General features: G+C 44.0%; 1 long non-coding RNA gene across 1 annotated transcript; it reads left to right on the top strand.

Moving 5' to 3' along the window:
• Nucleotides 1-13229: 13229 nt before the first annotated feature.
• On the top strand, nt 13230-65448 carry LOC136643597 (uncharacterized). Its single transcript, XR_010794033.1, has 3 exons — nt 13230-13293; nt 64236-64304; nt 65334-65448. It is a non-coding gene; the product is annotated as an uncharacterized lncRNA (long non-coding RNA).
• The last annotated feature ends 3025 nt before the right edge of the window (nt 65449-68473 follow it).

Below are 68473 nucleotides of genomic sequence, written 5' to 3'. Positions count from 1 at the left end.
ACACGAAGCAGGGCACCTCTTCTTGAGCTGCACCCTGTCCTCTGAGGGTCCTGTAGATTGCTTCGCCTAAAACCTGCAGGAGCACATCCTTTGGGGACCCTTCTGGAACTATGTCCTACCAGGAAGAGAAATCCAAAATTCCATCTGACCTCTTGGACACGTGTGGCAAATTCATCCTCTTCTCTGCCTCCGAAGCTCAAAATGGAGGGGAGATGTACCACTGGGTAAAATGGAAGGTAGACCTTACCTCTGTGAGAGATTTGCAATCCAATCCTGAGCTTCCCGGTACCCACTGGAGCAGTGGCACCAAAAAGACTACAAAGCGGCACCAAAGCAGTATCCAGCGGGCGCTGGGAAGCAATCAGAGGTCTCCTGGGGAAGGGGACTTTCGTACCCCGGAGAAAGCCCCAAGCCCCGCAATGAGGATTCTCAAATTTGTACTGGCTATTTTGCCAGTGCAGACTTGAGAGTATCTGAACCTTCCGGTCTGACACAGAGTTCAGGATCCAGCAGGGCAGAGCTCTGCCAGTACCACCCCCTTCCACCCTGGTTCTTCCACCCACCCCACCCTACCCTGCTCTCATTCCACCCTCCCCCGCTCTCCAGAGGCCACACCACTGCACAGTGGTTTCACTCATCCCTGGCAGTGGTGTTTCCTCTTGCCAGCTCTGAGCCCGGCACCTAACTGGTGCGGGCCCAGCACCGGCACAGTCACCGGGTGCCGTAAACGTGCTTTACGACATGTTTATGGCACCCAGTGCCAGCGCTGGCTGAGCTCAGGGTGGGGCCCTTGGTCCTTATTGCACTTGCTTGTTACAAGAAATTCTTCCTTGATCATGCTGCTCAGCTCAGGAAGACCAAGGTTTTGTCTTGTTTAAAGAGACCTCCTAGCTTAGGAAAGTTTATGCTAGTACCCTGGCTAGGAGGTTGCATCGGTGTATTGAGTTACCTACTGTACAAGTCTTTGGGGAAACTCCCCTGGTTGGAATTACTGCTCATTCCCTGAGAAGTGTTGCTGCCTTGGCCACCTTTTGGGGCAGGTGTCCTTGGAGGAGATATGAGGAGCCACTTGGGCATCAGTGCACACCTTCACCTAACATTACAGAATTGACTCATATTCTTCCACAAAGGTGGACTTTGGTCGTGGAAGAGTACTGCAGAGAATGTTATAGGGGGAGTAAGAGCCTTTCCTCATCCCATCCTTCTTGCAGATAATCTCTCTCAGATCTGAGAGGTCAAGAATGCCCCGTCTTCTTACAGAGAAAACAGGGATTTTGTCTTACTATAAAGCTCCTGCTCTTTGAGAAAAAAGGGGAAATTCCACCCCCTGCACCTGCAGGTTTAGCTTGTTCTTCTGGAGGACAGGTGACGCCTGGAGTGGTAGATAAGGACAACTTCCTTGGAGGCCTTAATAGGCCATGCCTTCAGTGGAGTTATCTGGGCCTGACTGCATGCAGCACACTTATGCATGCAGCATAATTTATGTTCTCATAAATTATCCACTGAAGTGCAATAGCAGTAAGAGGGGTCATGCAGTTCCAGTCTGGGACATGGATGCCCCTCACCTGTGAAGAAACCAGCCTTCTTTTTTGTCTTGTCTCCCATGTCATGGGAGGAGTATTCCCCAGAAGTCAGGAATGTTCCTCTTCTAAGAACAGGAGATTTATGGGAAGACAGAATTCCATTTTTTCCTCCTCCAATGTTCCCTAAGGTCAGGGTTAGGGAAGGTTAGGATTTGGCATACATTAACTCCTCATCCTTCCCACGTTACACCCCAGTCACCTCCCTGTTTTGACCTCTCCACTGGAAGAGTTGTGCCAGGACCTGAATTACATCCAAGCTGCACCATTTTTCCAACTTTGCCCTAGCATCTGTGGCACATCTATTGGCAGGCAGACTTCTACCCATCAGGGCTGTCATTGCAGTAGCATATGTGAAGTTACACTGGTGTATCTGGAGTATAGGATTGGGTATAGACCACCAATCCAGAACATGTAATACATCCACAAGAGTGTGGTCACCACCAAACAAAAAATTGTGGGTGTTACCGTCATTCACATTTTCACTTTTAGGAAACAGCTATGGGTCCTATGTACTGGATGGGTGGGGGTAGTATCTGGAAAGATCTACCATAACATCTTATATGTCAATCAGCTTTAGGTTCTTTCACTACATGTGTCCAATTTTGCAGAGTTTTACAAGTGTCTGAACCCCTTGGAAGTATCTCTGGGTTATTTAGGAACTTGAGAAGCTGTCCTATACTGGATCACTCCATGCAAAGCATGTGCTTTGCCACTTTTAAGAACATCAGCCTTCTCCACAGTTCCAAAGGTACCGAAGGAGAAACCTATCAGCAGCCTATGCCTTGGCACATTAAGAACCCTCTTTGTGGACACACTGTACCACAGTTAAGACATAGTTAAGAAAATGGAATGCATTGAGGATGTTGCACAAACTGCCATTGAAGGTACCTGGCTTGCTTCTCAATTTATGGCTGATTGCAGAGCTCAAGACTATACCTGGAAATCATCATCAATTACACAGGCCTACAAAATTGAGGGTCAGAAGTTTTTCCCAAACTTTATGGTGGTTTAATACGAATTTGGGGTGCTGATTCAAAAAATGGCATCCGTTTTGCCCTGTCATGTCTAGTTTTGGAGATGTAGTATAACCTCATTAGTGAAGGGTTCAAGCAGCTTCCTCATGAGGAAGCCATGGTGTAGGCTTCCTCATGAGGAAGCTGCTTGAACCATTCACTAAAGAGGCTATGCCGTGTCTCCAAAACTAGACGTGATAAGGCAAAACGGATGCCATTTTTGGAATCGGCACCCCAAATATACCCAGGAATTGGTGTAAAGTTTAAGGAAGCAAAATGTGTGTTAGCCTGTGTTATAAGTATATCAGGACTGCTTACCATATTATGGTTGAAAGTTATAAATATGAATTATGAAGTAAGGATTAGGATCGTGCTTTTATATGCAATATTTCTACTTTAAGGCCCAGCCCAGCCATGAGGCTAACTGAAGCGAAAGGTTCAGGCATCAGATTGGTGAAGGTGCCCATCTCTGTCCCCACCTACTTGCTCCCACTGCTCCTCCTCCCATTCCCTGGTTTGAAAAAGGAGGGGGGACGACAAAGAGGAAGAGCAACTGTAAAAGGGAAGAGAGTTGTTGAGCTAGAACAATGAAAAGTGGGATGTGCTGGCACATCATTGAGTGCGGGGAGGGGGGGGGAGAAGCATTTGGCATGCCACCTCAGGCATCAGGAGGTTTTGGGCTGGTTCTGTTTTAGAATATGCTACTCAAAATTAATAATTTAGTGAAATGTTTTCACTTAAATGTTAAGGAAAACAAATATGGCACTTGTGTGTTATTACATTGTTTTAATTATTGTGTTTTGCTTAGTGGGACAGTATCAGAACATGTTCTGTCAAGCAGATGGGCTTGTTTTCCTGTTCTCATTCCTTAAATGTTGCATTTTATACATATACCGTACCACGCCTGTTTTAATTTTAATAATATAAACCAAGTGGGGATACATTTATAGATTTACGTATTGGGTAATCAGTAGACGGGTTTCAGAGAATACATGAAACACTTTGCAGAAATTTAAAAGCTTCCAGCCTGTATGTTCTGCCTATTTTTAAGTTTCAGCCGGAGCTAATAACTTTGATTAGATGATCAGAAGTTCATGTAAGTGTTTTTCCAAGTCATTTCCTTTTTGTTCATACCAAAATGTGTTTAGAATTGTATATCAGTGATTTGTGCCTGCATAATCCATCAGTCCAATGTGATCTCATTCATTCTTCATCCAAACAGGTCCCAGATGTTCATTTCGATGGATATGGTCACATCTACGACAGTATATCAAAAGTAAAGCCATGTAAAATGACTTGTTCTTTTACTGAACAATGGAAATGAAAACAGGAGGTGCCAAGTGATGCTTTCAGCTGTCACCTTATCCTGTCAGAATGTGGGATCCATACTGTACTCCATGTCTTTCACCACCTGACCAGTTCCCCTTGTAGTATGCGTGGATATGGTATCTCTTAATGTCTTGGTTTATTTCTCATATGATAATTATTATTGACAGATACATCCTTGCCTTGTTTTGCCACAGAATGGGTACAGTTCAGTGGTTCTCAAACTTTTAGCACAGGTTCTCCCACTTTTTAGAATGAAAATCTGTCAGAACCTACTGGAAGTTATGTCATGACCGGAAGTGACATCATCAAGCAGGAAAATTTTTTAACAATCCTAGGCTTCAATCCTATCCACATATACCTAGGTGTAAGCCCCATCGACTATCATTTTTAAAAGCATATACAGTACAGATGTGTAACATTTCCCCAAATGCAGTCTCATACCATGGTAGCATCAAGTCTAATATATTAAAAATAAAACATTGAAATGAATGGGACCCACCTGAAATTGGTTTGTGACCCACCCAGTGGGTCCTGACCCACAGTCTGAGAAACACTGGTATAGTTACTTGAATGATATTATTCCATTCTTTTGGAAGAGTTTTACCACTGTCCCCAGTACTCTTCTCTGAAATAAACATGTCTGAAAGTAGCTAGAAGAATGGGCTGGTTCTGTGAAATCAGTGGCCAATTTCTATTCATTGCACCAAGTTTGGGCTACAAGTTATTGAGAACTGTTCTGCCAACAGTGGCAGTAGTCATGCTCAGGGGTGACCTCATAAGTAGGACCTGGTGAGGTGAAGCACATGCTCTGGGCCCATGCCCACACAAGTGCCAGACAGCTGTGTCTAGGCAACCCCTCTGACGATGGCAATGAGGGTCCACTACTACCATGACTCTCCACCATCACCCAGGAAGCTAGCCAGGATCCAATGGCAGGGCAGCAGTGGCAATGAACATGAATCCTCCTTCATGCAACCAACCATAACTGTAGCAGCAGTGAAGATACACTGTTACAGATGGTTCCTGGCCAAGGAAGGTAATAGGGAAATGGACAATGGACAGGTGAAAGTCACTGCAGGCTCTGTTGCTGAGAGTGGTGGCATGAAGGAGGACTCACACTGGTGTGTCCCTGAAGTGGGTGCTATTCAGTACTGTGCTTACCTGGATGAGTGCAGTGTTCCAGAAGTTTGTGGGGATAACATAATGACATAATCACATTGTCCCAACCTTCTGCGCTATCACATTGCTTTTAATGTGAAAACCCCACCTCTGGACAGCCTCCATTCAGCAATCTTAGACCTGCTCTTGATCCAGTCGCTTTGTGTTCTTGCCAATGAGTGACAAAAAGATGCTCAGCAGTGAGCATGCAAGGCAGGTGGTCCTGGAGCAGCCAAAAATTGCCTAACGGAGGCTCTGACTTTTGGTGTCTCCCCCACTCCCGAGGATGACAGCTGGTGTGGCTGCATCCACTGCACCCCCCTTGAGACACCACTGGACTCCCATACTCCAGTGCCTGACACCCAGGCACCATGGGCTAGGGGTGAGTGACACAAGCAGCTGTAATGTATTCCTCACATGGTTTTTCTCCCCGGCCCCAATAAAACCACTGATTGGTATCAAAATTTCTAATAACAGATAGGAAATTAATTTGGTATGCGCGTAGCTGATGCTAGTCTGCTTACACGAAGCGCCTGAAACAGCACATTCATGTGCCTCTAGCTTGAAATGTACAACATGTAGTCTTGCTCTTGCTAGCAGCCAGCACTCCAGCAGCCAAGAAATGGGCAAGCCAAGCCACGTATTATTCAGGTGTGTGGGATTTCCCCCTTCCCACATTAACAGTCCTCAGATTAGGGAGAGGGGATTTCCAGTGACAGCCAGGAGTATACCTATGCATGTCGAATTTATGTACTGTATTTACTTGTATACAATAACCTTACCAGATTTAACCTTACCAAAGGACATCTGCAAGAGGGATCTGAAGGCCTTAGGAATGGACCTCAACAAGTGGGAAACCCTGGCCTCTGAGCGGCCTGCTTGGAGGCAGGCTGTGCAGCATGGCCTTTCCCAGTTTGAAGAGACACTTTGCCAACAGTCTGAGGCAAAGAGGCAAAGAAGGAAGGCCCATAGCCAGGGAGACAGACCAGGGACAGACTGCACTTGCTCCCAGTGTGGAAGGGATTGTCACTCCCGGATTGGCCTTTTCAGCCACACTAGACGCTGTGCCAGAACCACCTTTCAGAGCGCGATACCATAGTCTTTCATACCATAGACTGAAGGTTGCCAATACAATACCAGATTTTTTAAATTGCCCAATAATGTAGTTACTTTATATTCTCATGTCTGCATTGGGCTTGATAGTTGGAATGTCATCACAATGCAGACTGAATTTCTGTGACCTAGGGGGTTGATGGTGGTGGAGAAAATTTCTTCAGTATTTCACCATAGTCTGATCTGGTTGGAATGCAGACTCACCATTTTGTAGCAGGCTTGCCCCAGCAACTGTCTTTGCAATGTAAAACCTTGTAGCCAAGGAAGATGTTCTGCATTCTGTTGGCAGCCTTATATGAGACCAGTTTGGCAGAAATTTGAAAAACAAGTGAGCCATGCTGGAGGTATGTGATGAGTCCTTTGATAATCATGCTCTGCTTCTGAATATAATCACAAATTAGATAGTGCTCTTGGGTCTGGTATTCTTTCCCTTGACTGTACAGTTTCCATTTAAAGGTGACTGTTCCCTAATATAGTAGTTCAAAGTGGAGTTACTGTGTTGACCAATAATAGGCTTATTAATAATAGTTTCAGCACCATTTCTTAATGCGCAAAATGTGTTTGGATTAAGTGATTGGGGCCCTTTCCAGTGTGGTGATTTTCTTGAGCAGCTGCAGCTAAACAGCACCATGGAATGAAACACTCCCACTGTAGTTGTACTGTTGTTTACCAGTACTTGCATCCCTAATCTAAGTTTCTGGAAACATTAGCCCCAGCAAACACACCTCAGGTCATGTGTCATGTGGAAAATGGTGGTGTGAGGATAGGGGCTACAAAACAAAACATTTATTCTTGCACACCAAGGCTATCCTTTTGCTGTCAGTCTAGTTCTGTCCCCTTCCTTTATGTCACATGTTCCCAACCCACGGTTCATGAGACCCTGAAAAGCGGTCTGCCATGTCTCTCTGGTAGTCCATGGGAGAGCACGCACTAGGGAGACACTTCAACAACGGACCACCAGAGAGAGTGGAGAATGGACCGTCCGTAGCCACAGCTGGTAACAAAAGCAGCCACCCTCAAATCTTCTCTATAATGAATAAATCTCTAATTATTACAAATTTAATTTTTTTTTTTTTTGCTTGCAGGGAGGTGGAGGTTTCATGTGGTCCACAATGATGCCAATATTTGCCTCCGTGGTACACAAGCTCCTAAAGGTTGGGAGCCACTGCTTTATGTGATCACTAGCTCTGTTACCTTGTTGTTAGCCTTGTGGATAAGGTTTTTTGATCTGGAAGGGTCCTAACTTGACCTTGGCCTGCTTATTATATATATTTGCTGTTTGGACAGTTCTTGCATACTTGCATTGCGTATGTGTAGAATTGAGAAAGAGGCAAGGGTCCCCAGACTTAATTTTTTGTTTGGATCCTGGATTTGTTACTAAGTAGTAGGGCTGGTCCAGATGGTAAAACAATACCTTTGTTAAAAGGCTTTGAACTGTTGCCAATGGCTGTTCCTGTGGGTGGTATATGCTAGTGAAAGTTTTATATGAAGTCATCAGCACAAAGGAAGTATCAAGGGGGGGGGAAGGGATTCATTGTAAACATTTGATGGTACGGTTTCTTGGCTTCTATTGCTCCAGTAACTTTCAAATAACTTTTGGGAGCTCTGTGGGGTATAGCTTTACTGCTATAATCTCTCTAGTAATAAATCATGAATGGACTGTGTCCAAAGCTAGACAGCATCAATGAAAAGTGAGCTGTCACTTGACTTTGATCAGTTGCCTGTTAATAAAATTATGGAGAAAACCTCTAGGAAGGGAAGTTGTAACTTCAGAGTCTATCCACATAACCTAGCAAGACAACGTTTCTAGAAGAATGAGTTTATTTTTGAGAAATGGGTGATGAGCACAACCTGTTTAAAAACATAGATTCAACTGGTTTTAATGTTTTATTAGCTGTCAGTATGTGGTAGGTGTTTATGATCTGAGATGGGCATTCTCAAAATTTTGGGAGCATCTTTCTTTTAAAACACAGCAGTTCCATCAAGTATACTGCAAACATATCTACACTAAAAATGTATATTGGTTCTGTACAACTTTTAACTGCTACGACTTCCCCAGTGAATCCTGGGAGGTGTAGTTTAGTTAGGTTCTGTTAGAAGACCCTAGCACCCAATCTAAGGGATAGAATTATGTTTTCTTTTCCGAATCTAACAGTCCAGTATTAATGCGCCTGCCCATGCCCTGGAACAATGGCACCAATTGCCACTGCTATATCACATGGGGCCAGCAAGGCTGTCTGAGGTCTCCTTGAGGTAGTGGAACAGTTGTTCCCTTACCCCATGCTGAACCCCAGCAGCCTCAATGGGTCTACTTCGATCTGGACCAGCTCAATGGCTGGCACAGAATTGAGTAGCCCTATGTAGGACTTTCAGGCACAGGATGGGGGATAGGATGCGGCAGCCCACCCAGGCCTGAACTGGCCTCCTCTCCACCCAGTTTCAACCCCCTCTCCAATTGCCCCCTGCCTTCTCTTCACCCTAGAGCGCCTCCCAGCCATTTAGTGTGGAACTTACTGTTGAGAGCTCCTGGGGCTCCAAAGACTGGTGCGGAGACCCAGTGTCAGTCTGTCATTCTGGCCACTACAATGTGCCTTACAGCATGTTTGCCTCGGCCATCTCCCTGGCAGCGCGTGGGAGACTGATACTAGCCCAGGATAGGATTGGGCTGTAAGTCTACTTTACACTTTGAGACTTTGCTTGTCTACATTAGATAAGCTTGCTATGGTCTTTGAGAAGAAATTGAATTCGTTTCTCTCAGTTACATATAACACATAATCTATACTGTAAAAGTAGACTATATACAGAAAGTACGGGGAATGAATGCTATAGGCAAAAGAGACTACCAAATGATGGAATGGCTTACACCCCCAAAATATGGGATTTAAATCTTATAGTTGCATGGCTAAATTATAGCAATGGGCATGGTCTGCAGATTCATGCATATAAAGGTTTGGGCAAACATCTCCATGTTTGCTACCTGACGCTCCTGAAGCTTCAGGTTCAAGTTGAACCATAGCTGCGACTGGGGGTTACCCCAGAGCAAGGAAACTAATGTTCCCTTACCCAAAGGAGGCCTCCAATGGTCAAAAATCTCCTGCGGGATACAAGGGAAGCCACGCCAGCATCGCTGCATTACTATGTGGGAAATTAGTTAGGTTTGGGCTGTAAATCTTATGGATAGGTAGTGAACAAACTCTGGAAGTTAGTGGTAGATAGGGGGGCCTGACATGCTGTGGTCCATGGGGTCACAAAGAGTCGGACATGACTTAATGACTGAACAACAACAAAGTGAATAAAAAAGACCTGTTCACCATGTTATTGTGAATGAAATAAAGGATGCAAGTGTTTGCGCACTTGAGAAAACAGAAGTCCTGATTGATGGCTCTGGTGATACGATTGGGGTCTACATGAATCATGGATAGACTACAGAGAAGGTGCCCTATTCTCTTGATTTGGAGCCATTTGTTTACTACATTAGACACAAAATGCTTGTGATGGCATTTCCCCACCCTCAAACTTAAATTTAAAATAATATGAATTTCACACTGTTAAAAAAATATACACCTAATCATTACTTTGACAATCTTTGAAATAAAAACCCTAAGACTTGCTTCGATCAATAAGCTAACTTTAAATCAGGAATTCATCCCAGGCAAATTGTAAGGGGGGGGGGGCTCTATATAGTGCCTCTGTAATTTTTGTTTCTTTAAACCCAAATGTTTGGATGATTTGAAACAAAGTCATGTTACATTGTTTTGCTCTGACCATTGTTTTTGCCTGTGATATGTCTGACAGTTGCGTTGATGTTGAATGGGTGGAAATATGGATGGGTGGGTTGTCCACATCAGGTTGAGAATAGCAGGATCACTTTGACCTTCTATGGAGAATCTATTGATTCCCTTTATTAAAGTAATAGATGTTTCAGAAGTGCTTTGAAGTCCTTCCAGCATCTTCACAGCCCTGTGAAATCTGATACTTCAGCTTTTAAGCAGTATGTGAAAGTACAAACTGTATGTGAAAGTACAAACTGTAGTACAGGTGGAATTCATTCACTGCCTTCCAAACTGAAGTCTAGTGTGTGTGTGTGTGTGTGTGTGTGTGAGTGAGTGAGTGAGTGAAAAAGTGTGTGTGTGTGTGTGTGTGTGTGTGTGCGCGCGCGTGTGTGTGCATGTAAGAAAATTTAAAACATAAACTTTCCCCCTAAGAAACACGAGGTTAGGAGAAAGCATCTCCATTAAAATGTGGCATTTAATTATCAACTTTAGCACATTCTCGGTTATGTAAGACTGCAGTCTTCTTCAGATAAACTGCAGTTCCCCATATGAGTTCAAAACATTGAACTTTCCTTTGAAACTTCCAAACCATTTTGACCGTAATGTTAAATGGAGGCAGAACACCAACAGCATTCTTTTACAAGGCATTCCAAAGTTACAGCTTCTGTTGGATTGTAAATTGGTTCCCCCCATGTGAGTCTGTCTTCACATGCTTCTGTGTCAATGGCTTGTTACACAAGCACTTCTTATTGTCAGAAACGTTAACAAATTCACTTATTCATGCCAGTGGGTAGGCTGGCAAGCAGTGTTTGCCTAAACCCTCAGCCCTGTAATCAAGGGTTTGATTTTGGAAGGAAAGACTAGAGGATAATAAGATGTTTTCTTCTCCGTGAGATGAGAGCATTCCAATCATATTCAGTTTAGCAACGGTATAGGCATAAAGTGTCCTACTTTAAATGTTTAGGCCATGAATAGGTTCTCTTTCCATTACTTTGCATCTAGCGGTGCATTCTAGAAAAGTGTGGTATACAGTGTAGGATAATGGATGTCATTGTTTCAACAGACAGTCTAGGTCTTGAAATACGTAGAGGGGAGGGCATGATTGGAAGCATGAGGAATCCTTCCTCAGTCCATTATTTCTCCCCTAAACCATTCCCCTTAGTTTCTTTTTTCCTGCTGTGGGATATCCACCTATACGTTTGCCATTATGGGGAAAAATGTGGCTAGAAGAAGGGAATGCATGGAAGAAGTGGTGTTGGTGGTGGTTAATAAAGTGTCAGTATTCCACCATCTTCTTCTCCCCTGCCACTTTATAGATGCTCAATGAAGGCCAATAGCTTAGCTGGGCCAATTGGTGCTTGGGGCCAGGTGACATGATGAAGCAGCCTGTGTCATTGCGTCAACCCCCCCCCCACACACACACACCTGTACTGTCCCGTCCGACCCAGCACATGCATGGCCCTAGTCCTGGAAAAAGCTGTATTTGGAGCCATACAGAGAAGTAGGTGGGTGGGAGGAATGATTTCATGTCCTTAGGTGTCACCCCCCCCCCTCATCATAGATGGTGGAAAACCACACTTTGTTGGGGGGGAATGTACCCCCACGTCCCCAGCTTAAGCCATGCCACTGTTGAAGACTCTCTCTGCCAGATGCCTAGCTTGGCCCTTAGATATGGAGATCCAGATTCAGTTCCCTACTGAGCCAGTAATCTCACTGATGGTCTTGGGACAGTTATTGCTGTCATTCCATCCTTGTATATGAGGGGTTTTGAGGTTAAAATCAGAACGTTGATCATATTGCCCTGTTGAAGAAAGGATAAGATTAAAAATGTAGTAAATAATAAAATTATAATACTGTATTAAAAATATAAACATAAAAATATACAATAATATGCAAGTTTGTTATTGCTAAGCTAAGAATTAAGAATGGAACTTTAAAGCAGAATGGTGTTACCAGATTTGCTGGTGACCAAGGTACAAACTGTAATCAGATATACAAGCCAATGAAAGGAAATTTTATGGTCAGAGTCCAAAGACTACAAAGGAGTGTCCATCATAAGTCAACACAAAATGAAAAGGAAAACTAAAAATAAGTAGTTTAGTATGCATGCATTTATTTTCACTGAATTAAATACATTTACAGCACAAGCCTATCCACATCTACCCAGAAGTAAGTGCCCTGGTATTCAATAAGACTTACTCTCAGGTATGTTTGTATAGGATTGCAGCCTTAGGGCCCAGTCCAGAGCCTAGCACACCAGCTTACTGCCGGTGTGCAGTTTTGCAAGTGTGCCATAAGGCATGTTTGTGAGCCTTACTGTTTGCCCAGCACCGGAACTAGCCCAGAGTGAACCCATACTGGGCCAGCTCAGGCACTGGGCCTGGACAGTTAAGTGGCAGAGAGGTGAGTGGTGGCGTGGGGGATATGTGGGGGGAGGCGTGCCGGGGTAGGGTGAGGTGGGGGAGGGCAGGGAGAGGATGGGGAGGAGGCATGGTAGGGAGGGAGTGTGGTGGGAGGGAGGTGGGACTGGCGGAGCTCAGCTCTATCTGATCCTGAGCCCTGTGTCGGGCCCACAGCCCGACACAGGACTCCTTGATTCTACGCTGGCTCAAGAGCCACCGCAGAATCGAGTAGCCACATTGTGGGGCTATTTCCCTTACCCGGGGGAAGAGGACAAATGTCTTTGAACACCAGATACAAATATGAACTGAGGCTGCAATCCAATGTATCCTTCCTTTGTAGTAAATCTTATTGAACAATATGAGACTTCTGAATAGACACATGTTGGGCTTGTGCTGTGGGGTTCTCAACTCCACTGTTACAATTGGTGCTACAAGAACAAGACAACCTATTCATAAAAGCAAAAGGTCGAAGCCCATATCAGCAAGTAGGATTCCTGAAAACTCCTCATTCCTCACCCCAAGTTGTGCAGAGCACTCCGGCATCCATGGCCCCAAAGTATCTTTCTATCCTCTCTGCAATATGGGAAAGCCATCTATTGGCTTAATAGCCCTATCTTACTTTGCAGGTTGTTGTAATATCTCCCAAACAGAAGAATTGTGATAAACAGGCGGTTACAGAAAGGGGCCCCATTAGCTGTAACTCCTCAAATGCAGATAAGAGCCCTCCATACACTAATGAGTCAATGGGTAGCCCTGCCACTTTTCTTAGTGAACACTAAACACTCTACTTCACTTATTGACATTGTTGGGCAAAGATTCATGACTCATTCTTCCTTGCAGGCTCAGAGCCAGGGCACGTGACACAGAACAAATAGTCACAGAAGGAGATGCAGTTCTAGTGCCATTCTCCAGCTTGGAATAGGTGAGTAGTGTCCAAACGACCACAGTGTTTTCCAAAGGGAGCATGTGTGAATTGAGCAGTGCAGTTTCGGTGTCATCACTTTTTTGTTGATTAGTGCTTTAAATTCATGACAAAGTGAAAAGCACTCTTTAACCGCAGCTGTTGCTGGTTATTTATCTGAGATTCTTAAAATAACGTTGTCAGAATTTAAATAATTCTGGTATCTTGTTTTTAAGTTGTTGGGTCGGTATGTAAGTTGTTGCGACAATTGTAAAGTATGTCTTAATTGTGTTGTGTTGATATGCCAATAAAGGTTTCAGACAGACAAGTGAAAAGCAGTTCACAAAACAAAAGCAGTTTGCATAGTGAAAGAAGGAAAGAAATCCTATGATCTAGTACTGTTGTGAAACCATCAAAAAGTGCCTTGTGACAGCTTGAAGGCCAGGAGTGCTGGCAGGAAGGTCGGATTGTTCCCATTGGTGCCAGTGGCTACACGGACACCTACTGGAGGAGATAGATCCAGTTCAGGAGGGGGTGGAATGGGGTGGGGGGAGGGCCACATCAGGGATGGGGTATGGGTGGTTTGGGCCCTGAAGGGGTGTGCTATGTTTACTCACTGTGACTGCTAGAGCTTCCCCAGGGGCAAGAGGACAAACATCCTCTTAGCCTGAGGAAACCTCCAGCAGCCAAAATTCCCCTGTGGGATGTAGTCTGCATTGGCACCACTGCATCTCTGTGCAGGTATGTGGTTAGGATTGGACTGCCCATCTGCTGCATCTGCTGCAGAAGGGCACTTCTGCTTTTGTCAGTTGCAACCCCTCATTTCTTCTGACTTGCTCTAGTTGCACCGTCCTCCCCATGCTACATCAAGCACTCTTAGGAGTAGTTTTTCTGGCTGTAGAGCGATGCAAAAAGCAGAAATGTCATGTTCCTCAAGTGAAAGTTCACTTGTGATTCATAAAATGCATATAACAGAGGTCTACAGGCTTGAGGACCATATCATACCGCTATATATTTTACACATTTTCGTGGGCTGAAAACTATATAGGGTGGAGGTGAGCGACACACAGCACACACTATGTCTGCCCAATCCATTGCAGAAACCCAGATTGTTATTATTTACACATGTGCAAAAATGATGCTATTACCACACCACAATCGTTTTGCGGTGTTGTTGAAAAGTCAATATGTGGAAAGCTGATTTGTTTTATCAGCAGCGGCGAAGTTAACATTGAATAATTTGTATTGGCAACCTTCAGTCTCGAAAGACTATGGTATCGCGCTCTGAAAGGTGGTTCTGACACAGCGTCTAGTGTGGCTGAAAAGGCCAATCCGGGAGTGACAATCCCTTCCACACCGGGAGCAAGTGCAGTCTGTCCCTGGTCTGTCTCCCTGGCTATGGGCCTTCCTTCTTTGCCTCTTTGCCTCAGACTGTTGGCAAAGTGTCTCTTCAAACTGGGAAAGGCCATGCTGCACAGCCTGCCTCCAAGCGGGCCGCTCAGAGGCCAGAGTTTCCCACTTGTTGAGGTCCATCCCTAAGGCCTTCAGATCCCTCTTGCAGATGTCCTTGTATCGCAGCTGTGGTCTACCTGTAGGGCGTTTTCCTTGCATGAGTTCTCCATAGAGGAGATCCTTTGGGATCCGGCTATCATCCATTCTCACAACATGACCAAGCCAACGCAGGCGTCTCTGTTTCAGCAGTGAATACATGCTAGGGATTCCAGCACGTTCCAGGACTGTGTTGTTTGGAACTTTGTCCTGCCAGGTGATGCCGAGGATGCGTCGGAGGCAGCGCATGTGGAAAGCGCTCAGTTTCCTCTCCTGTTGTGAGCGAAGAGTCCATGACTCGCTGCAGTACAGAAGTGTACTCAGGACGCAAGCTCTGTAGACCTGGATCTTGGTATGTTCCGTCAGCTTCTTGTTGGACCAGACTCTCTTTGTGAGTCTGGAAAACGAATTGAATAATTATGGAAAATGAATTGAATAATTATGCTTTGAGGATCTTAAAGCATATGGCCCAGGTGACTGAAAATGAGGGTCAACCTGATACCACTCTGGCCATACGGAAAGGAATGCAGTGGACGGAACACACATGTTAATTATCTGATCCCATGGTTGGGAAAAAATTTAAGTTACTGTGGGCCAGATTAAATCTTGTGGCGGGCTGGATGTGGGCCCCAGGCCATAGTTTGGATACCCCCTTACTGTAACATTGCATTCGTTCAGTAAACCCTGATTCACTGGAATCCCATGCGGAAAGAGAAAGTACTGTACAGGGGGAAAAAGTCACCAAAACAACAACAGAACAACAGACTGGCTGTGAATGGACATGTCAAAAAGAGATTGTTTTTAGAGGTAGGGGCTTGGTAGAGGTAGGGGTTTGGAAGCATTTTGGATCTTCCAAAAAGGACAACTTTTTCACCAAATCAAAATAGGTGAAGATTCAATGCTGTTCACAGTATGTTATGTGAATTCAACAACTTGGTTGCTTTCCTGTAGCATAGAACAAAACAGAGCAACTGCTATCATGATGAGCAAAGTATTTCAGGGCCTAATCTTTTCATACTGGTGCTGAAATTGTTAGGCAGGAACCATGCATTCTGGGGTTGTATCTACCAATATTTAGAACCAAGAAACATTGAAACTGGACTAAAACATGGAATTGTAACTGTTACATAATGCACATGATATTAATTTTTTTCTGTAACTTAGCCCATGAAAAGGTTTTTTTCCTCCTTGACCTTTATCTATTAGAAACATCATGTGATACATAAGTTTCAGGTGCTCACTAGAAAGCAGACCAGAGCACAAAAGATAGATGCCTCATCAAAGATAGAATCTCAAAACACATAGACGAGCAGGCCTTGCCGAGGGAGAATCAGCATGGCTTCTGTAAGGGTAAGTCTTGCCTCATGAACTTTATAGAATTCTTTGAAAAGGTCAGCAGGCATGTGGATGCGGGAGAACCCATAGACATTATATATCTGGACTTTCAGAAGGCGTTCGACACGGTCCCTCACCAAAGGCTACTAAAAAAACTCCACAGTCAGGGAATTAGAGGACAGGTCCTCTCATGAACTGAGAACTGGTTAAAGACCAGAAAACAGAGAGTGGGTGTCAATGGGCAATTTTCACAATGGAGAGAAGTGAAAAGCGGTGTGCTTTTCAACCTGTTCATATATGACCTGGAGACAGGGTTGAGCAGTGAGGTGGCAAAGTTTGCGGACGACACCAAACTTTTCCAAGTGGTGAAGACCATAAGTGATTGTGAGGAGCTCCAGAAGGATCTCTCCAGACTGGCAGAATGGGCAGCAAAATGGCAGATGCGCTTCTATGTCAGTAAGTGTAAGGTCATGCACATTGGGGCAAAAAATCAAAACTTTACATATAGGCTAATCGGTTCTGAGCTGTGTGTGACAGATCAGGAGAGAGATCTTGGGGTGGTGGTAAACAGGCCGATGAAAGTGTTGACTCAATGTGCGGTGGCAGTAAAGAAGGCCAATTCTATGCTTGGGCTCATTAGAAAAGGTATTGAGAACAAAACAGCTAATATTATAATGCCGTTGTACAAATCGATGATAAGGCCACACCTGGAGTATTGTGTCCAGTTCTGGTCGCTGCATCTCAAAAAAGACATAGTGGAAATGGGAAAGGTGCAATAGAGAGCAACTAAGATGATTACGGGGCTGGGGCACCTTCCTTATGAGGAAAGGTTACGGTGTTTGGGCCTCTTCAGCCTAGAAAAGAGGCGCCTGAGGGGGGACATGATTGAGACATACAAAATTATGCAGGGGATGGACAGAGTGGATAGAGAGATGCTCTTTACACTCTCACACAACACCAGAACCAGGGGACATCCACGAAAATTGAGTGTTGGGAGAGTTAGAACAGACAAAAGAAAATATTTCTTTACTCAGCGTGTGGTTGGTCTGTGGAACTCCTTGCCACAGGATGTGGTGATGGCGTCTGGCCTGGATGCCTTTAAAAGGGGATTGGACAAGTTTCTGGAGGAAAAATCCATTATGGGTTACAAGCCATGATGTGCATGTGCAACCTCCTGATTTTAGAAATGGGCTATGTCAGAATGCCAGATGCAAGGGAGGGCACCAGGATGAGGTCTCTTGTTATCAGGTGTGCTCCCTGCGGCATTTGGTGGGCCGCTGTGAGATACAGGAAGCTGGACTAGATGGGCCTATGGCCTGATCCAGTGGGGCTGTTCTTATGTTCTTAAAATATCAAAACATGAATTATAACATGTCTTCAGATTACAGTTCCAAACACAGATGGGATGGTGGAGATTCAACTGAAGTTATCTGGTAATGAGGGAATAAAAGGGCAAGAGATGTGATCTGGAAGTTGAGCTATCGCCTTGCCTGAAAAGCTAAGCAGGGTTGGTTGCTTGGACGGGAGACCAAGAGAGAGGCTGCTGGTGTGTCTCTGCAGAAGAGTGGAGTGTGGAAGAGTCAGCTGGCACCCTTACCACCCCGGATAACATCTTTTGAGAAACCGGTTGGAAGCTTAATTTGCAGCTACCTGTGAGTAGTGCACGGGCCGGCAGCCAGGGTGACAACTGCACTATGAAAGGAAACCTTGAGAAATGGATGTGCAATGAGGTTGTCTCCTGAAATAATACTTGTAAAAATCTCTTTGACAAATGGATTTACGCCTACTGCCTTGAGTCTACTGATAAAAACAGTGTATAAAAATTGTAATAAATAAAATAAATTTTTGTTCCTGCACAATATGGCAGTCCAGGATAGTTATGAAAAGAAAAAAGGTATGCATATGTACAAAGAAGCTGCTAAGGCCAGTTAAAACAATAAATCGTCTCCTTTCTTTTTCCCCTTCAGCAATAGCAGCAGTGAGACATGCTGACCAGGGGGAATAAAAAAAACTTTAGTCGCTTCTGGTACCTTGCTCAGGCCTGGCCCTCCCATTATGCACATGAGAGAGCCTATCTGAGGACCCAATCCTAGCCAACTTTCCAGCACCGGTGCAGCCGCAATGCAGCCCAGAGCTAAAGGAACAAATGTTCCCATACCTTGAGGAGGCTTCTGAGACTGCCTCCCCAACACAGGGCACAGTGCCTACCCCATTGGCACAGCAGCACTGGCACTGGAAAATTGGATAGGATTGGGCCCTTAGGCAGCAAAACTTGAGAGTGCCATTCAAGGCAGCAAATACTTCTTCAGTTTCTTATATTTTTACCACTATGGTGATCACCATTTGAAGTTTTAGCTTCCAGCATTCAAATATCCTGTGCCATCTCCACTCCTTGCTCATTGAGAAGGGGAGAAATGGCAGATTGGAAAATTGCACTATTCCTTGGTTATCTTTGGGTGACCTAACAGCCCACTCTTCTTCTCAACAACCAACCAACCAACTAACCATCTAATCCTACCTATTTCTGACCGCTTCATGTTAGCATGTTGGGTTAGCCTCTGGTGCAACCCAAATATGGGAAAGTCTCAGAATATCTTTTTGTAATCAGGTGATAACATTTTAGACCAGAGGTTCCCAAACTTTTCAACTGGCTGCTCCTTTGACTGACTAGGTTCCCCATTCAGCCTACCATCCTATGCATACAGGTTTTTCACAAGGATTCCATAACTCCTCTGGCTGCTTTCTGCAGCTCCCTGGGGAGTCACGGCTCACAGTTTGAAACCACTGCTTTAGACATTTGCCATGAACTGGAAAACTAAGGGGAAAGTAATTTTATTCTTGGCATGCTGATTTCATCTCTGCTTTAAAAAAAATGGTGGCTTAGCAAAATATTTCCTTTACTTTCAAAGGAAGATTAGGCTTCTTTGTATATAAGCGATGGGTCTAGGTAAGAGATAAAAGAGAGCCTCACAATATGCTCTTCCAGAGGAACCCTCCAATGTTAATGAGCAGATGAATTCGTCTTGGGAAACAATTTGCTGCTAAAAATAGTTGCCAGCAGAACTGTAACTAAAATCATTGCAGAAGCAGAGCTAGTCAGACCCTTGATTTCTAATGCTCAAGGAAATGAACCTGTAACAAATAGGGCTTAAGACATATATATATTTGCAAGCTTCCATGAGACATGGTTACATGATTCCCTGGAGAATTTTCTCCAAGGTCTCCAAAGCCAATCAGTAGCCAGTTTATAGTAAGAGGCTGAAAGGAAAAACACTGCACATGTTCTATTTATAGGATGCTTAAGCCAAACAGTGATGAGGGCAAATGTAAGATTTCCAGGTGAGGTGTCATTGTTGGCTGTTCTGATATTTACCATGAAGTATTCCTGAAAACAAACAGCAACAAAAAGCAGCAATTGTTGAGCACGTTTTTATTTTCATTGGAAGAGATGGCTTGCCTTTGCTTCCTGATTAATAAAGACTGTATTCCAGTCTAGGGAGCCTATTTTGAAAGGGTTTTTTTGTTTGTTTTTTTGTTTGTTTGATAGCTCATGCTAAATTAAATTAGCATGGAGGCAGGAGGTCTGGTCTAGAGGGTAGAGCCTCCATTTGCCTGAAGATTAACATCCACAAGGTCGCCAGTTCGAGGCCACCGGCACCGTGCGACCTTGAAGCAGCTGGCAAGCTGCAGCTGAGCTGTTCCATCTGCTCGGAGCGTGGGAGGATGGAGGCCAGAATGTTAAACCAGATCGGAGTGTAACAGCTTGAATGTGGTGGTTCTTGAAAGAGAGAACCTTCTTTCAATTTGTAAAAATCCCTGCGTGGATTTAATAAGCCTGCCTGTGTAAACCGCCTTGAATAAAGTCTTGAATAAAGACCAAGAAAGGCGGTATATAAATACTGTATATTATTATATATTATATTATTATTAAATATATATTAAACAATATATTGAAAACAATAGCATTTCTTGACTGCATTTTCTTAGACAAGGGGCTCTTTTCAGAATCCCATAGTCCAGTTTATTTCGCATTGTGATAGGACATGCAATCAACCGGGTATATGAGCTATTGGGAAAAGTCATAGGGTCAAACTGCACGTTACTACTACGTTACTACTGTGAGGTTTTTCCTCTTTTTTTTCCTTTCAAACAGCATGCATGGGGCAAACGGAGGGTTAGCTCTTAGGTCTGGCCTGTTTCCTATCCTGATTGGGCCTCCCACGTGCTATTTACTTTTTTTAAAAAGCTTCTATTGGCTTAAATTGTGCACTTCCGCAGTGTGCTATTTAAATGAAAAAACAAACACAAGGGATCATATTCATGTGTTTGTCATAATTTGGCCCAAACGTCTGTTTGGCAAGTCCTTTAAGAAGGCTTGTTGATATTATTATAGCATGTTATAAAGAGGTTAAATATTCACCATTACATTAAAAAAATATCCAGTATATAGTCTTTCTTGTGATGCATATGGCACCTGTGCTCTTCTCAGTTTTGGGTTCTGTTACAGCATTACAAAGGGCATTGCCTTGTACTAAGTGAGACCATTGGTTCACCTAGCTCAGTATTTTCTCCAGACTCCTCCATACAGAGGTCTTTCTCAGTCCTACCTGGCAATGCCGGGGATAGAAATGGGGACTTTCTGCATGCAAAGCATAAACCGTACCACTAAGGAGTGTCAGCACCAGGTTGCTGGAGAGAAAAGCCCTGTACTGGGACCCCACACTTTTCACTTGATTGGGTACTATCACGGAAATAGTCACTGAAGGCTCAGAGCCAGTGTTCCTTCTAAGAAGATGCATGGCCAAGCAGCTGTGGACCTCCCAGCCAGGTTTTATGGCACTTTTGTGACTGTGTGCACCAGCAGAATATGTGTTCCACCAGTGCAGAAGAAGGTTTAGTTTTGGGTCACAAAACTCCTTCACAGAACCAGTAAGTGCATTCCCTTAGAGCAGGGACAAGGGGTTGGGTGGGGAAAAAGCTGGATGTATCTTCTTTTTTTAAATGAATGACAGGCATGACCGCTGCCTGAACGGCCCCTCCTGACCGAGGAGTTAAGTCAGATAGAGGTTAAAAGAGAAGATGTTTCAGACCTCATTGATAAATTAAAGATCAATAAGTCACCGGGCCCTGATGGCATCCACCCAAGGGTTATTAAGGAATTGAAGAATGAAGTTGCAGATCTCTTGACTAAGGTATGCAACTTGTCCCTCAAAACGGCCATGGTGCCAGAAGATTGGAGGATAGCAAATGTCACGCCTATTTTTAAAAAGGGAAAGAGGGGGGACCCGGGAAACTATAGGCCGGTCAGCCTAACATCCATACCGGGTAAGATGGTGGAATGCCTCATCAAAGATAGGATCTCAAAACACATAGACAAACAGGCCTTGCTGAGGGAGAGTCAGCATGGCTTCTGTAAGGGTAAGTCTTGCCTCACCAACCTTATAGAATTCTTTGAAAAGGTCAACAGGCATGTGGATGCGGGAGAACCCGTGGACATTATATATCTGGACTTTCAGAAGGCGTTTGACACGGTCCTTCACCAAAGGCTACTGAAAAAACTCCACAGTCAGGGAATTAGAGGACAGGTCCTCTCGTGGATTGAGAACTGGTTGGAGGCCAGGAAGCAGAGAGTGGGTGTCAATGGGCAATTTTCACAATGGAGAGAGGTGAAAAGTGGTGTGCCCCAAGGATCTGTCCTGGGACCAGTGCTTTTCAACCTCTTCATAAATGACCTGGAGACAGGGTTGAGCAGTGAAGTGGCTAAGTTTGCAGACGACACCAAACTCTTCCGAGTGGTGAAGACCAGAAGTGATTGTGAGGAGCTCCAGAAGGATCTCTCCAGACTGGCAGAATGGGCAGCAAAATGGCAGATGCGCTTCAATGTCAGTAAGTGTAAAATCATGCACATTGGGGCAAAAAATCAAAACTTTAGATATAGGCTGATGGGTTCTGAGCTGTCTGTGACAGATCAGGAGAGAGATCTTGGGGTGGTGGTGGACAGGTCGATGAAAGTGTCGACCCAATGTGCGGCGGCAGTGAAGAAGGCCAATTCTATGCTTGGGATCATTAGGAAGGGTATTGAGACAAAAACGGCTAGTATTATAATGCCGTTGTACAAATCTATGGTAAGGCCATACCTGGAGTACTGTGTCCAGTTCTGGTCGCCGCATCTCAAAAAAGACATACTGGAAATGGAAAAGGTGCAAAAGAGAGCGACTAAGATGATTACGGGGCTGGGGCACCTTCCTTATGAGGAAAGGCTACGGCGTTTGGGCCTCTTCAGCCTAGAAAAGAGACGCTTGAGGGGGGACATGATTGAGACATACAAAATTATGCAGGGAATGGACAGAGTGGATAGGGAGATGCTCTTTACACTCTCACATAATACCAGAACCAGGGGACATCCACGAAAATTGAGTGTTGGGCGGGTTAGGACAGACAAAAGAAAATATTTCTTTACTCAGCGTGTGGTTGGTCTGTGGAACTCCTTGCCACAGGATGTGGTGCTGGCGTCTAGCCTAGACGCCTTTAAAAGGGGATTGGACAAGTTTCTGGAGGAAAAATCCATTATGGGGTACAAGCCATGATGTGTATGCGCAACCTCCTGATTTTAGAAATGGGTTATGTCAGAATGCCAGATGTAGGGGAGGGCACCAGGATGAGGTCTCTTGTTATCTGGTGTGCTCCCTGGGGCATTTGGTGGGCCGCTGTGAGATACAGGAAGCTGGACTAGATGGGCCTATGGCCTGATCCAGTGGGGCTGTGCTTATGTTCTTATGTTCGTATGTTCATGGGTTTGGTGAGGGAATTAACAGGGTCCAGAAGAGGTCAGCAGCAAGAGCCCTATGTAAATGGTTGGAAAGGGAGTAGGAACTGTCTCTGTAGTGATTATGAAAGAAATATGGATGGCTTATTTTGTGACCAGAGAATTGGTAAAGATAATATGTACAACACTTTGTGTTCTGAATGAAAGAGGTTCTACTTCCTTCACTTTTTCTTCTAGGCGAGGCTGTTCGATAAAGTTCTACTTTGTCTGGGTATATGGTGTATCTAATTCTATATTTAGATTGCCTCAGTGCACATTCCTGAGCACACTGCAGAGCCTCAGTACATGCGCTGCCCACTGTTGTGGCCCTGGTGACAATTTTCTTTCTCATGTCCATCTATAGAAGACCTTAACTCCCACCATTAAGGTCCATGGTGGACCTTAAGGGATGGTCCTTTAAGAATAGACTGGGAAGGGACGCCACATTCCACACATGCATGAAATTGAGTTAAAGAACAATGTGTTAGGGTATCAACTCAGAGAACACATGGATCCAGCATGTTCCGTTCTAATGTGCACCTCTTGCCCTTTGAGATATGTACCTCAGGCAGTCATCTGAGCAAGTACCTTCATATAGAAATCAACTGAAATACAGCCCTTGCCATGATACTCATCCTTGGCTCCAAATAATTGCTAAACAAAATATTTGTTTTATAAAATGTTAGGGTTTGTTTTCTGTTAAAACCAAAACCATCAGTGGTTTGGGACGAGAGGACCCAAAGGACCGTCTTTTCCTATACATGCTCTCCTGAATGCTCATCTCATCATTGGAAGCCTATTTTGGCTGCCCAGTTTATCAGAAGTGTGATGGGCCCCCACAGGGAGCTGGGCCTTTGGGGAAGCAGCGCTAGCATTGTGCAACACTCTCTCCTTGGAAGCTAGGCAGGATCCCGCCTTGCAAGTCTTTCAACAGCTGGTTAAGCCCTGGCGGTTCAGGAAAGCTTTGCTCTTTTGTTCTCTGGGTTGGTAAATGCTCTGTTGCTGCTGCTGTTTAGGTATTGCTGCTGTGGATTATGTAGATTTTATAATTTGTTGGAATTTCTGGTGGTGATGGTTTATACACTATCTTGGGCCCTTTGCGTATAGAAGAGCCTTTTAAAAGGAATAAAAATTGCATTGCCTCAAGGATAGAACAATAAGGGTGATATTCTGAGAACTCCTTGCCTTTGGGTTCCTGTGAAGCCAAAAGTGGTCTGGTACGGACCACTGATTTATTATGGGAGAGAGTCTTTGTCCTCCTGTCCAATAGCTCCTCCCCTTTTTTGGCCTAAAAGCTCCATCTTCCATATGAAAGCGTGAATGCACAGTCCCCGAAAGAGTCAGAAAGACTACACTTGCCTCTGCATAGGTGTCTTCTCTAACAGCTGATTTGATCGACTAGTGCGTGCACAGCAATGTATTCTGAGACCGTGGAAGCACTTTGCATCATAGCTGCTGGTGAATGTACAAGACCTGGGGACTATTTATTTTCTTTGCAAAGCCAACCGTGAGCTTCTCTGGGAGGACCCTTGTCTTTGGCAGTTTGAATTTAATGAATGGCAGCTGTTTGAGAGCGTTTGTGGGCTGCTGGAATGTTAGAATATGGCCAACAGAAATGGAAGCAGACTTGTTAATGTCTAAAGCACCAGAGAGAGACTGTTTACTGCTGTTTCTACTTCTATTTAATGTGTTCAGGGTTCTGCAGGATGACCCAGAGAGCTAACCATGTTGTGGTATGTCTGCCGAGCACTGAACTGGAATATTGTTAGTGTCATGTAGTGCATGTACCATGTTCTTCAGGGCTGGTCTGCTCTCTGGCCATCTGTGCAGCTGATGGGGATTTCTACAGTTCTAATGCAAGGCACATAGGAAACCAGGACTGGCCCAAGACCCCCTTGATGCCTGCAGTGGCATTCCAATATGCTGTCCCCCTTACCAGATGATGTACTAGCTTCTGCTCCTCCCCTTCTCCAAAGTTTTCATTCAGCTCACTACTCCACATTTTAACTTCCTCTCTGTCCCTCTTTTCCTTTTCCAATTCAGTGGAGTGGAATGCAAAGGAAGACCAGTGGTGGCACGAAGTTAGATAGGGAAGAGCACCCCCCGCATTTTCTGTTTGATATGACAGCTTTAGTTGATCTCATGAATAGGAAGGCCCCGTCTATATGACTGCAGGTCTATTTTAGCTCAGTGCTGTCTACGTAGACTGCCAGCAACCCTCCAAGCCTCCAGATGGGGATCTTCCTCAGCCTATCTGTCCGTACCGTAAAAGAACAGTCAGCGGCGGACCTTCCCAGCCCTGTACCCTGGGGCATAGCTCTATGATGGTGCCCTCTGCAGGCTGTTGCTGTCCTCCTAAGCAGAAATCCACCCCCCCCCCACTCACCTAAGGCTCATGCAACCCAAGGCTGTGTCGGAAACCGGAAGTACAGTTTCCGACCCCATCAGGAGCCTCAGAGAGGCTTCCATGGGGTCCTACAGCCTCGCACCTGGGGCATTTGCCCCATAGAACCCAATGGGAGGTCTGCAACTGAGAACAGAGCTTTAACTGCCAGTTTCCTAGGGGGCTGAAGAAGCAAGTGGAGGTATCGGCAAGAAGGGTAAGGGGCTCCTGGATTGTTTTCTATTTTTGCAATTGTTATTGCAAACTGTCTTGGGGATTATCTTAATCAAAAACGAGTATAAATCTAAAAATAAACTCTACCTGGAGATTCAAGAGAACTTTCTATATGCTAAGCAAGTGCTGTACCACTAAGCTGTGGTCCTATATCTGGAACGTAATCTCTCTCTCTCATCTACTAACTGGGTGAATGTGGGTGCATAGAGCAGCCATTCCCAACCTTTATTTATTTATTTGCTTGCTTGCTACCACCCCTAGGAGCTCTTCTCAGGTTCCAGGGCTCCCTGTCAAAGAAGGATACAACACAAACAGATAAACACAAATTGAGTACTGAACACCAAGAAAACTTGAACATGAGGATGTACTGGGCTCCCCAGGGTGCCATGTGGCTACTATTGAGAATGGCTGATATACAGAGGATATTTATTCCCTATTTAGACAGACTGGTACAAGGCTCTCCAAGCCTTCAACTTCTCTTTCATTCAGTCTTCTATCCCTCTGCATTTTGCCTGGCAAAACACTTTCTACGTTGACTCACAGGAATTTGTCAGAGTGGAATCTTTTAGCGTTAACCCTTGTGGCCTCCAAACTTTTCTTGTCCCTGCCGTAATGTATGCATTATGTGTGCTTTCAGAACATAATACCACAACAAGATGTCTGGCCAATGGCCATGGGGTGCCTTCGTAGAAACCTAAATAGTCATTTTCATTATGTTGATTATGAGATATTCCTTTGCACAGTGCTGCTGAAATGAACATAATTCTCCATGACCTTAATTATGTTTGTGAGTGTAGCTATTTGTAGTCTTGGTTTCCTAACATGTGCCAAAATATAAATAGTCTCTATGTTGAGTTTCAGTGAGTGTGTATATATGCAGTATAGAGACTGTTTATTCCATTTAAGCGATGGATCTACTGCAGTATAAGCCTTGCTGCTTGTCATATATATTTTGGGTTGTGTAAACATCACTAATCCCATCTATGTTATCTTAATATGAATCGCTTGATGAATACAAGGTCAGAAATCCCCAGGAGCTGAATGGGGAAGTGAACATGCATTTTAGAACTGCAAATTATGTTGCAATGGGTTTCCCTCTTCCCTTTGCGCTTTAACGCTAATGCGAGTGTATTATTGTTACTGCAACATTCACACACACAAAAATGCTCATTAAACCCCCAAAGTAACTGTTTTCTCAGACTTGTTTTGTACAGGAACAGCCTGTGTGTTTGAACCTATCTACAGCTGCTGCTGTGCACAGACTATTGCTACTCTTGTTGACTGGGTGAAATTCTCAAATGAAACTAATAAACATTTGGTTCCCTTTTGGAATCTCTCAATATGTAGGATCTGGATGAATGTTTGTATGTGTGTCTGAAAGTGTGAGCGAGTAACGAGAGGCAGGAAGGGGACGGGTGGAACTCACAAAGTTGTGTCCAGTTCTGGTCGCCGCATCTCAAAAAAGACATAGTGGAAATGAAAAAGGTGCAAAAGAGAGCGACTAAGATGATTACGGGGCCGGGGCACCTTCCTTATGAGGAAAGGCTACGGCGTTTGGGCCTTTTCAGCCTAGAAAAGAGACGCTTGAGGGGGGACATGATTGAGACATACAAAATTATGCAGGGAATGGACAGAGTGGATAGGGAGATGCTCTTTACACTCTCACATAATACCAGAACCAGGGGACATCCACGAAAATTGAGTGTTGGGCGGGTTAGGACAGACAAAAGAAAATATTTCTTTACTCAGCGTGTGGTCGGTCTGTGGAACTCCTTGCCACAGGATGTGGCGCTGGCGTCTAGCCTAGACGCCTTTAAAAGGGGATTGGACAAGTTTCTGGAGGAAAAATCCATTATGGGGTACAAGCCATGATGTGTATGCGCAACCTCCTGATTTTAGAAATGGGTTATGTCAGAATGCCAGATGCAGGGGAGGGCACCAGGATGAGGTCTCTTGTTATCTGATGTGCTCCCTGGGGCATTTGGTGGGCCGCTGTGAGATACAGGAAGCTGAACTAGATGGGCCTATGGCCTGATCCAGTGGGGCTGTTCTTATGTTCTTATGTTCTTAAGTTAGAAACAAAGCTGATTTCTTTGCAGTGTTGCATATAGGCTGTTCTTCCCCGCCCCAAATAGTTATGAAAATAGGCTCTCTGAGTTGCATCATATTTGTTTATTGCGAAAAGGAGAACACAAAAAGATCTCTTGTGAAATTGAGATATTTTTATGTGGGACTTTTGGGTCAGATAATACAGCAGGTGCTAGGTATATATGCATCCCGGTTCAGCTTAGGGCTTCCATGCACGTATGCCTAGCTGCAGTGGACCTTTAGAGAAGGGGCCAGCACTCGGAAGGAGCACTTGCGGTGGCATAGCTGGAGGGGGGCGGAGCACGCAGGCTGGCAGGGAGCCTCAGCAAGATGGGCAAGCGGCCCCTCTTTGGAACCATTCCTGTCGGGGGGAGCAAAATGGAGCCATATGGCTCCATTTCGCTCCCCCCGCCGGGAATGGCTCAGAAGGGAGGGGCCGCTTGCCCGCCTTGCCGAGGCTCCCTGCCAGCCTGAGTGCTCTGCCCCCTCCAGCTACGCCACTGAGCACATGTGCTTTGTGTGCACAAAGTTCATGGTTCAGTCCCTTGTATCACTCTGCATAGGGCTTGGAAATACTCCTGTCTAAAACCCAACAGAACTACTGTTGGTTAGGGTAGGCAAAACTGAGCTAGATAAAGCATTGGTCAAATTCATCCAATCTAAGAAAAACTTAATCACTTGATTCTTTGACTGTGTAAGCTGTTCTGCTGCTGGGCAGCCAGTTATAGACAGACTGAACATCTACAACTGCCTCCAGTGGCATAGCTAGAGGGGATGTCAAGCACTAAGTTTTACAGAGAGACTCACCGCGGTATGCAAGGGACCCCTGCTCCTTCCCTTCAGAGCCATTCCAGTGTACGCCTCTGTTTTGTCCCCACCGACTGGAATGACTCAGAAGGTGCTATTGCATTCTGCAGAGATGCTCCCTGCAAAACTTAGTGTTTTGCACCCCCTTTGGCTACAACACTGGCTGCCTCAAACCAAGCGTCTTGCGGAAGATACAAGCCTGAGAGACTGAATGCCCAGTGCCATCAACACACAACTAGTAATCCATAGGAAATCTAGCATACCCAATTATTAGTCTTACCTATACACTATGTATATTATATTGAGTCCCTTGTGATTCCCCCCTTTCCATTAGAACCTGTTTCTGCCATACATTGCATATACGCAACAGGGATGAAATGTGTACACCTGTGGGTTGGGCAATAATGGGTTAAAGAAACAATGTTCTTTTAGCTTTGTGTAAATCAGGTGAAAGGATTAGAGAAGTGTAAAGGAGAACCTCCAGTTTGGAAGCAAGTATGATCTAATCCAGTGTTCCTCAACCAGTGGTAGGCATACAACCAGTGGTAGGTGTATGACCAGTGGAACCTGAGCAACCAGACAAGTTTTACCTGCTGAAATTCCCTCTTCTACACGTTAAAGGTCCAGGATCCCTAAAGTTGAAAGGTTGGTCACTCCTGCTCTAAGTAAAGGTGGTCTTTTCAAGAAGAACATTGTCCTGTTATATCTTTCCCCCTCTCTTAAATTTGACCTGTGTATGAAAGAGGAAGAAGAGTCTGCGCTGTAAAGGAACATTACAGATGATTGATGAAAGTACGCGATGGAAAACAAATTCTGCAACCAACAGTCTTGGGGTGCTAAAGGTAGGAGGGAGCTACTGAAAGAGACTTTGATCAGACTCTATAAAATGAAAAAAGCCCTTTTAAGGTAGACAGTGTAAACAATTACAAATGTATGTAGATAATATCGCTTTATAAGAGTTTATATATTAAATTTTGGCACAGGAAAATATTCCAATGGCACATCTCTACTCTATGGAGGCTCGTTTAGGCCCTGGGACACGAGCAAAGCAGTAGAAATAGTGCAGTCGCTACGTGAGTGTACACAAATGGGAAACTCTGTGTGGTCTGATGGATTGCTGTAAAAAAAAAGAAGGAAAAGGGGAAAAAAACCTTCTGTGAAATAACATGAGTGTCTCATTCAGCTTTTGTTTTGTTCCATTTAGCTGTTCTCAGCTCTATAATTGTTCTTTCGATTTGTAAATATTATGTCCAATCCCCAGCAAAGTTTAGATGAGGCCTGTGAAATGTAAACTTGCGTGTCTGTGCCAAAGAGTGTGGGTGAGCGTAGCTGTCTCTCATGAGATTTCCAGCCCCCCCCCCCCAAAAAAAGCTTACTGAGATTTGTATGATCCTTCTAATTCAGTCATATTCACTCAGCTTGATCTTCATTTCAAGACAGCCATAGGCTGAAGTGCTAGACACTGTTACCTGGAAGCAACTCCTCTTGAAGTGAATGGCACTTAAGAGGTGAGGCAGAGGATGAAACTGCTCTGGTGTGAGCTTCTTTGCCCTGGGATAGCTTGGTAATCTTTTTCATCCTGCCAAGTGATACGATTTCCACTAATTTGTTGAATTCACTGGCACAGGATGTGCTATTAGCCACTAACTTAGATTGCTTTAAAAGGATAGTAGACAGGTTCATTGTCTAATTGTGATTGTTAATCAAAACCTCCATGTTCAGCTGGAATATTCTCAGGGGCATCCTGAGCCTTCCTGATGCCTAAGATGGCATGCCAAAAGCTTCCCCCCTTACAGATGCGCTCCTCCCACTTTCCGCTGTTCTAGTTCAGCCGTCTCCTTCCCTCCATATTTCTTCTCTTTCTCTTTCTTTTCAAATCCAGGGAGTGGGAGGAGGCAGGAGGAGCAAACCAAGTAGGCACATAGAGATGGGCACTGTTACATATGCAAGTTATACAGAATCGAAATCCTGTATAACGGATTGGCCCAGACTTATGGCTGGCCAATTGGGTGATGGATCGAAATCCTACCGTCCAATTGGCCCTCTAGCTTGCCAATCAGGTGGTCTGAGACTGTTTCAACAGCACCAATCGTGGGGAATCTGGCCGGAGCTAAGGGGTATAAAGCCAGGGGTATTTGCCTTGTGTGTTCATTGCCAAGTTCTGCCCTGAAGATGGAATAAATATGTTGAGCTGTTATCTCTTGGCCTTCATTTATTTGCAGGGACCCACTATTTAACAGGCGCCACCCCCATCAATCTGCCACCTGAGGCAACTGCTTCAATTGACCTCATAGATGGCTCTGAATATTAAACTGAACACCCAAATGCAATAACAGAAGTTTCATTCTTGGAACGCCATTCATTTTGGAGGCTCCCATCATTTTCATTTGAGGTTCAGTTGGGCCTGTTTCTGTTTATCTTGGGACCTATTCAGAGTGTTTCCATTTGTTTCCCATTTCAGGCTTTTTTTCCCTATATTCCCCCCCCCCCCCACTATTTTCCTCAGTGGTGGACCTGGGGTGAGGGCAAAAGCCCCTGGCGCTATGTTTGCCATGCCCCGCCACCTCTGCTTCCACCACCATGCTGCATTGCTTGCCCATCGGAGCTGTTCCGTGGGCAGGTGAAGCCCTGTGTGGCACTTGGGAGCTCACGCAAAGCTTTCTGAGGCTACTTGCACCATCTTAAGCGATACTTCTGATTTGTCTGGTTCCGTTAAAACCGCACAAGAAGCCTCAGAAGGTTTTCAAATTGTGGTGAGCATCACATGAAGCTCCATGAGCTTTGGTAAGTATCGGGGGGGGGGGCAGCGTGATGCAGTGGGGGGGGTGGCATAGTGCATATCTGTGCCCCGGGGTGCAAGCGGGGCAGGTCCATTCCTGCTTTTCCTTCTTTTACCGGAAACATGTGGCTGGATGCAGTTGGATACAGAATGTTGTCCTAACGAGACCCATTGATCCAGCAAAGGAACCTGACATACTGTATGATTCAGGGCTAGCATCAGAATTGACACTGTTGGGAAACTGCCAAGGGTCCAGGAAAACCCCAACGTTTCCTGGGCCCACAGCCCATGATGTTGTGGTGGTGGTGGTTGGGCTAATCTCTCTTAGAATCCACCAAAATCGAAGGGGTCCCATGAAAGGTAGTTTGTGGAGGGCCTCAGGAGCTGACCTTGGTATGATTGTCACATGTGATGGGGGAGGTGGCTTGTACTTACTGGTAAGTGCTATCCATGTGGGAAATGATGTCTGGAGCAGCTCTCCCTTGAGAGCTCATTCATATGATTTTGTGAGTGTATAGCAGCTGCCACAAGTCTCTGTGTTGTGTTTTAAATTCCAATGGTGTGAACTTGCTACAGCCTGACATGGTTGTGGGATTGTTGCCTGCCATCCATGTTGCTGAGCATGGATTTGTCCTTGGCACATCCATTTGTCCACATCCCTTTTGTCCTTTGTCCACATCCCTTTTCAAGTGGATGTGACTGCACAGTTTATCTGGACTCAGCTGAGCGTGTGGCCTACCAAAAATCACTTGCCAACATAGTCCAAGGCACTGTGGGTGTAGCCAGTACAGGATGACTAGAACCAGCAGGCTGCCACAGGCTCAGTCAGTGATGTGAGTGAGCCCTGACTTGTTACTTTTGAAGAGTCCCCCTGGGTTTAAAAAGAAAATACGAGACTAGAGCTATTTGCGGCTGCATCCGTAGTAGCTGGCTCTTGGGATCAGCTAATGGTGCCTATTTGGGGGGCTTCTTGGCTAGAGAAAGAAAGGTTAACACTCTGTTCCTCCACAGTTCCTTCCTCCATCTTTATATTGATCCGGGGTGGGTGCGCTCCTCATGGTAACTGGGCAAGAGTCTTACGACACTGTGTGCATTCACGTGTGATTTATTTCGTATTTGCTGTTCATCAAGCCAAGAAATAAATAAGCCAGGCTTTCCTCACTTCTCTTTAGAATATTAAAAAATATGTTTAATTAATAAAGCCTTCTCTTTGGGACACAGCGTCTAATTTTGTTTAATCTGTTTCACTGGCAATTTACTTATTTTTCAGTTGACGACACTTTCTAATTAACTGCCTTCCTCGTTTCTGAGAGGAGAAAAAAAAATCAATGAAGATGAAGCCAAGCAGTAGCTGGAGGATATTTGCGAGGACAGGGTGTTTTAAATCTATATTGTTCGTCTTTGGGCTTATAAAAGTCTATCCACGCAGACGTTCTCTTTGGGCACTTTCACCATGGAATTGATCCATGAAAGCTAGCCCACCCCCACCCCACACTGTGCCTGAGGTGATGGGGTGGTGGTGGTTGCTGCTGTCTTTTTTGTTTTAGCACACGTATTAGTATGTGCTGTGCTCCATCATCTTCCTCCCTCTCCCATGCCCCCTCCTCTATTCCTTCTCCTGTGATGGTCCAGATGCCACTTAATTTTCAGTCCCACTGTCTTCCCTGTCAAAAATGCTGGGGCTGCTCTGCTTTCTTCTGAAAAGGAAACAGTGGGATGAAGATTACAGGTATGCTGGCAACCTGGATGGCAACAGTGGTCCCTTCCGTTTCTTCCTCTTCCAGCCACTCCAATCTTTGGCCCTATTGTCTCCTATGCTCTGAAGGAGGCCTTCTCAGGACCCCGATAGGGGTGTAATGACCATCTCTCCTGAGATCATTAGAATCTTGGGGGGGTATTTTTCGTCTGATTAGTGAGGGGAAGGGGTTAACTCTCCTTTCTTATGTGGTGCTGTTCACAGCTGTGATGGAGCCCCAGAGTTGCTATTTACAATGAGGATATGTTATGTGAGAGGTTACTTAGCTGGTCCTTGAACTGTGGATTGTGGTACCACTAGGGGGACGTTGTGGGGAAGAAGGGGGAAAGGCTGGAAGTCTGATATCCTTCCTAGATGCTGGCTGGCACAGCGGTTCTTGGGGAGCAGATGGAATGGAGGTGATTGACAGAGCACTAGTGGGTTACTGAACATTCCACAAATGATAGCAACCGCAGCAAGAATTGGACTAGATGACCTCCAAGATCCCCTCCAACTCTGACATTCCATGATTCTATGGTTTGCTATGCTTTTGTTAGGTAGTGTTGATACCTGCTTCAGTTTTGGATACCCTTTCACTCCTATTCTTGTGCTAGTTTTTCAATTAGTTGTCATTCAGTAACTCTGATACAAACTGGGACTTTTTTTTCCTCTTCCAGAGCAAATGGAAGCTGTTCCTTGAGACAATCACTATTTCAAAGACCCGATCCACTCCTTCTTTTTTGTGGCCTTGTATTTTTTTTTTTTTTTAAATTGACCCTATCTTCTTGCTATCTAACAAACAAATGCCTGCCCTTGAGTCATTTCCTTTTGGGCAATTTGCCAGGAATAACACACCAAGCCTCAGCTCTCTGTGTAAGAAGTTTCACTTTACTGAGCAGAGTTCAAGTGTGCTCCATTACCCTAAACTAAGTGATAAAAAGGTCTTTGATGATAGCTTTGTGAGTGACTTATAGAGGCCAGTGCTTCCTGTAGGGCGAAAGAAAGAGACAGACTCATTAAAGGAAACAGTTGGCTTGTCAGGTTACTTTCTATTTCCCCAGTTCAAAGTTAAGCAGTGAGGTTTTGATGACTTGGTGACAGCATTGCACAAAGAAAATAACAGGCTGGATCTGGATTCCAGCAGAATTAATATGAGGTTTACTGCATTTAAGACGTACGACCTGTCCCAGAGTCTATCTTCACAACACATTGCTGGCCCTCTCCTAAATGTCACCCTCTCATAGTTACTGGAACTGCTCCTGTTAACATAATATGAAAGATTTTCTTTCTCCATTGAAACTGCTGGTTTATTCACTGTATATGATAACATTAACTACATAAAACAAACCATAAATTCCCTAAATTCAGGTTTTTGTTATTGTTGTACTCTCTGTGTATTGATTTGCATGAGACATTGACAAGGACTATTTGTACTCTTGTTAATTCTACTTTCCCTAAGCCTTTGACGTATTTGACTATTGATGATGTAACAGTAGGCCCTTCTGGGTGCATGCATGATTGGACTTGACTGGTTCTTCTTGTTCTCAGAAGGAAGATCCCAGAAGGTGTAAATGCTGTGATCTAAGACGTTCCTTGAAGGATTAATCTTGGCTCAATTTTGTTCATAGGGTACATGAGGCCCCTATGTATGTTAGTGTGGAACCCATGGGAGGCACTGCTATCAATATTCTGACAGCAACCAGCTCTCCCACTGATGCCAAGGAGGGCCCACAAGGGCTGGTCCAAGACTTCCTAACACCAAATGTTGCAAGAAAAAAAAGGGACCTCCAAACAAGTGCAGAAAACATGTTAAGGTGGAGAAGAAGTTGGATAGAGCAGGGGTCTCAAACATGAAGTCCGTGGACCGGATATGGCCTGTGGAAGCTCTTTATCCCGCCCATGTAATGATTGGACTGTCCCAGGGCTGCCCTTTCAGAAGTGCGTCTTTTGCCAAGACGACATTTTGCAGGGCACCTCTCAGCTGCTGAGCTGCAAAGCAATACCTTGGCAGAAGCTGTGCTACCCACATGACACTTGGGCTCTCCCATAACTTGAAAATATGATCAGTGCTTGCACATTTTCTCTACTGTCATTTCTTGCTAGTTAGTTCCTATGTGAGAAAAAACTGTTTAGTGGCTGGCCATTAATAATGATGACATCTGCTTAATGATGCACTTTCTGCTTAATGACATCACTTCCAGCCCTCATCAGGCACCATGAACGCTACTTAGCCTGCTGTATGAAATGAGTTTGATACCCCTGGACTAGAGCATCTCCAGGCCATCATTCTGGTCATCTTCTCTCTTCCTCATCCATTCAGTTTCCCTTTTTGAAGTCAGGGAGGAAAAGAAGCCACAGGCAAAACACTCCCCATCAATTTGCTGACTGTGGGCTATTTGGGGGCCCACAATTTTTTGCATCGTTCCCGTACACAAAACAGAATGTAATATAGAGATGTTTAATTCCCCTTCTTATCAAAAGAATTATAAATCAGAATGCAAATTTGAAGACACATCCTTTAAAATGTCTGGGCTCCTCTCATCTTAAAATGCGACATAGAGAGGCAGGAGCCTTTGGACTGGATGTTGAGCTGTTAACTACATATTGATGGAATCAACAGCAGCAAGAGTTCCTTTGAGGGTGAAAGAGAGAGCTTGTCCACACTACAAACTAAAACTAATTTAACAGTAATTCCATTTTTTCCAGGGAAACCCTGGGGGTTGTGGATGAGGTTAGAGATCAGATCACCAACAAAGGCTTCTTAGAATTACAATTTACTTAGAAAATTTTTCCACCAAATTATAATCCCAGAGTTCTTTGAGGAAAGCCATGACAAACTGATACAAAATTAGAATATGTTTCCATAGATCCTGAGGAAAGAAAACTATGATTTTTATTCATGTTTCCAGAGCTTCATGTTCTTCTTCTTTATATAGGCCCCAACCACAATTCCTATTTTCAGTCCAATATTTTCTACCAGATTGAAAAGACATATGAGGTGCTATCATAAACAAATTGATGGCATCACTGGGTGATCACAGGGTGATTGACCACACCTTTGCTATAAGGTCAATTTGATGTCTGAAAATTGACACCATAACTCGGCAAGGATTCCCTGGCTGTGCAACAGCAGGCCAATTGAGCACAGCAAATGAAATATTTCCATAGCTGCTCTGATCCTTCTTTGATCTGAAGCAAAATTTTCTTTTGCAGCAACTTCAAAATGCAAAGTTATCTGGAAAGTCGCGTTGCATTTTACTGGTATCTCACAAACACAAAGTCAAGGTTAAGCTGCTTTATGGTTTGTAAACATCCCTCCATGAGAGCCACATAGGCAATTCTATTGCCCCAAAGAACCATTTCAGCCATATAAAAGATCTTAGCTCTTAACTGTCAAATACCATATGCAGTTTGTTAGAGGTTCTCCCTCAGTGTTTGCAAGAGGGTTTTTAAAGGCCGTATACAATGTCAAATTCAGGAACCCACCTACAGGCTAGAGAATAGAATCAGCTCCCTTTTAAGTGTGTAAGACCATATAAGGGCAGAGAAGGCTGCTGAACATGTCTGCAATAACTAGTTAAGAGAAAATCTTGGATCTCATGCAAGCTTTACTGCCACTAAAAATTCTGTGAAAATACAGGATGACTCTACAACTGAGCAGATATTCCACCTGAAATGCTCTTTTTTTCAGCTTTCATTGTTCACTAATGCATTTTTCCCCAAGAGAAACAGGGCAGGTATTCACAGCACAGTTGTGCTACGAGGTGTTATATACTGTACGCATTTTTCTATGACGAGATTTCACTCTGCAGGAAATATGCACCAAATGAAACGGCCCTAAAGCTAAATTTGGAAATTAAAGACATAAAACCCCAAATTGTCAAATTCTATCTATCTATCTATCTATCTATCTATCTATCTATCTATCTATCTATCTATCTATCTATCTATCTATCTATCTATCTATCTATCTGCATAATTGCAATGAATATGGTTATGGTTTTTTTTTTCTTAGAACTATATTTCTGGATTATATTTCCCTAGTCCACATGGATCAAACTCAGAAAGATGGGATCTTTCTTTACACTTTAAAATGAATTTACACCATCCAAAAATTTAGCTTTGTTTTGCTTTTCATCACGAAAGAAAAATCTGATGTTTAATTCACACAACCAGTGACTCGATGGCGATGGCCTCCCCCCCCCCACAACAAACTCAACATTCCTTCGCATATTTTAAAATCCACACTGCAAGAATGGATTGTTTTGCATTTTCTTCTTGGCAGCATTTTAAAAAATTTGTCTGAAGAATTTATTTGATACTTATCAGAGTTTTTTTTTCCATGCAAAGTGAAAGTCATCTAGCTATTATTTAACTGCAACTGTCAAGTGGAGAAGGCTTTCCTGAGGGTTTCCCTGTCATGAGTTGACAGGAAAACTCTAGGAACTGTTTTCCTATTCCCTGAGTTAGTTCAATTCCATTCTAGACAGCTGCTTTTACCTCTCAGCAGGAGCACAAGTATTCTGAGAAGGGTTCTGTACATTGATGGTGCTGCAATGTAATATAAAATGACTGATACCTTAAGACTGCAGTTTTCAAACTTGCAGGGAGTTTGAATTCCGCAGTAAGTCTTGGCGGGGGCGGGGGGAGCCTCACCGCAGCATGCAAGTGGCGCTCTCCTTCAGAGCCATTCCCAGTGGTGGAAGCAAAAAGGAGGCAAGTGCTCTGAAGGGGAAGGGAAGGGGCTGCTTGCATGCCACGGTGAGGCTTCCTGCAAAACTTAGTGCTTTGCACCCCCTCTAGCTATGTCACTGGTGGTGGTTAGGCTTGATGTTTGTTCCCCTTTCCACCAAGATGTTCTCTTGGAAATGGCACCCAAGTGGACAGGTAACTGCTAACAGTGATTGCTGTGTGCCAGATTTATATTAGATAATGCTTGGGGTCTCACTGATTCATGCATTCATCCATGCGATTACTGATATTGTTAGAGTATTTACTAATACAGTCCTGAAATGTGCTGTACTTATGTGAAATGTGCTTATATAAGAGATATCAATTGCTAGGAAAAAACATCAGAAAATGGGTAATTTGCACTCCTGTTTCTCAAAATGAATCACTTGAAGTGATCCCAAAATAGTTAAGATACTTCCAGACCACACAGAAACTGAAATTTTGAATACACTTGTTGATACTATATGCTGCAGCTGAGTTGGAACAAAAAAATAAAGCATCATCATCATCTTTGTAAGCAGTTGTGTGAACTTTTTTGATGGAACAAAAAAGTGCAGAACAGACACCAACAACATATGCTGGGGGTAAAAAAAACACCATGCTGAGGTGATGAGGGATAGTTGCCCCCCCCCCCTAAAAATAAGAGGACACAGTTTTTAAAGGTGAATCTTTGCCCAGTTAACAGGGGTTATAATAATAGTGATATATACTATATTACAGAATAAGCTTTACAGCCAGCAGACAAGAACCTTCAAGTAGTGTTTGGTGTGAGAACAGAAGTGCTGCACAAACACAAGACCTTATTTTTATTTGTATAATATTGGGAGATATGGGGTTGTATCTTAAAAGGTCTTTTGTGTGCAGAAGAAGCCCCATTTGCACAAAAGCAGAGCATTCACCCAGTTATTATGGGCTAAGTTGCACAAGAAGGGAGGGCAGTTTTCACCAATCTCCCCTTAGAACATAAGGACATTGAACATTGAAGTTTTGTTGTTCTTTGTACAATGACAATAAAGTATACTACTACAACATAAAAAGAGCCCTGCTGGATCAGGCCAAAGGCTCATCTAGTCCAGCTTCCTGTATCTCACAGTGGCCCACCAAATGCTTCAGGGAACACACTAGACAACAGACACAACCTGCGTCCTGGTGCCCTCCCCTGCATCTGGCAATCGGAGGCTGCCTACCTCTACCTTGCACATACCTACCATGACTTGTAAGCTTTGATGAACGTTTCAAAGAGGTGCGGGGAGCCCTGCGCGACCTTCGGCAGGGCTCCCCGGGTCAGGGAAGGTGACAGCGGAGCGATCGCGCCCCGCTCCGCTAAACCAGAAGCGGTGCGCAATTGCTCCACTTTTCCTTTTGACCGGGCTGCAGGGACTGGGGTGCCCCCTCCAGTCTCTGCAGCAGCCGTCCCTGGCTGCGGGGAGCTGGGCGTGAGTGCCTGCAGGGCTCCCCAGGTCAGGGAAAGTGAGAGTGGGGCGAAAACGGGAAGTGAGATCACAAGCATTATCATGAATACGATTATCATGATATACGAAAATACAAGAGAGAAACTTGCATGCTGCGGTGAGGCTCCTTGCAAAACTTAGTACTTTGCATGCCATCTAGCTAAGCCACCGACCACCACCACCCACAGTCTCCCCCCTCAGTGAGTGAGTGAGTGAATGAATAAATCTATTAGCATCTCTCAATAATGCAACACTGCATGATTGTTGTCGCGGATTTCTACAGGCCCTTATCACATTGAGAGATGTGTGTAGTCCACATTATTCACAGGGTGGAACATGATAAGTCAAAATAATGCTGGAAGCAGGCTGGATGGCATCATGAAATGTTATCTTCAGTTGTAGTGCCGGTGGCAAAGTTTCATTTTGGCCAGCTGCTGTCCTTTATAAAATTGTCTTCTGCCTGTCTTTCATTTATATTATTTGATTAATTGCAGCACTGCAGTGGCTGTGAGGGCTGCCAGGAAAGCAAGCCAAATGATGATAAAGTTACTGGAAGGATGTGATATGAGACACTATACCTCAGAATTGTACGGACAGGCCAAATGGACCTTTAGAGAATAAAGATAGACTTACTCCTGTTTGATGGCCATTTCTTTTTCCTGCAGAAGAATTAAAAGCAAAAATCCAGAATTGCTTGGTGAGTTCCATTAAGTACATGCAGCCAAACCCCATCCAAGTTCAAATCATTGTACTGTATGTTAAGGTGACATGATGGCTGAAGCTGCAAAGCTAAAACCAGAACAGTTAGGCAAAAGCCTCCACAATCTAATAAGCTTGCCCCCAAATGTCCCAACTCCTTGCCTTCTTAAGTGTTGCTACATAAAGTGGTTACAGCTGTTTTGTATCATCAGATCATTGGTCCATCTAGCTCTGTCCTGAGTGGCTATAGGTCTCCAGAAAACTTTCTCTGTCCTACCTGGAGGTGCTAGGGCTGACCGTGAGACAGTCTGTGTGCAAAGTTGTGGCTCTAACACTGAGTTACAGTCCCATCCTAGTGCCAAGGCATGTCCTTATTTCATTTGTATTGTTTCCAAGTTCCTACCAGGCAACTAGATCCCTCAGCTTTTTGGTGTGAACTGATGGTGGTGTGTAACACCAGTTATCTCTGTACATTTCTTTTCTTGATTATTTTTGGTACAATCACTTCCTTCTGAACGCTTACAGGATGCTTCACCTACTACCTCTATTAAAATTCAAGCTATGTAACAGCCCAAACCGTTACCCTGCACATGCCTGATCTCGTCTAATCTTGGAAGCTAAGCAGGGTTAGGCCTGGTTAGTACTTGGATGGGAGACCGCCTGGGAATGCTGTAGGCTTATACCATAGTCTGTCGAGACTGAAGGTTGCCAACCATCAACCAAACCTAAGTAAATGTGCTTTCAGGCACGTTTACAGCACCCTGCACTCAGTGGTGTCACTAGGAGGGTGCAGGGGGTGCGGGCTGCACCGGGTGACGCGCCAGGGGGTAATGCGCCCTGGGGAGGATGTGCTAACTTCGCGGTGTTATGAGCTACCGCATGATGCCATACACCGTTGGATGTGGAATGGCCAGCAGAGTGCAATGCAAAAAACGGAATTGAAATTGCTCCTTTTGTTCAAAAGGTATGGCCAAAGAACCAGAAGGAAAAAATGCATGGAGCCCTATGGAAAGTGAAAGTGAGCCATATTGCACGTTTACTCGTGAGTAGGTGTACTTGCCATAGTTCATTGGAAAGGGCAGGCTGAGAGGAATCCATTGACACCAGAATGGTCCTGATCCAATGAATGCAGCCCCCCAAAAATACCCAAGAAGCTCCCCTTCCCAGCTTTGAGTCTGAGCCCGAAACGAAGCCACATGGTCATGTTTACTCGCAAGTAGGCAGACTTGCCTTAGTCAAGGCAGGCTGAGAGGCAGGCTGAGAGGCTCCAAGGATGTCGGAATGGTCCTGATCCAATGAATGCAGCCCCTAAAAACATAGAGAAGGAGGTAACCCCTCCCAGCTGCGAGTCTATGGAGCTCTATGGAAAGTGAAGCACCCTCATGTCACGTTAACTCGTGAGTAGGCAGACATGCCTTGGCTGGTGGTCAGGCCAGGCAAAGAGGAATGTGGGGACACTGGGATGGTCCCGATCCATGGAGCTGGAGCGCAACAAATGCTCCAGAAGGCAACCTCCCCCCACCACCACTAAAAAGGACAAAAAGGTGGCTTGAACTGGTAAGGGGAAGTTTTCTATTTTGCACTTGCAAAGCCAGGTAGGTCTTTATCTTGATATGCTTGAAACAGAAGAACTTTAAACCGGGCACTGGGGAGGGCTGGAAATCTCACTGATTCTTCCTGGGAGGTTGTTTTTGCAGGCAGACTACAAAGTAAGCTCCATTGACCTCTATGGGACTTACTTCAGAGTAGACATGCATAGGATTGGGCTCACAGGCTACAATCCTACCCACACCCACCTACCCTGCCCATTGACCACAATAGGACTTACTTCAGAGTAGATTCACTTGGTGGAACAGGACTGGCTCCCTCTTATGTAACTATTTTATTTTAATTTAATTATTTATAATTATTTATTTTAATTTGCTCGATGATGTCACTTCTGGCCATGACATCACTCCCAATGGGTCCTGGAGAGGTTGTCATTCTAAAAAGTGGGTCCCGGTGCTAAAAGTTTGAGAACTGCTGCAATAAGGTGTTAGTAAGTTGACACGGGGTGTGTGAGTGAGAGACTCTACAAGTTTTCAAAATCACTAAAATCAGAGTTTGGAGGAATAAAACCATCATGTTATATATCAATCAATGTGTAATTTCATGCAGAATGCAATGAAACAATCCACATTGAAATATCTGTGTTATAACAAAAGGTGCAGCCAAAAACTGGTGGGGCAGGGCAATGGTACATCACCATGCCCACTATATGGGGTGACGTGCAGGCCTCCTGCACCGGGTGACTCGAATCCTAGTGACGCCACTGCCTGCACTGGTGCTAGGGCTCAGTGCTGGCACTGGGCAATTTTAGGATTGAGCTCTAAATTGCTCTATGAACTACTTTCTTTTTTGAAAAGAGGTATATAAATATTCTACCACTGTGTCCAGCGGGGCTGGGAAGCAACTGGAGGTCTCCTCAGGGGGAAAGGGACTTACGTCCTGTTCCCCTGGGGAAATCCCCAAGCCCTGCAATGGGGCTTCTCAAGTCAGTGCCAGCTATTTTGCTGGTGCAGACTTGAAAGACACTGTGTCGGGCCTTCCAGCCTGTCACAGAGTTCAACATCTAGCAGAGCAGAACTCCGCTGGTCTCACCCCCACAAGCCCTGGTTCCTCCCCCTACCCCCAGAGTCTACACCATCGCCCAGTGGCCTCATTTACCCTTGGTGGCAGTACGTCTTCCTATTGCTCATGTTGGTCCCATCACGTGACCAACACCAGCACACCTTTCTTGCCAGGTGCCGTAAACATGCATTCTGGCACGTTTACAGCACCCTGCGCCAGGGGCAGGGCTCAGTGCCGGCTATGGGCAACTTTAGGATTGGGCCCTAAATTGCTCTATGAACTACTTTTTAAAAAGAGGTATATAAATATTCTTAATAATAATAATATTACAGTTGGTATTATATAATTAACCTGTGAGTGAAGAAGAATGCATTGGGATAGCAGACAGGGACTAGCCAATCTGTCTATATTTGACAAATAATTTACTCATGGAAAATAAACTGTCTTTTAACTATTGTTCTTTATAGGTAACAAGGCACTAAAAACTAGATTGACGTGTTCAAGTAGCTCCTTAAAATAAACGCTGAGCTTAGTTCCACTCAGTTAATATCTCCTAACATTCACCTATCTGTAGACATCTATTTTTGTGAAGTCTGAGTCACGGTAAGAGAGTTTAATTGAGGGTGCAATAGGAACAGCAGTTGGATTTCCCAGTGGAACCATTCTGAAATTCTTGTAAAAGCTGATGATAATCTCCTAATGGGCACTCAGACTGCACAGCAAAGCAAAGGACTTGTACCGCTGAAGAGCTATTTACTTTTATTTATTTATTTATTTGTCCTGTTTCCTTTCTCCGTCTACTATCAGTTGTAGGGGAATTTACAAGCATTCCAACTCTGTTGAAGGAGTTCAGGAAAGCCCAGTGCTGTGTGTGCTTGTAAATACCTTTGGAAAACAGGGGAGAGGAAAATGTGAAATATTTTGTAGCACTTGTGCTGAAAATTATGGTTTTATTCTGACAATATTGCTGCAATTAGCTTCTTTTCTGAAACGACAGTCCTTTGGTAGGTGGGAATGTTGAGGCTAATCTTCAATGGCATCTCATCAAGTGACCTTGGGAACTTATTGTTAAGTTTCAAGCTAGAGGGAATTTAGCAGCATAGCTTCCATGAATTTCAGCTAAAAGGTATGGATGCATTCCTCAGTGAGCCTTGAAATTTCTCAGCTTTGGTGTCCCGTCCCGTCCCGTCCCGTCCCGTCCCCCCATAGTGCTTCCCTTAGTTATCATACTAACTGGACTTAATTTAGTTTCTTTTTTCATTGTTCTAATCTGAAAAGCACTGAATTTGCAGTGTGTATTAAAAAAACTGAGCATCCTAAGGATGAACATTATTCTCTTATTGCCAAGGTGATGTTCAAAATGACCAGGCAAGATTCACATGGAACAACTGTGTCACGTGAAGTTTAGGGTAAGAACATTTATTCAGGCCATTATTTGAACTGTGCCCACCCAGTGCTTGGTTCTCTGACCATTACCCCTTGACAGGCGCATGCATGCTGGGCCCCTCATGTAGACTTCTTGCTAGGCAGGTGGGGGAAAGAATAGAAATTGAAGTAGGCTTTCAGGGGGTTCAAAAGAGTGACTCATTTTGGATCACCCACAAACTGGGCCACCTCGCTGTTTATCCCCAGGTCAGATATGTTACTTCTGTCACCACCACCAATAGGACAGTCATCTCTACCAACAGCATGTGGGCGAGACAATGTGCAAACTTTACCAAAGCCTCTCTAAATAGATGATTATGGATGATCATGGTTACAGCAGGCATTCCTCAAAACACATAAATCCGAGTTCCAATTATACTCTAAACCGCTGTTTAGATTATATGAACGAAACTTGGGGTTGCACTCTTCCTCCTGCTCTCCTCTTTGTGAGTCGAAGCTTCTGTTTTCACTTTTGACATAACCACGGTTTCCCATTATGTACAAAGTTGGAGCTGTAGTTATTAAAAGCAAACCAGGACCAAAAACTGATTTTATATCCTGGTTTGTTAACTAGAGGAGGGAGAAGCCACAGCTCCCTGAGTTCCATAACAGGAAGCAGTGATTTAGTCCAAAGTGAAAATGGAAATTTTTGGTCCCCTCCTTTTGTGCATGAAAGAGGAAGGGGGAGAAGTTCACATATTCCAAGCAATTCCTAAGGCTCACTGTGGCTTAGTCCTGAACCATTATGGCTGAACATGGCAGTTGTATGGCATTTTCTATTCTTGCAAAGAAAATAAAGGCCCCAATCCTATGGGCCCTTTCAACAAATGTTCTGTCAGCAGAAGGCCCTCTCTGTCAGCACTGCAGATGCAATGCTGATGTTTGCAATGCAGCCACCGGTGTGAATGGCTGGCAACTGCATGTGTGCACCACGGGAGTACCCAGCCACTGCTAGAGGAAATACTTTGGTGAGCGTAGGCAGTGGGTGAATGGGGGGAGTAATAGGGCATTTCAAGGGAGGTGCATTGGTAGGAGTGGGCAGTAGACAAAGAGGGGGAGTAACACAGCATTTCAAGGGTGGAACCAGGGGCATGTCAGTGGAAGGTGGATCTGGTGGCAGATCCATGCACGCTAGCTCTTATCCCCCATTTTTCTGCCCGCCTTGCCCCTTGCCCCAAACTCTCTTCAGACTTTTTTTTTTTTAAGGTTGCAGCGTGCAGCATTTTCTCTGTTACTCCAGAATTTTTTGGTCTTGGCATTTCATGAGTACCTGTTATTTGCTAAAGACTACCTTTTCCATCTTTGGTGCAGTGAAGCTATCACAGTCCAATTTCGCGTAGGCACAGTTATAAACAAAACAGTGCTGACAAGCAGGCAACACAATACAGATTCAGGATCATTTGAAGTTCTTCCTGGAACTTCTGTGGGTGTCAGCTGAGGCCAGGAGTCATCTGGGAAAATTAGATGGATGGTAAATGTATTATCACTCCTCATTCTGATCCCGGAAATATCCCTGACAGGCAGCCCTTCTCTTCCTGTGTAACGGCAGAAGTGAAACAACTGTTTAACAAACCTGACATATCCTCATTCCTGGTCTCCAATTCCCCACTGCCGTTTTTAGCAAATCATATTTATGACCAGGGAGCACTTGTAAAAAATTTTTATTATTAGGAGCAGCATCTGTACCTTAATATTCTGTGTCTTTGAATGGGTACAGGTGGCTTCAGGAAGATGGGTGTTCTTTTTTAACACTACTTCAAACTGACGTCTCTACAGCTGCTCTTTCCACTTAAGGAACTACTGCGTCTGAGTTTTGTTTTCAGTTTCAGTAGCACAATTGGGGAAGACTGTGACCTACATTTGCCTCTTGTTAAAGAACCCCGTTAAAGGTCCTGCAAACTCCACATTTAAAGCTCTTGTGAGTTTTTGTTTTGTGAGGAATAATTTCGGGACTGGAATGGATATTGCATAATGTGATTCGTAAAAGACTTTCCATTTCTGTCTGTCAGAGGAACTCCTTGTGGATCCCGACCACTTCCTCTCAGGCTCAAGGGGGCTTCAAAGATGTGTGTGATTAAAGAACTGAGTAGCAGTGCAGCCCTGTGGCTGATGTGTGTGACGGAGCGCAAGATGTTGGGTTCAGTTGGAAGTAATTGTAGTAATTTTTTAAAAGACAGAGAAGAAATTAGAGCCACTAACTTAAGGCTTTCTTACATGGGAAGGGAAAAGTCAGGTGGATGAAACCAGAGCAGGTCCTCTGATGTACCAGGCAGCACCTGCTCCCCGCCCTGGCCAAGCATCCAAACTGCTAGTTATAGAAAGAGACAAAGAATAGGCTTAAAAACACGGACCAGTTTCATTTTTATGTGCTATTTGAGTATGATGGCAACATTTCTGAACTCTTCTACATTGTTAGATCATTGATTGATTGATTTTCTTATGGAAAGTATTGAACTCAGAACAATGGTCATTCATTTCATAGCCATTTGAATAAATTACATTGCTCAGTTATGCCTCCTCCCTGTTAGACCGAATGCCTGTTGAAAGGTGCTTCTCGGGGGAAAGCATACTTTAACAGTCTGTATTTCATGTATCCTCTCAACCACTCTGTGGTTCTAAAACATTCCTTTCCTAACTAGGTTGACTCCTCCCCCATTAAGATTATTATTATTATTAGCAATATTTGCTCTATATACTGTACCACTTTTCAGCAAAAAGTTCACAAAGCTACATATGTACAGAAGGAAATGCAAAGAATGCAAAGAAAAATGCAAAGAATAAAATAGTGACACTGAAGCTCTGTAGTAAAACTCAGAGTGGGCTGGAGTGGTGAAAGTTCACTAAAAAACAAAGAAGCGCTTCAAGGAACAGTAATAGTTGAAGATCTTAAAGTACCCAGGAGTGTGAAAAACAATGTTCTTGATCAGGATGTCTTCTGGGTTCAGCTGCAAAATTCCCTGAAGATTCTAAAGCCAATTGCTGCAGCAATCACTGCATCTGAATCAGATAGTGCACTTTTGTCAGAAATTCCAAATCTAATGACCAAGATAAAAACAACTGTTTTTTAAAATCTCAGTATATCTTCACTTACAACTATAGGAGAAAGTAAAGTGATTATTTAAAAAAGGGAAGAATTTTGTGGCCATCCAATTCATGCTGCTGCAAATCTGCTGGATCCAAGATTCAAAGGTGGAAATATAAGTGTTGATAGCACTGTGACTGCATTTGACTGGATTACAAAACAAGCATCACATTTAGGACTTGAGGTTGGGAAGGTACTTTTAAATGTTGCAGAATATAGAACATCTTCAGGGATTTGGTCTAGGAATGCAATCTGGAATTCTGCCAAATTCCTTCTGCAACACGGTGGCAAGGTCTTTGCACAACACAGCCTCTGACTCCTCTTGCTTCTTCAGATTTCTCCATCTTCTGCAGCATGTGAAAGAATCTGGTCTATGTTTCGAAACACTCACACTAAATCAAGAAATAAGCTGACATGTGAAAGGGTAGAGAAGCTTGTTTCAATCTAGGCAAATTTCAGTTTTTAGAAGTCCATAATAACTGTGATAATGACAAACAGAGTAGCTGCAGAAGCAGAGACTAATACTGATAATTACAGCTCAGAAAATTTCTGATTAAATTTCATGCCCATTCATTGAAACTTAGTCCCACTCCCTTCTATACACTTCCCTCCTCTTCAATTCTTTTTATGAGAATGGGTTTTTTATTTTTATTTAATACTGTGGAGAGAAAATAAAAATAATTGTTACTTCTGAATTTTTAAAAATTGTTTTGTGGAGGTTTTCTTGTCTGTTCCACATAAACTAGTAAACAGTTCAGGAGATTGTTGCTCCATTTGTTACAATTACAAATAAATATTATTTAAAAAGTAAATTGTTTTTGTAATAATTGTTTGGATACACTATATTTTTAATTTGGTAGTTGTGATAATTTTATGCCAAGTCAAATTTTCCATAGTCATATTTTATGTTCCTAAAGTAACAGAATGACTTTCAATCTGGAAAAGAAAAAAAAAAGTGCTAATGTAGCATTTTTTCCAAAAATTTTCATTTTTTCCCCAGAAAAAACTGGGTTTTTCCAAGCTTCAAAATTTCTGGAAATTTTACATCTCTGCTCACAAGTAGGCAAGCGTGCCTTGGTTCCTGGTCAAGTTGGGCACAGGGGAGTTCAAAGCTAGCTGCATGGTCCCGATCTGATGAAAGTGGAGCTCAACAAATGCTCCAGAAGGCAGCCTCCCCCCCAAAAAGAATAAAACAGAGGCTTCGGCAGGGTGAGTCCTGATAGTGCTATGCTTACTCTCCCCCCCCCCAAGCCTGGATCCCCCACAATCTTCCTAATGACCAAAACGCTGGAAATTGTGGCTTTTAGGAATAATACCATCATGTTATATATCATTTTATGCAGAATTTCATCCATTGCTTGTGAGGAAATATTCACTGCATTTATTTTCTGGCCATTATTATCATTCATTTCATGTCATGACTATTATTATCTCTGTCTCACCTACCTCACAGGGTTGTTGTGAGGACAAAATAAGGGGAGGAACCATGTATACCACCCTGAGCTGCTTAGAGGAAGGGTGGTATAAAAATGTGAATTAATTGATTAATAATATAATATAATACAGTTAATTAATTACGTGGTATGGGGTGACAAAATTTTATGGGTCCCAGGTGTCAAATGACCTAGCTGTGCCTCTTGATCATTGTGACGTTTGCGACACTCGTAGGCCAGTTTAGTGGGTCTGCACAGCCTAACCTGTAGTTAGGATTGCACTCTTAGCCATGTTTTGCAGCCTGCAAAGTGCTGAATCAACATTGTCAGTTTGTGATTGTGGATCTCCCTTACTGGATGGGAGCAAATGAGTCCATTGTGCACATGGGTATACAAAGTGGATGCTCTCATGCATAGCTTCCACTGTGCCACCATCTCATTGTGCTGAGGCACTCTTCTGAGCAATGGTATACATTCACTTGGTTGCTCAAGTGTAGCTGATTATGCTAATATGGTGTGGCATCGACAATAAATTACACCTATGTTCTTCATAGCTTTAATGAGTAGTTAAGTCAAAAGAGAGTTCATTAGCTCATCCCAATACACTTTCTCCAGGTTTCCTACTGAAACACTGTCCCAGAAAAAGAATTATTACAGAATTGTTGGGGTTGCTAATCATAGTTTGCAGGCTGAACTGAGGCTTTAGCTGCACAGTGTACTGAGTTTGAAGAAAGGAACATCACATGGATATTCAACACCTTCAAAAAAATGTTCAAAATAATATTTTTTATGCGTGAGAAATCTTATTTGTGTTGCACATCAAAGCTGAGCTAACAGTGAAAATTTGAAATCACAGTGAAATCACAGAGAATTCTGTGAATTCTCATTTTCAATAAAAAGGCACATTTGCTTTTGTGAAAGTTGTGCATTGACTCTCCAAGCGCACTCATTCTTTATGAACATGGTTGATAGCAAAAAGAACTGGGAGTGTGTGAACATGTGTGTACGCACACAATTATATATCCAAACTGTGGATTGGGACCTACCAGTGGGTCATACACCTATTTTTGGTGGATTGCAAAAAGTTTCTGAAATATATTTTTTAAAAAACCATTGCAAGCACCCTTGCCCAGTTTGCAGGAGAAAACTGCAGTCCAGAAGAAGAGACCACTTTTCATGGCTGGAATGCTAACCTGTGATATGAGGTAATCTTCACACCCCCAAATTAAATTTTCTCTAGTAATTGGTGTGCCATAGATCACTTGTGAACCCAGTTTCAGCCTTTCGTCTGGCCTGTAAGTCCCCAACAGTACATCTTGCTCTCCAGTTCAGCTTTCAGTTCAGCTTCAACACTGAAATGACTGTAAAGGTTTGAGGGAACATAAGAACAGCCCCACTGGATCAGGCCATAGGCCCATCTAGTCTAGCTTCCTGTATCTCACAGCAGCCCACCAAACAGGAAGAGAATAATTCTAGGAGAATATTTCTAGGGAGAGAATAGCAAAATAACTACACATACATACTCTGTGTAAGGTCTCTAGCAGCCTCAGGAACACAGGACCCTGATTATTATTAATAAATTATTAATTAAAAATATTTCTCTCTCAATCTCTTTTGTTGTCTAGTAAAGCTGTGTGGGTCACAATAGATTGTCATTTTAAAAAGTGGGTCCTGGTGCTAAAAAGTTTGGGAAGCACAGAGATATATGATAATTAATTACATTGATTGCCATGAGTATAGAGTGCAAATGTTCCCTTCCACCAAGGAGGCCTCTGGAGGCTAAAACTCCTCTGTAGGATGCAGAGGATGCCACATTGACTGCGCACTGTATTGCTGCGCAGAGAGTAGAGTAGGATTGGGTGGTCAATTGTCTCCTTCTTGCTAATTTCATAGGATCAAGCCAAGAAATACCCTTGTCTGCAACATCAGAAAAAAAAACAACAACTTAGGAGGCTATCTGTTTATGAAGGACAGTATGTCTTGGAGCTCAAAGAGAAGATGGGAGAATTTTTGTTTTTCCTTTATCAGTTTGCTTTCCTCAAAGTGTGTTGTGAACATCTCCTGGTATCCTCGATCTGTGCAAGTTATTGTGTCCGACAAGCTCCGTGAGAAAATATAGTTTGGAAGCAATGGACTCAATATGACACACACATCCCCCCCTTCCCGAACTTACTGCTTCTTTAATCCACTTGCTGAACGTTTGGTTTTCTGTGGAAGGCAGCAGTTAATTTGAAATGCAGACAAAAATAACTAGAGCACTAAGGATCTGTTTTCCTTGGCTGCACTTTGCTCTGCATGCTTAGCACCACAGTACCCAAAAGGCTGGTGGCTTCCTGCCAAACTGTAATATTTCCTTTTGCTGTTGTTCATAAAGGCATTCAGGAAAACAGTTGAGCACAATAAGGGCCTTCCTGTTCCGGGCAGGCGTGTGAACCACCCAGTAAACTTGGAATGAGTCATCTGAATGAACTGTGAATTCCCTTTCATTTGCAAATCTTCCCTCTCAGCAGCAGCTGTGGTGGTTTTGAAAAACACGGGAACCCCAGATAGTTGAGCTCAGGATGGCCTGGACAGATTAGCCTTTTCCCAAAGAAACTCCTTCCCCTGTCTTTCAAAGCTCCAGAACATCCCCATCTTTGCAGAAATAAATGTCTGTACAAGAAAACGGCACACCGTTCTTCTTTGGGGCTTGGACAAACAGTGCCTGTAGTTTCAAACTATTTGTGAGCAGAATTCTTCAAGAGAAGCTGTGCTAAAAAGGAAACCACATTCAGAGGCTCTTATTTATCTAGCCCTCTTGTGATGCATCACAAGGCTTGGAGTACCTATAGGGGACCTTAGGTTGTTCCGTGAGACAATGCTTTAGTCCTTGTACTGACCAGGTGCTGGTGTTGACCTTTAAAGCCCTTCATGGTTTGGGGCCAGGTTATTTATGGAACCACCTTCTCCCATATATTCTGGCCTGCCCTCTTAGGTCAGCTGAGAGAGCTTTCTGAAAGGCCCACCTTTCTCCCAAGTGAGGGGGATGGTGGTGCATGGGCTCGCCTTCTCAGTAGTAGTGCCACAATTATGGAACTTCCTACCAGAGAACGAAGATCTACCCCCTCCCTTATGGCATTTCAGAGAGGGCTCAAAACATTTTTGTTCTGTCTGGTGTTTGGGTGATAGGTTGTTTGCATCCTGTGCCTCTGTGGTAGTTCCTTGGTTGTAAATAGTTGTCTGCCTCTGAATGGTTTTATTTTTTTTGTGTGTGATTTTATTTATTGTTTTATATATTGTATGTTTTAGCTGGTAATTGTAAGCCGCCTTGGGCATCTCTTTTGGCAGAGGAAAGGCGGGATAATAATCTAATGACCGAGTGAATAAATGCTCAAGTTTTCTTTTGCATCACATTAAAATCAAATTTTGCAAGCCAGTGCTGTGAAAAGGTACAGAGAACCTTCCAGGAATTTGAATGATACTAGCTATGGCAATTTTGCCTTGGTTAATATTTTAGACCAAGACCAAATCTTTTGGGACTTTAATCAAAGGAATGCTAGGCCAGAATACTCCTAATGCCAATAAAATACTCCTAATAATATGTAGAATAGCCAATTGGGGGTCCATAGGTTGCAGATCATTATGATGGATGGGTACAATCCCCCTCTCCATAGCTGGATTTTGTACACATACAAAAACCAGTACATGCAGAAATCTATCTTAGAATGCAAAATGTATTGTTTAGATCAGTGGTTCCCAAACTGTGAACTGTGGCTCTGCGGGGAGCCAAGGAAACCAGCCAGGGGAGCTACAGAATCGTTGCAAAAAACCTGCCTCCCTATACAACGTGTGCAGTGGTTCTCAAACTTTTTAGCACTGAGACCCACTTTGTAGAATAAGAATCTGTCAGGACCCACTGGAAGTGATGTCATGACCAGAAGTGACATCATCAAGCAGGAAAACTTTTTACAATCCTACGCTGCAATTCTACCCACACGTACCCAAGAGTAAACCCCATTGACTATCATTGTTAAAAGCATATACAGAGTAGTCCTTCTAAAGTACAGATCTGTCACATTTCCCCAAATGCAGTCACATGCCAGAGTAGCATCAAGTCTGACAGATTAAAAATAAAATATTGAAATGAATGAGGACCCACCTGAAATTGGCTCGCAGCCCACTTAGTGGGTCCCGACCCACAGTTTGAGAAACACTGACATATAGGATTGTAGCCCTAATGGGGAGCCGCAGCCAATGGCCCATCAGGTCAAGGGAACCGCCAGTCAAAAAAGTTAGGGAACCACTAGTCTAGATCAGTGCAACTGTCAGCAGTGGCCTCCTTACCTACTGCACACTCAATACTACTGGACATCTTTTCAGGCATTCATTCTGGGGACAATTAATAATAATAATAATAATAATAATAATAATAATAATAATACAAGTATTTGTATACCACCTTTCTTGGTCGTCAGATTTCTCCTCGGACTTTAATTCAAGGCGGTTTACATGGCAATAATCTTATGGGGAGGGCATTATCAGCTCAATCCTATCCACACTTTCCTGGAAGTAAGACCCATTGACTGTAATGGGACTTAATTCTGAGTAGCCATGCATAGGATTGGGCTGTAGTTCAGCAGCAGACACTGCCCCTGTGCTGCAAGCATGTATTCTTTAGACCAGGGGTGCTCACACTTTTTTGGCTCGAGAGCTACTTTGAAACCCAGCAAGGCCCGGAGATCTACCAGAGTTTTTTTACAATGTTCACGCCATCATAACATATAACATTTATGTGTACAATGTATGTTGGTGTACCTTGCATAACCTCATGAGCCAATATTGCACAACATAATTAACTATAAACATTTTTTGTAATTACTTGAGTTTAACTTTGATGACTTGCACTGAAGTGAATCAGCCAAGGATGCATAGTCCGGACAGTAGCTGCTGACAGCCAGCCTCAAGCACACTTCCAAATGTTCATCAGTCATGGTGGAATGGTACTTGGACTTAATGATCTTCATGTAGGAAAAGGCTGACTCACATAAATAAGTGGAGCCCTTCCTGCCTCAGGTGCTCTTATATCCCTGAGGGCCCTATTGCCTTCAAGTGGCTGCAGCTGTGCAGCACACTCTGCTGGATGCCCAGGCCTTACCCTTAAAGGGGCCACTGCTGACACCACATCTACCCCCTCACCAGATCTTCCTCAATTCCAATACAAGTTTGGGGGGGGGGGAAGCAGATCTCCATACATACCAGTGCAAAAACAGGGGAAAGGTGTGGGGGAGGGAAGATCTCTATATAGACATCACAGCAAGACCAGTGCAAAACCCCTTGCACACAGAACCAACATATGGAAGTTGGGGGGGGCAGATCTCCATACATACCAGTGCAAAAACAGGGGAAAGGTGTGGGGGAGGGAAGATCTCTATATAGATATCACAGCAAGACCAGTGCAAAACCCCTTGCACACAGAACCAACAGATGGAAGTTGGGGGGGGGGCAGATCTCCATACATACCAGTGCAAAAACAGGGGAAAGGTAAGTCAGCCCCAGCAGAGTCAACGGGGCTCACTCCCAGGGATGTGTGGACGGGAGAGAAGCCTGCCAGCGGCTCCTCTCCAGGTCTACTCATGAGTCAGTCCCAGTAGAGTCAACGGGGCTCACTCCCAGGGATGCGTGGACAGGAGCTCACTCCCAGGGATGTGTCACTCCCAGGGAGCATCACTCCCAGGACGGGGCTCACTCCCAGGGATGCGTGGACGGGAGAGAAGCCTGCGATCGACTCATTTTGCCTCGCGATCGACCGGTGGATCGCGATCGACGTACTGAGCACCCCTGCTTTAGACTATCTAAATCTGCTTTAGACTATCTAAACTAGCACCAATGCCTACTCTTCAGTTAATTTGTGAATCAGGGGAGGATACCCTGCAATGCCTACTCCCTGTCCCCCCAGCTGCAGATTTATTATCTCTGAAATGAACACTGGAAAAGACCTAGTGTTTCTTCTGCATGAAATAGTACTTTGAAGAAAGACTGATTTTTTAACTAGATGATATTGCACAATTTTGAATATTCAAACCAATTTCTCCTACAGGTTGACCTTCCCCTACACTGCATCTAAATCAGAGTTACAATGTCATGATCCTCAGCTACTTTTGCAAACGCTTTGGCTTATTAAAGCATGTGCTTACATTTGTGCCTCAGAAATGTATATCTGGGCAACATAAAAAAAAAAAACTTAGATATTGTTAGGATTCTTAAGTGCCCATGTTTATTCGGTTCTTTGTAGCAAAAAATAACTATTTATATAGTTGGATTCTCTTGCCTCAAATGAAGGCTGTAGAATTTAAGCCAAATTCAGCAGGAAGGAGAAAAAAGTTTCCGTGTCCCCTGCATGCTATTAAAAGTGGAAAATGAGATAATTCTCCATCAAAGATAAAAATTAAATACATTTATCTTCAGTTCAGTTTTCATTTAACACTTAGCAATGGAAGAGTGTGCTCAATTACGATGATACGAGTGACATGTTATACGAAATGCGGTTCATTTTATTTAGCATAATCCCTTTCTGCTCCAAATAGATGTGTGCAGGCTTCTTACACATGTTCCAGGTGCCCCCAAAGCCTTGGTAGATTTGTTCTTCAGTTGCAGTACATGAGCAATGATTGCCACAGGATCTCCAGCTCAATTTTGCTGCTTTGCTTTTCAAAAACTTCTTCGTCCCACTCCCCAATAGGAAAAATAGTTGACCTCTTTTCACAGGATTACTGCTTTAACTCCCCAATCCTATCCTCTGCCACTCACACCAATGCCTCATGGAGGTTCACATTCCATCAGGGAGGGAGCAATGAGAGTAAGCCCCTTGATGTCTCCTTAGCCCCATGTCAGCTCTATAGCTGGCATAAGTTTCAGGAGAGTAAGCAGGCAGTATGGGCCAAAGTGAGGCGGATCGGATTCTGTGTATGTATTTGCCACGAAGATCCACCCTCTCTGGCCCAGTCCCCTCCTGCTTTCACCCTCCCCTCCCACAACATGACCTCCCCTGCGTGGATGTACCAACACCAACCCGGTTTGATGGCCATAGCAGCGCTCCTCAGATGCTGCTGCAACTTTGTAACTATGGCTCAGAATGGCCTGCTGGCAGCACACTTTGTGGGACATCATAAAGCCATTTACAGGCAGTCCAGATGACTGGGCCATAAACATATCTTATGGCAGCAGCTCTTAATTCTCTTGCTAATGCTTGGCTCACCACTTGACCAGAACTTATGGGCAAGCAGGGCCTCCCCCAGCAGACACACTAGATGTAATAGGCAGACACATTAGATGAAACATATCTTGCATGAGTGGGGCCTGTGTATTTGTTTTTGTAAATGGAAATAGCAGCTACCCAGGGCTACCCTGAACTAGGCTGGAAGTGAAGCAGGGAAGCTTGAATCGTTTGAACACACTGTTGTCCACATTTGTATCTGCTCAGGTGACTATTTGTCTTTGAAGAAAGCTCCTATTGGTGTCAACTGGAGATTTCCAACCACAGCAAATAGTCACAAGCAGGACATGATCCAGATTGAGATTGCAGTTAAGCAAGGGATTAAAGGTGCCCTCCCCCACTGTGGTCCTGATCCAGATTGGTACCCCATGTGGCTACTATTCACATTTAACAAAGCAAACAGGTCTTAGGATGCAATCCAGCCCTTGACTTGGGTCTTATGTGCCATAAGGCACATTTGCACCTTCTCAGGAGTTGGCTTGGCTGACACGCAGAGGCGTGCTGGCCTGTGGAGGCTGGAAGAACGGGTCCAATGCCTTGTGTGGGCCAATGAAATGTTCTGAAGTAGGCGGGAAGGGGTGGGGAGGAGGCGGGGGAGTTCCTGGGCAGGGGGAGGGTGGGCAGTGGGCAGCCCTGGGGGCGGGCAGGCGGGGAGTGGGAGGTGGGGCTGGGATCTGGCAGTTATGCTGGATCCCAACCCCTGGGGAGGTCGGAGTGGCTTCAAGCTGCTCTGCTCTCCTTGAACCTGTGCCACCTCTTGAGGTGGCACAAGTCCAAGGTTACCCATAGGGGAAAAGGCGCCTTTTCCAGAGGTAAGGGGAAAAGTTTCCCCTTGCCTGTGGCTGAGCTGCTTTTGGCCCCTATCCTGCACTGGATACAGCACAAGCCTCCTGGCTTGCCTGTTCCAACACAGGGTAGGATAGTGCCTTGTGTGTTGCACATTGCTAATTATTTATGTCAGAGATGTGTGATGTGTAGTATGCAGGTGCTTGCTTTTATAGTTCATTTATATTACATTGATTTTATATTTACATTATTATAATGGTCTTTATACCATCGGTATAAACAAACGCATCAGTAAAGCAGCTACCACGTTTTCCAGACTCACAAAGAGAGTCTGGTCCAACAAGAAGCTGACGGAACATACCAAGATCCAGGTCTACAGAGCTTGCGTCCTGAGTACACTTCTGTACTGCAGCGAGTCATGGACTCTTCGCTCACAACAGGAGAGGAAACCGAACGCTTTCCACATGCGCTGCCTCCGACGCATTCTCGGCATCACCTGGCAGGACAAAATTCCAAACAACATAGTCCTGGAACATGCTGGAATCCCTAGCATGTATGCACTACTGAAACAGAGACGCCTGCGTTAGCTCGGTCATGTCGTGAGAATGGATGATGGCCGGATCCCAAAGAATCTCCTCTATGGAGAACTCGTGCAAGGAAAGCGCCCTACAGGTAGACCACAGCTGCAATACAAGGACATCTGCAAGAGGGATCTGAAGGCCTTATGAGTGGACCTCAACAAGTGGGAAACCCTGGCCTCTGAGCAGCCCGCTTGGAGGCAGGCTGTGCAGCATGGCCTTTCCCAGTTTGAAGAGACACTTGGCCAACAGTCTGAGGCAAAGAGGCAAAGAAGGAAGGCCCATAGCCAGAGAGACAGACCAGGGACAGACTGCACTTGCTCCCAGTGTGGAAGGGATTGTCACTCTCGAATTGGCCTTTTCAGTCACACTAGACGCTGTTCCAGAACCACCATTCAGAGCGCGATACCATAGTCTTTTGAGACTGAAGGTTGCCAACATAACAATAATGGTCTTTATTATTTTCCCTTGAAATCCTTCCTTCAGCTTCTGATGTTTTAATTTTACCTTCAATGAAACTCTTCTTTCATATGAAGAAACTGTTGCATTGTTTCAAGCCAGTATATTAACAACAGGTTTAACCCAGCGATGTCAGCTTTTTTCAATCAAGTATGAGCTGGGCTGGTTTTAGATTTCTCTCTCTCTCTCTCTCTCTCTCTCTCTCTCTCATACACACACACACAGAGAGGGGGGAATCCATTTGCTTTTCCTTAGAATGCACATGGTGGGAGGTCAGAAAGATTACAACACATACTGTCAAGTGGATGCCCAGAAGTTCTGTGCAATTCAGAATAGTTTTGACAAAAATGAGACAGAAGCAGAAGGCTCTGTTCATGTGCCTGACTTAGATTATTCCTTTATTACTTTCCCAACTGATGCAATCTTGAGCTATTTTCCACTTCTTAAATAGTTCTTTTTCTACCTTCTTATTTTTCTTCCTCTGTACTTCCTATAACTTGGTGCATGTGTGTTTTTCAGTTACTTAAATAATGAAGATATCGGATACATAGCTGCTTCCTTTTCTTGTGCTGCAGAATATCACTTATGTCAGGAATGCAGAATGGAAAATTCCTTGGGGACAGTAAGAGTAAATCACTTTGCCTCGATGGTTGGGGGGGGGGCCAGATTCCCTGTGGAATCCAAATAAATAGCAGGATCCGTTCCATTGAGCAATCTGTCACCAGCGTCCCTGACTATGCAGCTTGTTCCAAAGTGATACTGGGTGGCTGTTATTTAGATTTGTACTCTAATATATGTCTGCTACTGTGTGGAGTGCTGCATTTAGCTGCCTGCAGGGGAGTAAGTGATCACGGAAACTGTGCTTTGAATATAATCCTAAAAATGAAATCCCAAACAAACCAAGAAAGCTTTAATGAATACTGCAATTGTGGGTAAGGGGAGGCATTCTCATTGGTGGATTTTTTTTCTTTGCTCCTTTTTACAGCCTCCTACTGTGTACAAAGCGCCTTCCCGCCTCTCTCTGAAGGGAACAAAGGCCATTGTTCATTTGCATACACTAATTAATTTAATTATATGCAAATTCAAAATTGCCTACTGGTCAGCAGCACTGAGGTTAAGTGCTGCTGTGTGCATGTATTTAGAGAATTAGAAAAAGAAAAAGTGGGAGCCAATATATCTAGGCAGTTCAATTTACAAGTGATACACTGAAGTGCAAACAGCTGAATTTCAGCATATATTCAGGATCTACCATAAATGCTGTCCTAGACTGAACAATAAGACTCTGAAGTTGCATAGAATGATGTATGGAATATTATTGAGGTTCTTTAATGAGTCTGTCTAAAGAATCCATTTTTACTTTAAAAGTATTATTAGAGTGCAACCATTTCTTACAAGAATACGGTATTTGACAGTATTTCCTCATGTGTGAATCAGGGTTTGTTATCTTCAAAGAAAAGCTGTGGTATGTACCAACAAAAACTGCTATTAGTTAGGATGCCAACTGAAATTACTGATACGGAAACAGGAACACAGATATCTGTTATATATTTGATTTCTGATGTGGAGCCAACTTGGAAAATGCACAGAATCCAATACAGTAGCAGTGTAAAATGATTTTTGTCTTCACATGTAAATCTTCCATATCATGTATGTAAATGGAGATTCTTGAGTCATTCCTTTGGTGCTAGAGGTCAAGGAATCCACTTCTGAATATTAAAAACACATCCTGAGAAAAACTGGAATTAGTATGAGCTTTACAGCCCAATCCTACCTAAATCCCCCTCACTAATGCAGCTGCGCTAATGGAACGCACGCTGTTATCAGTGGGAGGGGGGAGACTGGAAAGATCTCCTCGGTGTAAATGAACATTTGCTAACTTACACTGGGGAAAGCCTTCAGCGCTGCGATGTGACTCCTCTGATCTATGCCTGCTGATTAGCAAATGTACATCCACAGCATGTAATGGCAGTGGCAAGAGAGACAGACAGGGTTAGGATAGTGAGTGCACTATCCTAGTGCACGTGAGTACTACCAATACCTCCCCTGGTCCACCTCCCTTCCCACCACATTCTATGCTGCCCACTCTCCCTTTCTCCACCTTGTTCTGCCACCACTGCTGTTACACCTGTCTTTGTAGGTCTGGCGGTGGGCCTCCAGTGCTGCTGCCCAGTGAGGCAGTGCACTTCAGTGAGGAAGTGCACTTCAAATGGCTTCCACTGGAGGACATTTTATTACAGCAAGTGACCAGCAACCCAGTGATGTGTACAGGAAGGCTCCAATCTTCCTGCCACTGCTCAGATAACACATTACTTAACACACTGCCGGGCATGCTTTCGCAGCAGCCAGAAGGCAGGTAGCACTTGCGGAACATACATTCCACTAGTGCTGCAAGTCCTTAGGACTGATTTGTATGAGCAGCTCTTACTTTCATCCTATGTAACAGGTCCACAGAGTTGTATGTAAAGGCTCTTTGTTTTCTAGTTTTATGTCTCCAAATGTAATGTTATAAAGCTTGCTGTCATAAATGAGAAGAAGGTCTTAGAGCTGCTTCCTGCACTTTGACATCTACTTAGGGAATTCTTCCCTATATCACTCCAAAAACTGAATGTCAAATCAGACATGGGCACACTGAATAGGGGCCTCTTTTAAATGTCCCTTACCCATGCAGTTTCCAAGACAGTCTGACACATGTGGAAGCTTTTGCCTGTGCAGCCAGCCCTGAGCCTGTTTACGTACCATAGTTGTGGTGCCTGGCATGTATGTAAAATGGCACCCATACAGATAACACAGATGAACATCTTTACACACATTCTCTCTCTCACACACACACACAAACGGACAGGTGCAGGAGCAATCCTGGAGGCAATGGCAGATATATGGGTAAAGGTTTGTGTGAAAAGGTGTCTGAAATCCCAGGATTCCAGTTTTAGAGATGGAAATAGTCCTACAGAAATGACAAAGAAATACCTCCCACCACTAAAACTGACAATTCTACTATTTTTTGTTGACCTGTGATAGCTGGATGTTCTAACCATGAAAGTAAAGGTGTTGCAGTTCGAGGCAAGGATGCAGGTGGACACCAAAGAGGTTAAGGAGCAAACCTTTATTCCCATTGCTAGCAATGTGTCCCAGTGGGATCTTTCCCAAAGGCTGAGCAGCAAAATACCCAGGGCTCCTAGTTTTTATACATGTCAGATTTACATGACATACAACAAGCAACCTATCTCAACAGCTTTAGCATACCACGTGAATCTCTGCTTCTGCCTGCATCTTCCACCACTCAACATGCTCTACTCTATATGGCATTTAAGAAAGCTGTGGAAAATTACTAAGTGCAAAAGTTTCATCTCTCCCTCCTTGTATTAGCTAAAAGGACACTTGCAAAAGTCTCTTTTCTCTTCCTACCACCTGTCTGTTGCGGTTAAGCTAGCAGTTTCCTGTTTTTTAACTGCAAAAGTTCTGCAAAACGACTTCTTGCGGTCGAAGCTTGTCTCTGCAACACCACTTCCTCTTTAACAGAGACACAGGGGTATGTCCAAGCATTCAGCCAAACCAAACAACCAAATACAAGGCCTACTTTAGCCAAGCCCTCTGTACATGCTCAGGACAGGCTCAAATAACTCTGCTCGTGTTCAAAATCCCAGAAATCTGGCCAGGCACTGTCACATTGGGACGCACACTTCATCACAAATTCATCAGGAGGAACAAAGCCAAGCTAAAGGCTTTCTACAATGCAAGTTCTTTAGGACTGAATGTTGTCACATCCACAGGAAGTGCATGCCAGGATAAAGAGCCTCAGAAGGCATAATCTCTGAGGAACGTTTGAAAGAATTTGGTCACTTTCCTCCTTTATTGAGAATGAAATCTATTATATTCCATTATATCCTGGAAAAGATATGGCACCCTTACTCTGGGGGGGAGGGGGATGTAATAATTAAATGAGGAAAAGGTCCATCATCACTCACCTGCTCCTGATTCTGGAGGTAGCTACAGATTATCATTTTGTCACACATGCACATTTTATTTGCATCTGAAATGTGATAAAATTCTCAGTACCACTTAGCAGGATGATACAGAACACCAGGTTGCCCTGTGATGGGTGTTCACTTGGGGTAGTTTGGTCATCTGCATGGGCTCTTGTGCTTCATCTAATAGTCTTCATTCCAGTCCTTCCCATATTCTCCCTCTTATTTAATGATACATTTCTTGATAACCATCTATTAATTTCAGAACTGCTTTTTCCTTCATTGATAAAGATGGAACCAGTATGCATTTGACAAACAAGATACGACATTCCGGGCATGTTTAGGTTTGTCATTGTAGTTGTCCAGAATACATCTTGGTAAGATATTAGGATCAGATATGACACTAGGGTTTGCATCACCCAATGTGAGAACTCATCGCGTCATTCCCATGATGAACCTCCTCCTGTACTAGTCCATATAAGATGAATTACAATATCATACACACAGCTTAAATACTGTGGCATCACTAGGGTTGGTGTAACCCCATTAAATTTATTTATTTATTTATTTATTTATTTATTTAAATGTATAACAGTACAGGTCACCCAACAAATCAGTAACCAACAAAAAACCAGTGGCCAAATTAATGACACACAACTGAATGAGAGTTCTAGTATTAGCTCTGGTACATGGAAATGAGAATTGACTGAAACTAACACCTCATTAGTTCCCTGTTATGTCATAATAACATCTCATTGGCTCTCAGAACAGTCTCATTGGTCAGTTTTAAGTGAAAGAAATTCACTTTTTGTTACATAAGGCAGTTTTGTTTTCTTTTTCTGGTCAATTGGCCATACCTTTTGATAAAATTCAACACAGTTTGTTTAATTACATTCTGCATGAAATTACCTTTCCAATTATATATAACAGAAATGTATTATTCTTAAATAAAAATTTTCCAGAAGGTTTCCAAAATTTTAGCCACTGGTGGTGTCACTCCCCTGGAGGGTGTCACCTGGTGTGGTCCATACCCCCTAATGCCACTACAGATTAGGACTGCAGGTCAATAGTGTGAGATGTTACTTTGCCACCACAGGCATGTAAGACTGGAATTTAATAAACTATTGTATTATGTATACATTCTAGTTCTCTGTATTCATTTTCCTAATTGAATTAGTCCAATAAATTCTGTTCCTCTGCTACTGTAAATTATTTATCAGTGCAGTTCCTTCTTGCAAATAGGAGCACATTCCTTTGAAATGAAATGAGTTTGGCAAAATCCATTCTAGGATTAGTCAAAAATATTAGAAAGCTTATGTTATATGAAAGAATATCTCTGTCTGGTTGGACTTTTTCTAGGTTTGCTTGTAGCATACCTAGCAAATCTTTATGTTGTCACATAGTTTGTTCAGGTTGAAATACACCACCTCATCCTCCCTCCCCCTGCCAAGTGACTGAAGCACCAGCTCTCCACAATATGAATGATCTGTATATATATAAATTACACCATTACGGCTGCTGGTGTTTAGAGATAAATGTGTCTCTTGACTGTTTGTGTGTTGCACCATCTCTCCATCAAGCACCTCAAATGGCTAAATTATAAAGTGCTTTGAATGCAAATTGAAATGGAAGCTTTAACAGAAAATTACAGTGATTATCTGAACCACCTTTGCTAGTTAAACAAATGTTTGTTCTCTGGAAAAGTGTTGCTGACAAGGAAGGATTGTCATAACAGCTATATTGCTCACAGGCTGTGGCGCTTCTCCTTGTATGAAGAATCCTGAACTAGCTGAGTGGCTCCCTGTCTAAGCAAGGAAAAAGCAAGGAACTGTGTTTTCTCCAAGTGTATTATTTATAATGATTTTCCAGAACAGAATGCAAGGTATAGGATATGTAGGATTTCTAACCAGATAGTGACTAGGTCTCATCTACAAAGTTACTCTTTCATGTTTCTTCGGATCATGACCTAGGCCAGTATTTCTCAATATTTGTCCTCTGCTTTACCACTTCACCTGGTCCGCCTATTGGAAGTACCACTGGAAGTAACTGGGAATGACATCATTGCCACTTACTTCTGGGTTGGGAGGTCAGATGTAATGCAACAAACACCAGTAAGAGGTTAAGAGCCCAATCCTGTGGTCGGCGGCACGGCTTCGTGCTGCCGAGTATAGTTGCAAAAGTGCCGCAAGGCATGTTTGCGGGGCTCACTGCCGGGCTCCTGCCTGTGCTAGCTCAGCACTGGTTCCGCGGCTTGGCACTCTCCCGGACTGCCAGGCTGCAGAGCAGCAGGCGGGGGTGGGGACGGGGGCGGGGAGGAGGCGTTCTGGGGAGGGGGGCGGAGAGAGGGCGGAGGGAGGCATGCTAGGGGGACGGAGGGCGGAGGATCTGCGGAACTCGGATCTGCAGGATCCAGGGCACTCGTACAGGGCTGCGCACCCCACATAAGCACCTTTTCCTTACCGCTGACCTTTTGGGCGGCGGCAAAGTGAGTAACCCCATTGCGGAATTGCTTACCTTACTCGGGGGAAGGGAACGAACGTCCCCTTCTCCCGCGGCCCCTCCCACGGTAGCATGGGAGGTGCTGGATTCGGCGGCAGCCCTCCTCGGTGCCGCTGAGCCTGGACGCCCCGGGCAGCTCAGGATTGGGATGCCCCTGTGGACAGGAGGGCTTTTTCAAGTGCAGAAAAGCATGTTTTGGAGCTTTGGAGAAAAAATAGGCACTTCAAATTTTCACAACAAAACCAGAAATGCCATTTTTTTTTTCTTTTCTCTTTTTAGACATTTGCAGGCATGGGGAACCCTGTGGAGGACTCCTCGGAATCTGTAGAACTCCAGCACTGGCTGCAGGTGAGTAAAAAACCCCTCCTATCCCTGACAGCAGTGTGATCCTGGGGATCGCATTGCTACCTTCCCCCCCCCCCCCCGGCACATACTTACAGTACTCCCTTAAAGGTGTTTGGGAAGCACTGCTGTAAAGCAACCTGCAGACTGCCAGTTCCATCACAAATATTACAATACAGGATTCAGGTTGCAATCCTATACATGCTTATCATTGAACTCAATGGGACTTACTTCTGTGTAGACACGTATAGGATTGTGCTGCTCTGTTTTGCTGTTTTAATACCAGGAGAGGAACTAAGACAAGCCAATAAATGATGTGAAATAGATGAAATAAATAACAGATCTTTATGGCAGGTGGCAGAGAGCTAATGCTTCCTAATCTTTAAAGTATATAGTGCATTTTGAGTTATGGATAATACATAACCCCAAGATGAGTAGATGGGTTACTGAGGCAATCTAAATGTTAATCTCTTGCTCTGTGGGAAAGATAATGTGCTGTCATAGGTGGGGCTTTCAGGGTACGTTGAGGGTGGGGCGTTCAGGGTATGTTTCAGAGAAACATTGAGGATGTTTCCGTACCTGAAGACTGTGTATGATCCTTGCTAAGAACGTTTCTTGTAAGTTTGGGTCAATGGACAACAGTCACACAGAGCTCTTTCTACAACCAACAGGAAAGAGGAAATTACCAAAATAAAGTTACGGAAAATAAAGAGGGCTGCACAAAAAAGGCTAAGAGGTTGAGACTTGATAGCATTATGGCTAACTGGCAATGTCAACTGAACCCAATGCACAAATGAGACCTGTGCAGAATGAGTTTTAACAAGAGTGAGACAAATTCGTACTTTGAATTCATTATGTCAGCTCACTGTCTTGCTGTGAGAATAGACAGTGAAGCATTAATAGCAGAGTGGAGGAGAGAGCTGCTTTTAGGGAGTGGGAAGCAATAGACTGAGTGTACTGGGGGAGTAGGGCAGGTGGGAACAAATATAGAGGCTCTTAGCCGTGTGATTCACTTGCTGAATCATCTGCCTACAGAACCACTTCTGAAGCTTGCAGCACAAAGAGTCACTGGGGGCTCTTGATGTTCTTGTGATGAGCATGGGGATTCACAAAGAAGCTGAGTCAGCTGTGCGCAAAGTGTACAGCTCAACATTACATGAGTATTTCCACCAACAGGCCATGACTACAATAGGCAGAGTGGGAAGTGAGTCCCACACTATGTGAGGTAAAACTACCTGCAAATGTGCATTGGAAGTCTTTTGAGTGAGCACAGTAATTTGCCCAACTGGAATATATATAAGGGGGTACAACAGAGTATTTTGAATAAAACCTACAAAGTTCTTAGCATTAAAGTAGCTACAAGTTGAACTCTTGACAATGGGACATCAAATTTTTGAAGTTCACCTTTCAATAGCAACTTCAGATCAGATCTGGGTCTCTCCAGAGGTTGGGCTCCATCCAAAATGGATCAGTGTTTCAAGCCTGTAGTGGTCCCAGGAGCTCTCCCCACATCTCTTCTTTCCTAAAGCTACCAAGGTGATGGGAGGACAGAAAGGGCTTCTAGAGCTTCCCACCATGGGACACTGGATGCTGCTACTCAGAGACGACTGAGCACCAAGTTAGAAGTGGAGAGCAAGATGGGTCAGGATGGCCTAAGCCAGTGGTACTCAAACTTTTCCGACCAGTGGCTCCCTTGATCCCCGTGGCTGTTGGCCATGACTCCCCATCATGTTCCTGAGGGCTGGAAGTGACATCATTAAACAGGAAGTGGCCAGAAATATTAACTATATTATAATATTATATTTATTATAATATAACATTAAATATTAAATATATATTAACTATATTAATATTAATAATATTAATAATATCATTAATTAAATGCAGATCTTAAAATATATTATTAATACACAGCAATATACATGCTTTATAAATGGTCAGCTGCTGATCACTGTTGGAGACAGGATGCTGGAGTAGGTAGATTTTGTCTGGTCCAGGAAGACTCATTTTATTTGATTTTGTAAGCATACCAATATAATTGTTTTATCAAATGAACTTTGTGAACAACCAGTCTGACCAACATTACACACACACACCCCTGTGGACCCCAATCCAACTAGTCATTTCTCCCATTCTCCTTGGATAGGATTGAACCCTTTATTAATTAAATTAAATGAAATTTTTCCAGCAGCTGGTGAGGAAAACAAAAATAGACCATGAAAATATATCAGAGCTGATAAGGGTTTGGTTAGGAAGCTGATTTGTCTCCTATACTAAGAGATGCACAGTTCAAGCCTATGCATGTCTACTCAGAAGTAAGTTCTATTAGAGTCAATGGGGCTTACTCCCAGGAAAGTATGGATAGGATTGGGCTGGCAATCACTTAATCAATGACTGATAAGTATTCCCTTCAAATAGCAAGATTCATCACTTTAAAAATACAGCCTCTCCTCTTCAGTCAAACAACAAGATTAATAAATCATTTTAAAAACAGTACCCTTTTTCTGCTCTTGGCGAAGTAAAGTGTGTGCTTCTCTCTCTCCCTACCCCTTTGCCAACTGCATGGAAACAACTTTAAGACCCTTGGTGACTGGTAAAATAGGAAGTATTTTGTTTGGGGAGGGAGAGGAAAGTGGGAAGGTTTGGAGATTGAAAGGGGGGAGTGGAAGAGGGAGGGGGTTGAAAAGAGAGATTTCACTTTGATGAGAAGCAATCCCAGGATGGGAACTAGGAACCAAGCAGACAAGGATCAAGGAGGGTTTCTTTCTGATGGTCAGCAAGGGCAAGGACTGCAAGCTGAGCATGCTTGGTACTTGCCAGCTGGGGGTTGGAGTTGAAGAGCTTTGGAAACAACATGCAGCGAACACAGAAGGCAGCAGCCTCGAAGTAGAGGGAGAAGAGGGTGGGGCGACAGCAGCCACTCTCACAGCTGAGCAACTCCTGTTTCTTCTGCTTTAAAAAAAAGCGAAGACGATGGGCAGAAGACGGCCTCGTATTCTGCTCAGGGGTGTGACTGTATTGCTGCTAGAGGACATCCCGCGCCTCCCCTTTCAGCTCCTGGCGCCTCTCTAAAGAGCCGTGCCTCACAGTTTGAATCACACTGGCCTAAGCAATCAGTCCATAAGATACAGGATTTATTCTGAGGCCGGCCTGCTAAATGAACTTTAACTGCGCAGAGTAGCCATAATCTCCAATGGCTGTCACATCACAGCCTCTTCCTCCTGGCTCCATTTCTTTTAAAAAGGCAGCAAATGTAGTCGAAGGAAAGAGGAAGTAGGATGAGCCATTAAACCATATAGTCTTGTCTCTCCCTACTTCCTCTCTGCCTTCCCTGCCCTTGCAAACTTTTGAAATGGCATAGATTGGGGGAAAAGAGGAAGAGGAGAATGGCAGTGGCAGCGATGAAGTAAGCGTGATGTGGAGAGCAGGGGAGATGCAGAGGGACAAGGGAGATAGCATTTGTCAATACCTACTGTGAAAGGTTCTGTCAGGGATCCTATAGAGAGGCTTATTAAACTTGCATGGAAATGAAACTGCACTGTGAACCTATGCGTAGGGCTTTATACCGCTGTGTACCCTGTTTTAGAATGACCACTGCCTAGGAATTCCCACAGGTCATCAGTATAGGACTTCCCAATTGAAATCTATAAAATCTATGGCATGAGGGAAGGATACAGTATATTGTTTTAGAATATGCTTTACTTGATTACAGCAGCAAGTTGCAGTGTTTTACGCGTACGTCACATCGCACATATACCTCTGTGGTCTTCTCTATGGTTTTTGTCTCTTGTGATGTGACTTCTGGCCTCTGGGTGACTCTAATGGTTCAGCAGCTCTGTTTTTAGGGCAACTGTAATAATAAATTGTCTGTCCCTCTTCCTCTGCTAGCTCCTTAGAGAAGAGTTGAAGGAGCTAAAGAGCTCTAAGACGCTGGCAGAGGAAGAGGGACAGATAATTTACTACAGGCAGTTGCCCTAAAAACAGAGCAGCAGAACCCAGAAGAGTTTTTCAGCAATTTTCAACCGCTATGCTCAAAACTCCCACAGCATACCCAGGGACCTTTTCTGGCACACCAATGTGCTGTGGCACACCAGCACATTAAAAATCAGCAGTCTAGAGTAACAGCTTGGGGGGGGGGGAAGAGAAGAAATTAAATTTCTATCTTTAAAAATCAG

Source organism: Tiliqua scincoides, chromosome 3 (genome assembly GCF_035046505.1).
Source record: "Tiliqua scincoides isolate rTilSci1 chromosome 3, rTilSci1.hap2, whole genome shotgun sequence".
NCBI lineage: Eukaryota > Metazoa > Chordata > Lepidosauria > Squamata > Scincidae > Tiliqua > Tiliqua scincoides.
Note: the sequence above shows the minus strand (reverse complement) of the source record. Positions and strands in the feature narration are given on the sequence as shown.